The sequence below is a fragment of the Bufo gargarizans genome, chromosome 2 (genome assembly GCF_014858855.1).
Source record: "Bufo gargarizans isolate SCDJY-AF-19 chromosome 2, ASM1485885v1, whole genome shotgun sequence".
In the NCBI taxonomy this organism is placed as follows: Eukaryota; Metazoa; Chordata; class Amphibia; order Anura; family Bufonidae; genus Bufo; species Bufo gargarizans.
This window is the reverse complement of record NC_058081.1, coordinates 76,736,816-76,795,166: the sequence shown is the minus strand read 5'-3', so window position 1 is coordinate 76,795,166 and position 58,351 is coordinate 76,736,816. Positions and strand designations below refer to the sequence as shown.

At 44.7% G+C, this 58,351-nt stretch overlaps 1 protein-coding gene across 1 annotated transcript; it reads left to right on the top strand.

Moving 5' to 3' along the window:
* The first annotated feature begins 2,803 nt into the window (after positions 1-2,803).
* LOC122929485 (vesicle-associated membrane protein 5-like) lies at positions 2,804-40,901 on the top strand. The gene is made up of 3 exons (XM_044283082.1): positions 2,804-3,040; positions 37,207-37,344; positions 39,321-40,901. Exons 1-3 carry the CDS (start codon positions 3,038-3,040, stop codon positions 39,504-39,506), a joined length of 327 nt encoding a protein of 108 aa, XP_044139017.1. The 5' UTR covers positions 2,804-3,037; the 3' UTR covers positions 39,507-40,901.
* Positions 40,902-58,351: the final 17,450 nt, after the last annotated feature.

Below are 58,351 nucleotides of genomic sequence, written 5' to 3'. Positions count from 1 at the left end.
TTGTGAGCCTAAATCCACACCAGCCAGATAATTAACCCCTCCGGTACCTGACAGGGAAGGACCCAGGGGAAAGGAGGAGCCACCTAAATGCTGCAAGAACACGTTGCCGCAGGCAACAGCATGCACAGCAACCGTGTCACGGCGCACACAACAGAAGCCGTGACAGTACCTCCCCTTGCGCCATTCAGCATAGAACTCCTCCCGCCTGGTCATCGTGTCCCTCTGCAAAATCTCACACAAGCGCAGAATAGGGAAATGTCTGCGCATTGGCTTCCCTGCACTGGGAGTGGACCTCACTTTACTTACTGTACTGTGCATGCGCTGAGCCCTGTGGCGTTGGTGACCAGGTGGAAGGCGTTCTATGCTGATTGTGAGGCTGCAGAGGAGGGGGCAGAGGTGGGCTTGAGTTCTTGCTGGTGCTGGTCTTGGGCTCTTGGAACCGTTATGAGGCACTTTGCGGCCTCAGCATACCAATCAAACAGTGATTCCTGGAGTTCTAATGTAAGGATAATACTAACAAAGCAAGGTTTTCATTATGTTAAGGGTGCATTCACACGACCGTATAAATGGATCCGCATCCTTGCATTCATTTCAATGGGGTCGCAAAAGATGCGGACAGCACAGCTGTCCGCATCCGTTGTTCCGTTCCGCGGGCCCGCAAAAAATATGGAGCATGTCCTATTCTTGTCCGGACAAGAATGGGCATTCTCTATATAGTGCTGGTCATGTGCGGACCGCAAAACACTTACGGTCATGTGAATGCACCCTAAGGCCTCATGCACACGACCATTGTGTGCATCCATGGCCGTTGTGCCGTTTTCCGTTTTTTTTCGCGGACCCATTGACTTTAAATGGGTCCGTGGAAAAATCGGAAAATGCACCGTTTGGCAGCCGCATCCGTGATCCGTTTTTCCTGGCCGTGAAAAAAATATCACCTGTCCTATTTTTTTCACGGCCAACGGTTCACGGACCCATTCAAGTCAATGGGTCCGTGAAAAAACACGGATGCACACAAGATTGTCATCCGCGTCCGTGATCCGTGTCCGTGATCCGTGTCCGTTTTTTCCTATCATTTCAATGGCAAACTTGACTTAGATTTTTTTTTCATTTTTCATGTCCGTGGATCCTCCAAAAATCAAGGAAGACCCACGGACGAAAAAACGGTCACGGATCACGGACCTACGGACCCCGTTTTTGCGGACCTTAAAAAAAAAACGGTCGTGTGCATGAGGCCTTAAGGTGTATTCCAGTTGTATTAAGTTAAGGGGATATCTATTAGATCTGTGGGGTCCTACTCCTGGGACCCCCACCGATCACAAGAACAGAGTCCTGTACCCTTTGCAGCCCCCTGAAATGAACGGAGCGGCCAGTTGGGTATGCGTATGGAATATTATTTATTATTATTATTAAAGCACAATTCATTCCATGGCGCTGTAAATATGATAAGGGGTGCAACATACATAATACAGACAATTGCACTAAGCATAAATAAGACGTGTTACAGACTGGTACAGAAGGAGAGAGGGCCCTGCCCGTGAGGGCTTACAATCTACCAGAATACTACTTACAGGTGTTGTCTCACTTCAGCAAGTGGCATTTATTATGTAGAGAAAATTAATACGAGGCACTTACTAATGTATTGGGATTGTCCATATTTCTTCCTCTGCTGGCTAGATTCATTTTCCCATCACATTATACACTGCTCGTTTCCAGGGTTACGACCACCCAGCATTCCATCAGTGGTGGCCGTGCACTATAGGAAAATGTGCCTGCCTCTCTCTTGGCCGTGTCTGTGGGAGCTCACATAGGCTGGTGCTTTTTCCTATAGTGTGCAAGCATGGCCACCGCTGATGGAAAAATGAATCCAGCCAGCAAAGGAGACAATATGGACAATCACAATACATTAGTAAGTGCCTTGTATTAACTTTCTCTACATGATAAATGTTTTTTGCCAAAGCGACACAACCCCTTTAAAGCAGCACTACATAGCATTGCCAAGGGTTAAATGGAGTCAAACTAGGTGACAGAGTCTCTTTAGACATCTGTTGGCTTACCGCACGCTATCTATGCCAACCCCTTTATACGCACTCGGCTCGCCCAAACATGCATGTGTCCTGAATGCGGAGAGCAAAAAAAAAAAAAACAGCCCAATCCTTATCTCCCCAAACACCTGTTGTCGGGGGGTAAAGGCTACACTTATATATCGGAGAATTGTATATACAGCAATTCCTTAAAGGGTTTCTCTGGGATTTTAATATCGATGACCTATCCTCAGGATAGGTCATCAATAACAGATCGTGGGGGTCCGACACCCGGCACCCCCGCTGATCAGCTGAATGAAGCAGTCGTCTCCCGTCTCTCTTTCTGCTCGCTGCCGCTATGTCTATGGAGCGCAGGAAGAGAAACGGAAGACGGCACGTGCACACTGCGTGCGCCTTCCCTTCATACGGCTCATCTGCGGGGGGTGCCAGGTGGCAGACCCCCGCCGATCTGATATTGAGGATATATTATCGATATTAAAAGCCCGGAGAATCCCTTTAAAGTACTTCGGTTATTGTAATTTATCAACATCAGCATTTCGATAAGAAAGCAGGGAAATCACCGGCAAAGAAAATTCCTCCTAGAAGGAAAATTAGGGAATTGACCTGCAAGCAATTTCCCATTGGTATTTAGGGTAACTTTTAGTTCACGCTTTAAATTCGCCTCATCATCATCATGGGAGAGAGATACAGTGCCAGTAATTACTCCGAGCTAATCGGGGTCATATGGGTGTGGAGAGCTCAGATAATGACTACTTATTCGTGCCTGGAACTTTTGTCTGTTTGGTGGCAGAGAAACACAAAGCCCCATTTCCAGCACCCCTCCTCCTCTCCAGGGGTGGATAACTGCAGGAAACCTAGGAGCTGAGGGGGAGGAATAGATGACAGGAAGGCGGGCAGTCACTGAGAGAGTGCACAGCAGTGTCAGCTGTTCTCTCACTACTACCATGTAACACAGGCACTACTTCTCCTCGTCGCTGCCAGGATCACTGCAAGACATGGTAAGTGTCAGCTGTATGCCAGTCCCCCTGGCACTGCTTCCCTATGTCCCCAACCCACCACCCTCCTTAGCCAGTTCTTGTACCTTAGCCTTTTTTCTACTAGTTTCACTTTCGATCAGGAAGAATCAAGGATCATTGGTGGGAATGATAGGGGGCACTCTGCCTGTCCTCTGAACGAATATTTTGCGCTGACTGATCTGCCAGTTTTTGTGTGATTGTGTAGTTGCTCTTGTTTTATGACTATATTCTGTATACAAAGTTTTTTAGCTTTTGCATATCGGCCATTATAGACTTCAGGCTAGAACCAGAAGACGCCTGATATTTTGTGAAGCCTGCTGTGAAAGTGTCAAGACGAGTCGAGCGAGATTGGATTTCGACAACTTTTTGTTTGACGATGCCGGAGTCGTCCTCCGGTGGTTTAGCAGTCACACAAGTGTAAATTTCCGTTGACTTTGTAGGAGACGGGACTACAGTGCTATCGTTATGGATTAAGTTGAAGTTGGCATCAGCTACATGGGTGCTGACCCACTCCGTAATCGCATACAAGGCAGTTTCTAGGGAAATTTACCAACAGGGCGAACATCAAAAGTATAACCATAATGTCCCCCAAAAATAACTGTGCTAAGCTGATACTGTGCCAGGGCGCCCCCACAGTAATAGTGCTCCCAAAAATCCCAACAATAGTGATAATTCTGTGCCAGAGTGCACCTAGTAGTAATAGTGCTCCTACAGTGCCCCCAACAGTAATTGTGTCCCAGAAGTAATAATGCTCCCATAGTCCCCCAGTTGTAATAAAGCCCACCATAATGCCCCTGGTAGTAATAATTCTATTTATAGCGTGCGCCAGTGCAAAAAATGTCCCGTTGTGTGTCAGTAAAACATAAAATAAAAATCTTAGTGCCCCCAAGTAGAGCCAATGTCCCCAGAATGCCCTCATGTGTTCCAGTGACCGTACTGTGTGCCACTAGAAAAAACACTTAGTGCCCCCAGTTGAGCTTAGGTGCCCATAGTACCCCTATAATTTGTGACAGTATAATATACTCCTATATAGTGGCCCCAGAAGATGCCCCATAGTGCTCCTTCCCCATCCCCATAGTGTCCTCCATAATGTGCCAGTATAAAATGCCCCTATAGACTGCCCCACATAGATGCCCCCATAATGGCACCAAAATGGTTGCCAGTATTAAATACCACTATATAATGCCCCATAGTGCTCTTCTCCCCCACATCTTCCCCACATCTCCATAGTGCCCCCCCCATAATGTGTGCCAGTAAATAGGGCCCCCAGTAAATGCCCCCATAGTGCTCCTTTACCCCCCATTTCTCCATAGAACCCCCCATAATGAGTGCCAGTATATAGGGCCCCCAGTAGATGCATCCCCCCTTCTCCATAGTGCCCCCCATATTGTGCCAGTATATAGGGCGCCCATAGTACTTCCCCCTCTTCTCCATAGTGCCCCCCCATATTTTGGCAGTATATAGGGCCCCCATAGTGCTTCCCCTCTTCTCCATAGTGCCCCTCCATATTGTGCCAGTATATAGAGCCCCCATAGTGCTTCCCCTCTTCTCCATCGTGCCCCCCATATTGTGCAGGTATATCGGGCCCCCATAGTGCTTCCCCTCTTCTCCAAAGTGGCCCCCATAGTGCTTCCCCTCTTCTCAATAGTGGCCCCCATAGTGCTTCCCCTCTTCTCCATAGTGCCCCTCCATATTGTGCCAGTCTATATGGCCCCCATAGTGCTTCCCCTCTTCTCCATAGTGGCCCCTATAGTGCTTCCCCTCTTCTCCATAGTGCCCTTCCATATTGTGCCAGTATAAAGGGCCCCCATAGAGCTTCCCCTCTTCTCCATAGTGGCCCCTATAGTGCTTCCCCTCTTCTCCATAGTGCCCTTCCATATTGTGCCAGTATATAGGGGCCCCACCCCCCTTCTTGCCACAGTATACTATAAATAATAAAAACAATAAACACATACTTACCTTATGCTCCTGTTAGCGATGTGATGCAGGCCTCTTCCGGCCTGTGTCCCGCTCTGTATGGCTCAGGCGGCGCGATGACGTCATCGCACCGCCTGCATTGGCCTCTGATAGGCTACAGGCCTAGTGCCTGTAGCCTATTAGAGGAAGAGGCAAGGGAGACGCCTCTCTCTTGCTCCTCTGCACCGTTAATCTGTATCGCTGTCCTGAGGACGGTGATACAGATGAATTTGGAGATGAGCGCTTCCACAATAGAAGCGCTCATCTCCACTCCTGCTGCCTCCAGGCAGAAAGGGCGCTGAGCCCTGCTGACGGCGCCCCTCTCTTCTGTCCTGAGGGATGCGCCCCGTGCAGTCGCAACCCTCACCCTCCTCTAGAAACGGCCCTGATCGCATATTAGGGTCCATATTGTAGCTCTACTACACCTGGAGCTCTGTCGTGATCTAAGTTCGGTTCAGTTGGATTGAGTCGGTCCAAGTGTTGAAATAGTAACCAAAGTTTGGTTCTGTAGAGACACACAGGGGCCAGTTGATTCAGCCGCAATAAGGACCCTAATTGGAGTCCTTAGATGGAGTTACATTGCAATGTTACAACCCATACAAAGCAAACTCAAAGCATGTGCAGTGTGGGGGTTGTAGACCTGATGAAAAAGACAGAACTATAAGGCCCCTTTCACACGGGCGAGTATTCCGCGCAGATGCGATGCGTGAGTTGAACGCATTGCACACGCACTGAATACCGACCCATTCATTTCTATGGGGCTGTTCACATGAGCGGTGATTTTCACGCATCCCTTATGCGTTGTGTGAAAATCGCAGCATGCTCTATTTTGTGCGATTTTCACGTAACGCAGGCCCCATAGAAATGAATGGGGTTGCGTGAAAATCACAAGCATCCGCAAGCAAGTGCGGATGCGGTGCGATTTTTACGCACGGTTGCTAGGAGACGATCGGGATGGAGACCCGATCATTATTATTTTCCCTTAAAACATGGTTATAAGGGAAAATAATAGTATTCTGAATATAGAATGCATAGTAAAATAGCGCTGGAGGAGTTAAAAAAAAATAAAAAAATTTTTAACTTACCTTAGTCCACTTGATCGTGCTGCCCGGCATCTCGTCTGTCTCCTTTGCTGAACAGGACCTGTGGTGACATCACTCCGGTCATCACATGTTCCATCACATGATCTTTTACCAATGAATGCTCACCACAGGTCCTGTGCAGCAAAGGAGACAGAAGAGATGCCGGGTTACGCGATCAAGTGGACTAAGGTGAGTTAAATTATTTTTTATTTCTTTTTTAACCCTCCAGCGCTATTGTACTATGCATTCTGTATTCAGAATGCTATTATTTTCCCTTATAACCATGTTATAAGGGAAAATAATACAATCTACAGAACACCGATCCCAGACCCGAACTTCTGTGAAGAAGTTCGGGTTTGGGTACCAAACATGCGAGATTTTTCTCAGGCTAGTGCAAAACGCATTACAATGTTTTGCACTCGCGCGGAATAATCGCGGGTGTTCCCGCAATGCACCCGCACATTTTACCGCAACGCCCGTCTGAAAGAGGCCTAAGGCCTCTTTCACACGGGCGTTCAGGATTTTCTCCGGATGCGTTGCGTGTGTATTGCGGGAAAACCGCTCGAGCAGGCACGCAATTGCAGTCAGTTTTGATTGCGATTGCGTTCCGATGTTCAGTTTTTTCCGCACGAGTGCAATGCGTTTTGCACATGCAGCCAGCCAGTACCGCAGGGGCAACACGTGAGGTGCACGGTGGGCCGATGAGGGGCCAAATAATAACACAGTTCATCGGTTTACTCACGGTTAGCAGAAAGCCTCCCTGGGCTGACAGCACAGTGTTGAGGAAGACAGCACTAAATCCTCCGGGGCACGCTCTGTGGTAGGGAAGCACCAGCCTAGATGGAGGTCGAGGTGCCCTTGATGGCAGTGGTGTTTAGGGTGCTTGTGTCAGCTGGGTCCCTTTGTGTTATTAGTCGTGACGCCAGTACCGTTAATGGTGCTACAACCAGTTGTAAGAATGAAGTAGACAGTGGTAGGATACAACTCACAACTTTTACTGATGTTGGTTCCAGTTGCGGCATATACATCAGACAGAATACAGTCCTTTGCAATTTAGAGGAATTCTGTTGATCCACTGGTAATAGGTTTGGCTGGGTTTAGGCTTAGCTTGAAGGTTCTGTATAAGTATTTCTGGTAGGTGACTTTGCTTCAGGTCCCTTGTAAACCAGAGTAATTTGGTGAGGTTGCCTGCAATGCTTATTGGTATGCTTAGTCCTATTACTTTCTGTATCTTCCAAGCCCTTGAACAGGTAGCTAATCTGTATTCTTCAATATATGGTGAGGTTGCCTGTAGCTAGATTGTCCTCCACCATGCGCAAAGGTGCCCATTAAGCCTTAAGTAATGGCTGTTATTTACCGATGTCTCTCTTTAGCTTGGTTTTCTTCCAGGGACGCAAACACTATCCTCTGGTTGTAGGATGTAGGAACTAAGAGGATCACAGAAGGAAAACGCTCTCCTGCGCCTCATACCTTGGCTCTACCTCATTTCTGCAGCTGGCTTGACCCACTATTCCGTGGTGTGTAGCCTCAGCTTAACAAACTGCTCTGCTCCTCTCATCTCCTCACTTTTCTCTACCTCAACTAATCTACCACTGATCTACCACTAATCTGTCCCACTAGGCCTGACCTAGGTATTTATATGACCTAAGTGTTATCTCCATCTAGTGGTGGGATGTCTAAATTACACCAGACCAGCCTATGAACAGGGATACAACAGGTGTTGTAATACAAAATGACATGCAATGTGATAATGCCATTTTACAGTAATTTAGCAGTTCCCACGTGTCCTGAGTGGGACGCTGCACACGCTCGTGAAAAAAAACTGAATGTGGTACCCACACCCGGACTTCTTCATTGAAGTTCGGGTTTGGGTTAGGTGTTCTGTAGATTTTATTATTTTCCCTTATAACATGGTTATAATGGAAAATAATAGCATTCTTAATACAGAATGCTTACTAAAATGTGGCTTGAGGGGTTAAAAAATAAATAAAAAATTAACTCACCTCATCCTCTTGTTCGCGCAGCCGGCATCATCTTCTTTCTTCTTCTTTCAGGACCTGCAAAAGGACCTTTGATGACGTGGTGAGCGCAATGACATCATCAAAGGTCCTTTTGCAGGTCCTGAAAGAAGAAGAAAGAAGACAATGCCAGCTGCGCGAACAAGAGGATGAGGTGAGTTAATTTATTTTATTTTATTTTTTAACCCCTCAAGCCACATTTTAGTAAGCATTCTATATTAAGAATGCTATTATTTTCCTTTATAACCATGTTATAAGGGAAAAATATACAGTAAATGGACTTTTATCAATTTACTAACATCATCTCCTAGCAACCATGCGTGAAAATCGCATTGCATCCGCACTTGCTTGCGGATGCTATGCGATTTTTATGCATCCCCATTCATTTCTATAGGGCCTGCGTGAAAAACACAGAATATAGAACATGCTGCGATTTTCACGCAATGCACAAGTGATGCGTGAAAATCACCGCTCGTCTAAACAGCCCCATTGAATTGAATGGGTCCAGATTCAGTGAAGGTGCTATGCGTTCACCTCACCCATTGCACCCGCGGGGAATTATCGTCCATGTGAAAGGGGCCTAATATTAGAAACAATTCACCCAAACTCAGAAGACCAGATAATGCACATATTGTGTTAATATTTCATTTTGGGCTTCCTTTCTGAAGGTTCTCTGCTCTTTTGTATGACCGTCTGATAATGTGGAACCTATGAGCAGTGTCGGACTGGGTTTACTTGGGCCCACCATAAGAAAATTATTCTTGAGGTCCAACCCTTATATCTTCAGTAAAGTCCATAAGGTTTTACTTGAAAGAAATAGACTAGAGCTGTGAGAATTCATTTGTTAGAATCAAAGTTCGACCTGAATAAAAAATAAAAAAAATCAGATTCTGTAAAATCAGAATTTATTCAGATTTGCTTGGGAGAGAGAGGTGGAAAGAGAGAGAGATTCCAATTTGGGTAGATTCAATTCATTTTTTAATCACATTTTTTGGCCAATTTTGAGACCTTTTAGGAAATCTAGACCCTGGTGGCAAGTGACTATCTCTAAAGGCATCTCCAAATGGGATTTTTTTTCCGTTAGACTTTTGGGTCCAATATGACTTCAGAGGCTGGGCCCACCAGAGGATTCTCTAGTACTCTGGTGGGCCAGTCCAACCCTTGCCAATTGATACCGAACTAGATGATGGAGACTATATATTTGTAACCCTAGAGGAAGCCTCAGTTGATGGCTATACACATAGGGTCTACATCACCCCTCAGTATTCAGTAGAATTTTTAAATGTCCAACCTCATCTGTGGTTATCTATCTGCTGCATATGCTCTCATTGTACTGTGTATATATATATATCTTTTGGTGATGGTGTTTGCACATTTATGTTTTGTATGGTATTTACAGGTAGCACTGTTATTATCACACACCTTCTGGTTTTTGGTATTGCAGCCATTTCTCTATTGTTGGTTGAAAATTTGTAACTTATTTCCAACAACATTATAGTGAAACGGATCCTTTAAAGAGAAAATCTCCCATTATGGAAAATTGTGTTAACACATTATACACACACCGATACCAATAAAACCAGGTAAAGCGACACTGGGATATATTATGCAGCATGTGAGCAGTCAGTTCTTGACGTTGATGCTGGAAGCAGGAAAAATGGACAAGCTTAGTGACTTTGACAAGAGCCAGATTGTGATGACTAGACGAATAGGTCAGAGGGTCTCTATGGCAGGTTTCTTGGCAGGCCCTCTGTATACTTTGGTTAGTACCTACCAAAGGTGTGCAAAAAAGGACAAACAGTGACAGGGACCTGGGTGTCCAGTGCTCTTTGCTGCTAGTCCAAATGATAGAGGCTGGTTAAATTAGTTTGTACGAGCTTTGCAACAAATGACGGGATGTTCCTACAGTGATATCTTTTGACCGGTCTGAAGGACAGATCAGTGGTGGTTCAGCAGTAGGTTCAGGTGACCATTTTCATCGTAGAGATACAATGCATGGCCACTTGTCCACTGGAAACAGTGGCACCTTCTGACAAGTATGCAAAGAGATATCTCCTGGTAAAAAAGAACCATCTCACTAGTGCCACCTTGTGGAAGTGGCTCCTTATGAGTCAGAATCCTGCTTTTTAACAAGCCTTAGGACTTGACAAGGGAAAATAGCCAAGCCAGATACCCATCTGCAGATAGCTGTTTCAGTATACTAGCCCCTCATCATTACAGAGTAGTATTCTGGCTGGCTGAGTGCTGAAGTTTAGGCAGGGAGCTGAATCTCCTTAATGGGAATCTGTCAGCTCCAAAACAGCCCTTAAACTAGAGTAAGCCGTGTATAGTGTCAATAACGCTGAGTCCAATTATGTCATTTTTATCTTCATATTTGCTTGCATTCTGATGCTGTGCTCCAACAAACCAGTAGTAAAATGCATTAAGAGGACTCCTGAGCCCACGCAAATAATGGAGAGGACTCAAAGCATTTTACTGCTGGTTTGATAATCAGACTCAGCATCACTTGCACTATACACCACTTGCACTAGTTTGGGGGGTGTTTTGGAGCGGCCAATTTCCCTTTACAGAGACCAGCCCTGTGTGGAGACTAACTGGAAGTACTCTTAGGTGCACATATGCCATGTTAACTCAGTTTTTAATGGAAGCCACAACACAGTGCTGGATCTATCATACAACTGACTTGCAATGGGGTCTATTGGGCTACCGTAGTTTTGACGAATAAAATACTGCTATTGCTATTTTCTTGATGCCAAATTAGATGGAACTGCGATGGAGAGCCTTGCCTAAACTATATCATTCCAACGAAGGTTTGGCTATCTTTAAGGATAACTGTCATATTTTCATCAAAAAAATCTATTTTAGCATATGTTACTGCTGCAGCAGCATTATGCATACAGCAATCTTTAGTTTCTCAACTTACGCTGTTTTCCCTGAGTTTTCCCCTTAGTTGCGGCTGTTTTGAATTCTACATTATGAGGATCTTGTCAAGATGGCTCCTCTGCCAGTTCTCTGAGGCCAAAACTGCTTTCCCTCACTTCACATACAAACTTGCTGTAGCCAGCAGCTCCCTGCCAGCCAATCAGATTGGATTACTGAGAGACACGCCTCCTCACTCTGAAGCCTAATGCAGGCATGCAGTGTGAAGGACCGCCCCTCTGTCTTCCTAGCCGGAGACAGATGAGCCATAGATAGCAACGGTTTTCCATCAGTTATTTGTGAGCCAAAACCAGAAGTGAAGCCTATACAAAGATAAGGTATAATGGAAAGATTTGCTCCTGTTTTGACCTGCACCTGGTATTAGCTCACAAATCACTGATGGAAGTCACTGACCAAATACTGAAGTGTAAATGAGGCCTAAAGGAGACATGTAGAAGCCACATACAAAAATAAAAACAAGACCTGTACATATGAGTATAGGGGATCATGTAGGTTATTGTTTTAATAATGTGATGGAATGGTGATAGTGGGGGAACGCTGCAAGGCTTGAGGTCGGAGCAGTAAACAATGGATCATGTGATAGAAATGGTAATTTCCCAATGATTTATGTGCATTATGGTGTAGATAAGGGATGTCACATCAATTAGTACAGACTGACATCCGATTCTGGTACCGAGATGTGTAGGTGCAGAAAGCAGAGCTCTTGACCTTCCAAATCTGTCCTTTTTGTTAGGGCTTGTTCACAAGAACGTAAGGGCACCGTGCCCGTGCTGTGGAACGCACGGGCACCGACCGTGGGCCAGTCGCATGCGGATCGCGGACCCATTCACTTGAATGGGGTCCACGATCTGTCCGATCTGCAAAAATATAGAGCAAGTTCTATCTTTTTGCGGTGCGGGAGCATGGAATGGAACCCCACGGAAGCACTCCATAGTGCTTCCGTGGGGTTCTGTTTTGTGCTTCCGTTCCGCACCGCATCTCCGGATTTGCAGACCCATTCAAGTGAATGGGTCCGCATTCATGATGCGGAATGCACACGGCCAGTGTCCCGTGTATTGCGGACCCGCCGTATGCGGGCCGCAATACGGCCACGGGGGACTCACGACCGTGTGCAAGAAACCTTATGCTGAGACATTACTTTATTTGCGACAGAGGGTACAGTAATCAAGCAAGTGGTCAGGTTTCAACATACAGTAATTTGCAAGACCTAGGTGTGGATCCTTATAGCTCGAGTGAGGGGCAGTAACGTTTTAAAACTAAAGAGTTTATTTGAACTGTTTTAAGAATAAGCCCCTACCAAACAAACAAGACAAACGACAATTAACAGTGTGGGATCCACATTAGTGAATCACCGTTGTACGAATCCGCTGGTAATATTGCAGTACCGCGGGACCGAACAAAAAAGCAGCACCATATGCAGTCTTTTGGTGGGGTACCGCAGACTAATAAAGATGCCAGAGGCAAATAAAAGGGTGGATCTTACCGGTGGTGCCAGTTGGGACCTTATAGTCCAAAATCCTGGAGGATGAGGGGCTTCTCGGGTCCGAAAAACACGTCCTCTTTTAGATTTCACCTGGTGCCAGGGGCTGCAGGGAGAAACTATCCCTGTTTTTGCCCTACTTGGCCTGTAAATCCCTAGGTGCCTCCTAACACGGGGTCCTTTCCCCGCAAGGGGTGGCCTCGTCCGGAACCTAACCCTAATAAGTGAACCCTAATTGGCCCTATAGGGACAGCGTAAATTGGCCCCAAGGGTGATGATGGCTAGTAGGGTAGAAAGATATCTAAATTCTGATAGATTTATTCTGCGTCCCTACGCGTTTCATCTAATAGAGAATAAATCAGAACTACAAAAAAATGTGCCTCCACTTCATAGAGATAGAATGAAGACCCCCCGACTCATCAGGGGACAGGGGTCATGGGTGGAGGATTAGGTCTATACCCTTGTCCTATTGTGATAAATAATGGGAAAGGGTCAGCCAAAAAAGAATTGCGCAGACCTGACTAGACCAGTGTGGTCCCAAATCAGTCTGACGCCCGCATGTGATGTCAGCGTCTGTCTCGAGACAGACGCTGACATCACATGCGGGCGTCAGACCACACTCCCGCTTCTCATGGCACCAGCCACACGGTTTCCATGACCTTAATAGTATCCGGACTGATTTGGGACCACACTGGTCTAGTCAGGTCTGCGCAATTCTTTTTTGGCTGACCCTTTCCCATTATTTATCACAATAGGACAAGGGTATAGACCTAATCCTCCACCCATGACCCCTGTCCCCTGATGAGTCGGGGGGTCTTCATTCTATCTCTATGAAGTGGAGGCACTTTTTGTAGTTCTGATTTATTCTCTATTAGATGAAACGCGTAGGGACGCAGAATAAATCTATCAGAATTTAGATATCTTTCTACCCTACTAGCCATCATCACCCTTGGGGCCAATTTACGCTGTCCCTATAGGGCCAATTAGGGTTCACTTATTAGGGTTAGGTTCCGGACGAGGCCACCCCTTGCGGGGAAAGGACCCCGTGTTAGGAGGCACCTAGGGATTTACAGGCCAAGTAGGGCAAAAACAGGGATAGTTTCTCCCTGCAGCCCCTGGCACCAGGTGAAATCTAAAAGAGGACGTGTTTTTCGGACCCGAGAAGCCCCTCATCCTCCAGGATTTTGGACTATAAGGTCCCAACTGGCACCACCGGTAAGATCCACCCTTTTATTTGCCTCTGGCATCTTTATTAGTCTGCGGTACCCCACCAAAAGACTGCATATGGTGCTGCTTTTTTGTTCGGTCCCGCGGTACTGCAATATTACCAGCGGATTCGTACAACGGTGATTCACTAATGTGGATCCCACACTGTTAATTGTCGTTTGTCTTGTTTGTTTGGTAGGGGCTTATTCTTAAAACAGTTCAAATAAACTCTTTAGTTTTAAAACGTTACTGCCCCTCACTCGTTCTATACATTCTTTGTTACAGAGCAGTATACCTTGGGAGAGTGCTCGTACACTATCTCCCTCTAGGGACCACCCTTTTGTTTTTCAGTATGATCCTTATAGCTGCAACTGATTTGGCCCTAGCTAGACTGGGGTGAGCAGTCTAAGGGGTTTTAACCTCCTTACTGAAACGTAAAGTAAGCTGCAGAAAAATCCCAGGTTGAAGTCTCCAAAATAGTCATCAGTAGGCAGCAGGACGCAGTAGAGAAGGACAAAAAAGATGTGGAGCATTGAACCAGAACAAACCAGGAGAAAAGACACCAGGGAATGAACCAGGAGCAGGGACACCAGAAACACAGACAGACTGGAGGGTTAACACAGGAGCCGTATTGGAATGTGGTCTAGAATCTAACCAAGGGTCATTGCTAGGAGAGGTGTTGAGGAACCAAGTAAGCAAGGTAGTCAGGTAGTACTACCAATATCAGAAACCCCTTGGAATAGGCTTGACTTGGAACACACAGACCTGAAGCTGGACCATGAAGCTGGAGGCCCACCAGCAAAACGTATTGCACCTGTTATTCTTACTGTATTTTTAACCCCAACAAATTATGGAAAACTAGCACTCCTTGATCTGCTCCTTTTTTTCCCCTTATAACTTAATACTGACACCATGGCATCTCTCTGCCCAAGCCCCACAAGCTCTAGACCCCGACAGGCTTGGACGAGGTCTCAAGATTCATGTACTTGCACCACTGTAGATAGAAATAAAAGGCAGAAGAAAACTAGACTATCTTGCCTGATTGGACTGCTGCCCATGCTATTCCCACAATACTACACAGAGCCAAGACTCATTACAAACTGTCGGCACACAAGCATACCTTTTTGCTGCAGATCCTAACCTGTTAAATATCGTCAGTCCCCACGTGGTGGTCGAGACAACGCAATGTTGAACAAAGTGATGCCAACACATAATCACCCTACTCATACCATAAAAACATATGTCCAACAAACCTCCTGGTCTTCAGAATCTTGAGCCTCAGGGATATTTAAAAACATTCAAAAACATTTAAAATAAACATACTCAAGACAACTATACAGGGTTCCTAACTCCCAACATTCTGCAGTCACTTCTCTGGGGGTTCTGAGAACAAGTGTGCAGGAGGGGAGATGTAGTTTCTCTACAGCTGGAGTCCCTGAGATTTCTGGCCCCTGATCTGACATCAATGAACAGGCTTTTGCATGAAAGAGGCAGAGCCAAAATAAATGTCTGTTTGCCAAAATAAATGACATTGAAAACCGGTCGAGATATAATAATCATAGGATGGTTGGTATCCTGTGAAAGAAGCTGACCTCTGTAAAAAATAGCTTCCAGAGACCTTTAGGACTCGTCCATTGCTGTGGAATGGAGAAAGCTCATAGAATTGTCCGGATCTGTACCTGACTAGAGTGCCTTAGGATAACCACTTGCCAACCACAAAAGAAAACCAAAATCGCAGAGTTCCAACATAAGTAAAAATGTGATTTAAGAACTTTAATGACAAAGTTCAGGTCCTGAGAGCTTAGGAGGAACCCTTTGAAATTCAGAGGTTCACAAGTGTTGCTTTCTGAAGATTATTCAGTAGAGGTGGTGAAACAAAGAACATCTTTAGCATCTTTTCCAGGCACACAGTACACTTCCAGTTGGTGTACTCAACACAATTAGGGTCCATTCACATGTCCGTGGAATAGGTCCGCATCCGTTCTGCAAATTGCGGAACGGGTGTGGACTTATTCATTCTCTATGGGGCAGGAATGGATGCGGACAGCACACAGTGTGCTGTCCGCATTCACATTTCCGGAGCGCGCCCCGATCTTCCAGTCCGCGGCTCTTGAAAAAAATAGAACATGTCGTATTCTTGTCCGCAATTGCGTACAAGAATAGGCAGTTCTAGGGGGGTGCCGGCTGGGTGTATTGTGGATCCGCAATACACTACAGACGTGTGAATGGACCCTTATATGTCTTATTTCCGGGCCACCCACTGCTCCTCTGACCCAAAGTGAGTAATTTATGATACAGTCAGTCTCTATCTGATTACGGGGCTATTGCAGTTTACTCACTATCATCATGTCAGTACACTGCCGTTGCCCCACAAACACATACGAACTGACTGTATCATAAAACAGTACGATACAGTCAGTTCGGGTCAGGGGAGCCTCAGTCAGCCTGGGATATGTGGCCTACACATAGACCATGTATCCTGGGTTGATCACGGTCTTGTGAATGAGCCCTAATGTGTAAGGCCAGCTTTAGGGTTTTAGTGCTTTTAATGACATTCGTTTTGGTTTGGTTACTCTTCCTTATGGGTTTGCTATGTTTATTTTCTGTCACTGACACAATCCTCAGGTCACATAGTTTGCATAGTTGCAGATTCAACCCCTGCTCAAGGCATATGATGATGATGATGATGATGATGATGATGGATATTTATACACACTGCTGGTAGGGACCTACCCAACCCAAGATTTATCTTCGACCTAAATATTAATTCTCTTCATGATATAAAACCATGGTTGAAGATGCATATTTTCAAATACTCAGACTCCTCCAATCTGTTCACAATATGGTAATTGTATTATGGAACATCAATGGCTTAAGTTTCCCAAACAAGAAATCCCACATTTTGAGACATTTCATATGTCTCCATCCAGATATAGTCTAAAGGCCCCCATACACATTAGTATATTGTCACGGGGTAAAGGCTGACATTTTAATGTATGTGGATCTCCCGGTTCTCCACCGACATAATCTGTTGGGAAGGAACGAGTGAAGTGAATACTTTCGCCCAGTCCTTTTGTTCTTCCAGCAGTTTCCAGAAGTGTCTGGCAGTGGCTTTCTCCACTCTTCCCATTGAATACACATACACGTTTGGCTGAGCCGAAAATATATGTGTATGGGGAAAGTCAGGACAGACAGCTGTCAGCCAACAAATAGCTGTTTGGTGGCCGGCTTTATTGCAGAAAATGCACTTAACGGCTAGGATTTATTCCACCTTCATAAATTTTGGGCTGGTTAGTTCATGGAGCTCTGGCTCAGAATGGTAAAATGTCCCCTACAAACTAATAGCTGAAAGTCACAATCCAGATACGTGAACTCATGTCCTTTTTAATATGGAGGACGGTAAAAACTAGTGTTGATCAAGCACCAAAGTGCTCGGGTGCTCGAGTAGAACACATCGGGATGCTCGGGTGCTCTACCGAGCACCCGAGCACAATGGAAGTCAATGAGAGAACCCGAGCATTAAACCAGGCACCCCCTGCTCTGAAGAGGGGAGGGTGTCTGGTTCATAGGAAAAGCTCAGAAATTGATGGAAACACCACCGAAATGGTTCGGGAACAGCATGGGCAGATGTCTGGATGCATCTTGGACTCCCAGTGTTGTCCGAGTAGTACGCCACTTTTACAGACTGACAATAATACGAACAAAACCGAAGATAAAATCGATTATAGAGGAAAAATTGTTAGGAAACATTCTTTACTGTATATTTACAGTAAATATAATTACACGCCCTTCATACGTTTCAAAGGCTTTTATCGACAATTACATGACATTTATGCAAAGAGTCAGTATTTGCAGTGTTGGCCCTTCTTTTTCAGGACCTCTGCAATTCGACTGGGCATGCTCTCAATCAACTTCTGGCCCAATTCCTGACTGATAGCAACCCATTCTTTCATAATCACTTCTTGGAGTTTGTCAGAATTAGTGGGTTTTTGTTTGTCCACCCGCCTCTTGAGGATTGACCACAAGTTCTCAATGGTATTAAGATCTGGGGAGTTTCCAGGCCATGGACCCAAAATGTCAACGTTTTGGTCCCCGAGCCACTTAGTTATCACTTTTGCCTTATGGCACGGTGCTCCATCGTGCTGGAAAATGCATTGTTCTTCACCAAACTGTTGTTGGATTGTTGGAAGAAGTTGCTGTTGGAGGGTGTTTTGTTACCATTCTTTATTCATGGCTGTGTTTTTGGGCAAAATTGTGAGTGAGCCAACTCCCTTGGATGACCGGGAGATATAAAGTGCAAGTGCTGCCAAAAATTACAAGGAAGAGGCACTCCGATACAACTTGTATATCACATAAAGGAGGGCCTCATTCACATTGTGGTACAATTGTTCAGGTAGTGGGACTCCTACACTCATAAAGCCTATGCACTAAGTGAAAGGGCTTCCAAAAATTACAAGGAACCGGCACTCCAATACACCCTTTGCTACACATAAAGGAGGGCATTATACACCCTTGAAAAATTATGATTGATGGCCTGCTGGTGACCCTCAAAAACATTAGGAGCAAGGGCCTGCTGGTGACCCTCTAAAACATTACGGGCGAGGGCCTGCTGCCGAGCTGACCATCTAAAACATCTGCTGGTGAGCTGGCCCTGTAAAACATTATGGTTGGGGGCCTACTGGTGAGCTGACCCTCAAAAACATTACATGCGAGGCCTGCAGGTGAGCTGACCCTCTAAAAGATTGTAGGTAAGGGCCTGCTGGTGAGATGACCCTTTAAAACATTATATGCGCGGGCCTGCAGGTGAGTTGACCCTCTAAAACATTGTAGATGAGGACCTGCTGGTGAGCCTACCCTCTAAAACATTACATGCGAGGGCCTGCAGGTGAGCTGGCCCTCTAAAAGATTGTAGGTGAGGGCCTGCTGGTGAGTCTACCCTCTAAAACATTATATGCGAGGGCCTGCCGGTGAGCTGACCCTCTACAACATTAGGAGCGAGGGCAGACTAATAAGCATGTTGATATGATGGAAGAGGATTAGGAGGAGGACGAGAAAAGGAAGATTGAACCATATACCCTTTTTTTGTGGTGGAAGGGGTGCATGGGAATACAGTGTATTCAGTACATTATAAAAAACACATTTAAAGTGACTTTATGTTCAGCCGCTTTCCTCTGGTGGAGTAGAGAAGTCAGGGGCAATCCAGGTCTTGTTTATTTTTATAAGAGTCAACCTGTCAGCATTTTCAGTTGACAGGCGGATGCGCTTTTCAGTTATTATGCCCCCAGCAGCACTAAATACCCGCTCTGACAAAACGCTGGCTGCAGGGCAGGCCAGAACCCCCCAAGGCGTAGAGCGCCAGTTCGTGCCACATGTCCAGCTTGGACACCCAGTAGTTGTAAGGCACAGAGGGATCATTGAGGACACTGACATGGTCTGCTACGTACTCCTTCACCATTTTCCAAAATCTTTCCCTCCTTATGACAGTAGGCTACGCATCAGGGTGAGGGTGCTGGCGGAGTGTCATAAAACTGCCTTGGAGAGTGTTGCCCTGCCTCTGTTGGAACTACTGTGGGTTCCCCAAGGAACTACGTACTCTGCCGCCAGCATTGTCAGCTATTACAGGACTTGTGGCTGGAGGACTATGGAGACGAGCGATGGCATAACGATCACGCCTGTGGAGGAGCATGTAATAGCAGCGGTCTCCTCCGCTGATGAGCAGGTGACTGCCAGGAAGGAACGCTTCCTTACTGACAATCGCCTGGATGATCACTTAATAATACTGGCCTATGGGTATTTTTTAAAACTGACCTAAAAGTCCTTTGATGAACTATCATTTTCAAGGGGCTACAAAGAAAGCGTTTATGTTCAAAAGGGACTTTTCTTAGATCAGGTGTCGCTTTGTTTTTTGACAAAGGAGAATTGTACATTGTTGAATGGCGGCATGACCAAGGAGGAAATCAAGTGAACAATGAAGGACTTACACAATGGCAAGTCCCCTGGCCCAGATAAGTACAGAGGGGAATTGTACAAGACTCAATCAGATTTCCTTGTCTGTTGAGCTATTTCAACAATGTCCTCCATGCGAGGTCTATCCCAAATGTCTCCAATGTAGGTTATGTCAAACTTTAGGCTATATCACAATTGGCCAGTTCATACAGACCAATCTCCTTGATAGAAGTGGACTTAAAGGGGTTCTCCAGGAATTAAGAAAATGAAAATCCTTAAATATTACTTTATTATAACCATATTCCCAAATACCTTTCTATTAGTTATAATTAGAGACAAGCAAATTTCATGTTACTGGTATATGCTGAATTGCGTTATGGATTCCGTTACCACGGACCATAACGCAATTCTATGACGGAATGCATAACGGAATGCCTTTTGAGGCATTTCGTTATTCATTCAGTCGTAATAGAAGTCTATGGGCTGCAAAACGGATCCGTCCGGTTTCCGTTATGCAGGAGCGGAGTCCCCTGCATAACGGGAACGGGACGGATCAGTTTTGCAGCCCATAGACCTCTAGTATGACGGAATAAATAACGGAATGCCCCTCTAAAGGTATTCCGTTATGCATTCCATCATAGACTTGCGTTATGGTCCGTGGTAACGGAATCCATTATGCAATTCTGATTTTACCACCAAACAAAGTGTGCACGAATTTCAAAATATAAAATTCGCTCATCTCTAGTTATAATGGATCGTTTTGTCTAGAATATGAAAAGACTCCAACACAGTAATTGGATTATGCAATTCAGAAAATATTTATTTGAAAGTGGCTGTACATGTGACATTTTCACCACACAGCCTTTCTGAAACTACAGTCGTGGCCAAAAGTTTTGAGAATGACACAAATATTAGTTTTCACAAAGTTTGCTGCTAAACTGCTTTTAGATCTTTGTTTCAGTTGTTTCTGTGATGTAGTGAAATATAATTACACGCACTTCATACGTTTCAAAGGCTTTTATCGACAATTACATGACATTTATGCAAAGAGTCAGTATTTGCAGTGTTGGCCCTTCTTTTTCAGGACCTCTGCAATTCGACTGGGCATGCTCTCAATCGACTTCTGGCCCAATTCCTGACTGATAGCAACCCATTCTTTCATAATCACTTCTTGGAGTTTGTCAGAATTAGTGGGTTTTTGTTTGTCCACCCGCCTCTTAAGGATTGACCACAAGTTCTCAATGGGATTAAGATCTGGGGAGTTTCCAGGCCATGGACCCAAAATGTCAACGTTTTGGTCTCCGAGCCACTTAGTTATCACTTTTGCCTTATGGCACGGTGCTCCATCGTGCTGGAAAATGCATTGTTCTTCACCAAACTGTTGTTGGATTGTTGGAAGAAGTTGCTGTTGGAGGGTGTTTTGGTACCATTCTTTATTCATGGCTGTGTTTTTGGGCAAAATTGTGAGTGAGCCAACTCCCTTGGATGAGAAGCAACCCCACGCATGAATGGTCTCAGGGTGCTTTACTGTTGGCATGACACAGGACTGATGGTAGTGCTCACCTTTTGTTCTCCGGATAAGCCTTTTTCCTGATGACCCAAACAATCGGAAAGAGGCTTCATTGGAGAATATGACTTTGCCCCAGTCCTCAGCACTCCATTCACCATATTTTCTGCAGAAGATCAATCTGTCCCTTTTTTGGGGGAGAGAAGTGGCTTCTTTGCTGCCCTTCTTGACACCAGGCCATCTTCCAAAAGTCTTCGCCTCACTGTGCGTGCAGATGCGCTCACACCTGCCTGCTGCCATTCCTGAGCAAGCTCTGCACTGGTGGCACTCCGATCCCGCAGCTGAATCCTCTTTAGGAGACGATCCTGAAATAAAATGGCCGCCGTCGTTTTAGTACACACAAAACCTATCCTAATCACAGAGGAGGACAAGTTACTTCACAACACTGAGCTAAAGAGCTTCCTCATCCTCTTCTCTGCTCTGCTTGTCAGGGATTATGATCTACAAGTGTTGCTGCTCATTAGCCACACCACCACCTTCTCTATGTACTTCATGTCTCCTCATGAACTCCATCATAATTCCTGACAAGTAGAGAAGAGAGGAGGATGAGGCAGCTCTTTACCTCAGTGTTGTGAAGTAACTTGTCCTACTGTGTGATTAGGACAGGTTTTGTGTGCACTAATAGGACTAGAATAGCGTCCATTTTGTTTCTCCTGATGATTGCTCCCCAGATAAAACGAGCCATTATAACTGTGAGGAATATGGATTAATATTTACTGTCAGCCATGTCCTCACACCCCCCATTTGCTGACAGACAGCAGAGGTAGGGATTTCCCTGCTTCAAAGCCCCCCCCCCAGCCCTGATTGCAATTTGATGCACCTCTTGGCATGACTCAGAGTACATGCAAAATAAGTTTCCACCCCCCCCCCCCCCCCAGCCAACTGACTGTCAGTTGGCCAGGAAAACACCCCTCAGGGGGTCCAAGCTTCAAGGAGAAGTTCACACCTCTGTGCAGCAGTTGGGAGCCACCTGAATCTGCAGGAAAACACCCTGCTGTGGGTATCTGCTTTTGCCTGGATCAATGAGATTTCCTAGACATATTGGCACCTACCTCTCATAAGGAATTATGAATCACCTGGCCATCGCAGGCGCAAACCGGATACATATTTGTGTCCCGGTGGCCACTAGGTACGGTCCCATGGTCTTTGTTTACTCGTACCCAGTCGGGGTAGGGAGATACCCATATCTCCCCATAGAAGCCACCTACCGGTACCAGGTTTGGGCTCTACTTGTAGCCGGAACCCAGGCAGGTCCATTAGTCCCAGAACCATCTCCCTGTGACCCTCTGGTCTGGAGCTATGACCCCTAAAGGGTTTTGTGGGTCATTCATCGTCAGCCCAGAAGAGGGGGAGTTGACCCCTCCCTGAGGCAGGGAGGGGATGGGCCGGCTACAGGTTAAAAGCCTGGTGCCAGCAAGTAGGCGGTGTCTTTTCTCTGAAGAGGGGTCGCATCCTACACATGTGTTTAGAGGGACCCAGGAAATAGCAGGAGATCACAGCCCCTCGTGTGGCCTCCAGCTCAGGACATCGCCAAGGAACTTTCATCATACTTGGTAACTTACTTTCACACTGCTTAAAGGGTTTCTACCACTTGGATTTGACATAATTAGGTGTCAGACACTAGCGCTCCGCTAGTGTCTGCTCTGCCAAACTATCCTGCTATAATAGATTTTGGGGCAGCCGTTTACCTAAAAAAAGAACTTTTATTAATATGCTAATGACCCTCTAGGTGCTATGGGGGCGTCATTAGCACCTAGAGGATCGGTCTACCTTCTCAAGATGCCGCCGCTCAGCGCCTCCCTCCAGCCCGCCCATCTGCTTCGGAATGCATCAAACGGACGACTTCACGCGCATGCGCCGTGCGCGGCTGTATTCGGCGCATGCGCAGTGAATGTCCGACCGCTTCCCTGCTCAGACATCTCCACTGCGCCTGCGCCGATGATATATGATATGATATATGATAAAGTTCATTATTTTCTGTAATGTACTGATAAACATTAGACTTTCATATATTTTAGATTCATTACACACAACTGAAGTAGTTCAAGCCTTTTATTGTTTTAATATTGATAATTTTGGCATACAGCTCATGAAAACCCAAATTTCCTATCTAAAAAAATTAGCATATTTCATCCGACCAATAAAAGAAAAGTGTTTTTAATACAAAAAAAAGTCAACCTTCAAATAATTATGTTCAGTTCTGCACTCAATACTTGGTCAGGAATCCTTTTGCAGAAATGACTGCTTCAATGCGGCGTGGCATGGAGGCAATCAGCCTGTGGCACTGCTGAGGTGTTATGGAGGGCCAGGATGCTTCGAGAGCGGCCTTAAGCTCATCCAGAGTGTTGGGTCTTGCGTCTCTCAACTTTCTCTTCCCAATATCCCACAGATTCTCTATGGGGTTCAGGTCAGGAGAGTTGGCAGGCCAATTGAGCACAGTAATACCATGGTCAGTAAACCATTTACCAGTGGTTTTGGCACTGTGAGCAGGTGCCAGGTCGTGCTGAAAAATGAAATCTTCATCTCCATAAAGCTTTTCAGCAGATGGAAGCATGAAGTGCTCCAAAATCTCCTGATAGCTAGCTGCATTGACCATGCCCTTGATAAAACACAGTGGACCAACACCAGCAGCTGACATGGCACCCCAGACCATCACGGACTGTGGGTACTTGACACTGGACTTCAGGCATTTTGGCATTTCCCTCTCCCCAGTCTTCCTCCAGACTCTGGCACCTTGATTTCCGAATGACATGCAAAATTTGCTTTCATTCAAAAAAAGTACTTTGGACCACTGAGCAACAGTCCAGTGCTGCTTCTCTGTAGCCCAGGTCAGGCGCTTCTGCTGCTGTTTCTGGTTCAAAAGTGGCTTGACCTGGGGAATGCGGCACCTGTAGCCCATTTCCTGCACACGCCTGTACACGGTGGCTCTGGATGTTTCTACTCCAGACTCAGTCCACTGCTTCCGCAGGTCCCCCAAGGTCTGGAATCGGTCCTTCTCCACAATCTTCCTCAGGGTCCGGTCACCTCTTCTCGTTGTGCAGCGTTTTCTGCCACACTTTTTCCTTCCCACAGACTTCCCACTGAGGTGCCTTGATACAGCACTCTGGGAACAGCCTATTCGTTCAGAAATTTCTTTCTGTGTCTTACCCTCTTGCCTGAGTGTGACAATGATGGCCTTCTGGACAGCAGTCAGGTCGGCAGTCTTACCCATGATTGCGGTTTTGAGTAATGAACCAGGCTGGGAGTTTTTAAAAGCCCCAGGAATCTTTTGCAGGTGTTTAGAGTTAATTAGTTGATTCAGATGATTAGGTTAATAGCTCGTTTAGAGAACCTTTTCATGAAATGCTAATTTTTTAAGATAGGAATTTTGGGTTTTCATGAGCTGTATGCCAAAATCATCAATATTAAAACAATAAAAGGCTTGAACTACTTCAGTTGGTGTGTAATGAATCTAAAATATATGAAAGTCTAATGTTTATCAGTACATTACAGAAAATAATGAACTTTATCACAATATGCTAATTTTTTTAGAAGGACCTGTATATGCCTTCTGTTTTAGTGTGCACCTTAAGAGATACAATGTGCAGCACTATCGTCAGATAGACTGTTGAGGCAGTGAGTATGTGTCTTGCACAGGTATATAAAACAAGCCACTGAGGACAGGTAACTGCCTATATGATATCATTCCTTGGTAGCCCCTAGCGTCGGTTCTGTGTAATAGACCCTGCCTCAAAAGTATAACTAAATATCCTTATTGGTCTTTCTCAACACGTTTCCACACACTCACTGCCTCAACAATAGTGATTCTATCTGACGATAGTGCTGCACAGTGTATCTCTTAAGGTGCACACTAAACAGAAGGCATATACAGTATATGCTTGCCCTTCCTTACAATTGTTGAACTTTACTAGCCTACTATATTAGGGCCGTTTTGCCCCTTTGTTTTTTAGGTACTTCATTAATAAACATTTAAAATTTTTTATTAACATTCTATCGGGCTGAAAAATTACAATAAATTTCTGAACGTGTACTTGACACCAGGGTGGATAAAAATCAATGATTAAAAAAAATAAAAAATGATTTTTTTTTTTTATTTAAATCAGATTTTTTTTTATTTAAATCAGATTTTTTTTAATATAAAATACTTTTTGAGGAAAATATATTACCATCCAAAGGTTATTCCATCATGAAATAAAGATTTGTTTTTTAATTATGTAGAATAAGCCTGTATGTGTTTAATTTTTTGGGTAAATTAATTCCATTAATCCATTCACAATGTCATGCTCTTCCAGAGGTTTTTGTAAGATTATTGGGCAGTTTCTCTGCCTACAAGATTTTATCACAGATGCTTGGTTTACTTTTGCAGTTCTCAAAACTGAATTTGACTCAGCAGAGATCACATGCCTCTTCTTCACAGCAAAAATGTTATAACATGAACAGAGTTGAGAAAAAGACCTTAATCCTAACTTCTACAAACCTATGAATGCAGAATCAACCTAATCAAACTAATATGAAAAGTTGTTATTCTAAAAATCTTCATCTACTTGCATATTATTAGTTATACCTGCAAGAATTAGTCTTTATGTAGAAAACTATGATTTAAATCAAGCCTTACTGACTAGTGATTTAAATTGTGATTTAAATCAGTTTGATTTAAATAAAATCCACCCTGCTTGACACATCTATATTATTTTGCTAACACTTCCGTCAACCTGCAAAATCATACGGACATTGACTGTAGCGGATAGGGGGTGAGGTTCCAACCACCACATCTTGGCCACCTTGTAGAAACCTAGCCTAAGATTCAAAACTTTTGTGAAATCTACATGTGTATTCTTGTCATCTTATACTTATATATTGTACTTCACAGCTCTAAAGTTTTTATGCTCTCCTCTGATCTACTAGGAACATTTATTTTACATGAGAAAATTGAATACAAATTTTTGGTTAAAAAGTACAACTTACTGGGATTTAGAAGAAACAACCAGTCATATTGTAATTTTGTAGAGCATCTCAGGCCTCTTTAAGGCCACATTCACACACAGCATTTAGGAACATTTCTAGCTAACATTTTAATGCATTTTAAAGTCAAAAACACTGTGGTGCTTTCAGGAACATATGGATATCAAAGCACACAAACAAGAAGCAACAAATATCAATAAAATGCCATTAAAAACTCTTACAAACCAGCCAGCTGTGAGTGTTTTTGCAGGTGGTTTTTGATCCAGTTTTAAATGAAAAAAAACAAACACCCTGTGTGAACCTGGCCTACCCATTGTGACTTATAAATCCTGAATTATACGCTTCAGCTGTCAAATAGGTTTGAATCCAATGAAAACAATCCCCAGCCATTCAGGAATGCAGGTGATGAACCCGTTAAACAGGTCATACCTTGTGGCGTTGCACCAGGACGTGCCTGTACCATGCAGTGCTGCCTTCAGTGCGCCAAGGGGCACACCCTTCCTCTCATGGCACCTCAGCTCCTCAGTTTCCCAAGTGCTGTACTCACCCCTTAGTGCACTGAAGTCTTCATTTGTATAAATAATAGTCTTTTTTCCCTGAAAAGCCACAACCGATTTTCATAAGACAGGTATCATTTTAATCAGCAGGGTCAACCCTACCAGATGCAGTACAATATAATAGGGTACTTGCAAACTGTTTCTTGTTGTGTAATGTTTTGATGTATTGTGTAACTCAGTATAACTGTGTATGGATCAGTCAGGGTTAACAATCCTAACTCTACCCCTGTAGGAAGCTAGATGATGGACTTAGGTCCACCTCTAGCTCACTCTCTAACATTAGCTGAGGAAGTGAGATGAACTACATGTGCTCTTTCCTTGGAGCTTTGCATCAAGAAAGCCATCTCTACTTTACAGTACTCCAGATAGCGAAAGAAAGAACTATAAGGTCCAGAATCTTCATGGCCGATCATTGGAGTCAGTCAGTAAGGTGTTTGCTGTTTAAGGCTGATATAGACCTTACTGCAGCAAGAGGGACATTGATAATAGACCCTTGGACACACTGACACAGTCCTAGCCAGCCGTATCTTAATCCTGTACCTCTTAGCTGGGAATTACACACAAGTCTGCCAGAACCTTATTGCCAGCCTTAGATTCTGCTGAGAGAGAGAGACTGGAAAGATAGCGGAAAGGAGTACTACAACCCCACCTTTCTTTATATCTATACATTGCTATATGGGAAGGTTTGTAATTGTTTGGAACTGTGTTTGATATCGTTGGATGTATTACAACTCCCATTCTGCACTTTAGTAAAGAGACATTAGTAACTGGCCTGGTTACTAATTCCAGGAACATTTTCTGGCAACTGCACCTACATCTCTTTCCTTGCACCCATACAACACTCATAACGCCAAGGGCACCCCAATTACCATCAGACAGGAGCCCCAAAATCATGGTTTTCCCAGAAGGAAGAAAGGGTGTGCCCTGCTGTCACTGCCCAGCCCTAGGAAGCATCGGTGTGAGGATTGCCACTGTGAATAACTGTTGCAGCCATAAATTATTGCTTAGCTTTAACTGATTTTTTGGAAGGAGGAAATGCAAAAAATAAAAAAACGCATTTTTACACCATAATAAGTGATATTTATATAGGTAATTTAAAATTGCAACAGTAACAAATACATATTTTTACAGCAATGGGGTACTAGGTTCGAACCTTAGATTGTGAGCCCCATTGGGGACAGTGCTGCGGAATATAGTAGCGCTATATAAGTGCGTAAAATAAAAAAATAACTAAATATATTTATTACATTTTTAAATAAAACGGGTAATAAAAGGGTTTATTCATTTTTTTGGTGGAGGAGACTTTTTTTTTTCTCTAATAAAACTCAATAGCAAACACAGCACGTAAGGAGGGCTAACCTTCCTGTATCAGTGTAATCGCCGATCCTCGCATTTGCAGAAGGAACATGACTGTGTATTACAGCTGTGGTCAGGGGTGTACCTAGCCTTTCTGCTACCTGAGGTGAAAACTGAAATGGTGCCAATTTCTTAACCTAACCTCTTTGCCACAATGAAAGCACTCATTGCCCATGGCCCTTCCGCTGCCCTTCTCTTGCCCCTTCCAGGTGCTGCCTGAGGCGATCGCCTCACCTGGCCTCATTGGTGGTGCACCCCTTGCTGTGGTCCTGCTGCTCATTGTCTGGGCACAGTGACTATGCCCTTAGAGCCCTCTGGTAGAATGGTATAGAACCTCTGAGAACTCCTGCCTGTACTGTATTGTGGCCCATGTTATAAAGGGGTTAATACATTTTGACAGGCCTACTGGTTTCTGTCACTCCTAGTCAAGCCAAGCCATGCCTGACCGTGCAATATCCGTGGCTATTTGGGCTTTGGACTGTGTTAGCATATATCAGATGGGCAGATAATGCAGACAATCGTTTACCCTCGTCTAATCATGTTCTGCTGCCGGCAAACAATGATTCAGTATGGGGACGGGCGATGGCAATAGCAGCGGTCTCCTCTGCTGACAGGCAGGCAATTGCTGGGAAGAAACGCTTCAGTCCCGACAATCACCTGTGTGATCTGCCTGTCTAATAAAAGCCTTACCCTCAAGGTGGCTTGGATAGCTGGGTCCACTAAAGTCAGGGGGGTCTTTAACGTGGAGCAAAAGGGGCAGCTGCCCCGGGCCCAGTTGCTCCTGGGGGGCCCAAGGCAGCTGCCTCTTTAGACCCGCTGGCTACTGCCCCATAAGACGCACTTTTTTCCCCCCAAAGTGGGGGGGAAATTACCCTGCATCTTATGGGGCGAATACTAATGAGCGCTTCCATTATGGAAGCGCTCATTAGTACCAGAGGACCAGGAAGCGGTGAAAGCTCTGTGCTCATCGCTTCCTAGTCCTTCGCTGGTTGGCTGTGAAGGCTGCGCACAGTGTGAGGGCACTCTATGACCTTATACTGAGCGCGCCGGTTCAGAGCACAGCCGACAGCAAGAGGAAGAATATTGCGGGCGGTGAGGAGCGGCGGCGTCCAGGAGCAGGGGAGGTAAGTACTTTGTTTTTTTTGTGATCTGAGGCTGGGGGCTGCTACATTATAGCTGGGTGCTGCTGCATTATGGCTGGGGGCTGATTATATATGGCTGGGGGCTGAATATATATGGCTGGGGGCTGATTATATATGGCTGGTGGCTGATTACATATGGCTGGTGGCTGATTACATATGGCTGGGGGCTGATTACATATGGCTGGGGGCTGATTACATATGGCTGGGGACTGATTACATATGGCTGGGGGCTGATTACATATGGCTGGGGACTGATTACATATGGCTGGGGGCTGATTACATATGGCTGGGGGCTGATTACATATGGCTGGGGGCTGATTACATATGGCTGGGGGCTGATTAAATATGGCTGGGGGCTGATTACATATGGCTGGGGGCTGATCACATATGGCTGGGGGCTGATATGAGTCATGGAGGACTGATATGAGGCATGGGGGTCTCATCTGAGGTCTGATTGGGGGTCTTCTTTATATTGGGCTCTGATCTGAGGTCTTATTAACATTGGGGATCTGATTGGGGCTGTGAGCTGAAGTCTGATTAGTATTGGGGTCTGATTGGTGGTCTGACCTGAGGTGTAAATACAATACACACAAAAACAATTGAATTGATAGACGTTCCTATAAGGGGGAGGGGTAAATTACAACACTGATAGATTCAAAAGAAGCATCACTGTTGCACGCAGCTCAGGTTGGACATGCACATATACTATACATCCAGATTGTATAGATGCACATCGATATGTACATATACAGACCCTATTATACCAAAAAATAATAGGGTCTATCTATCAGTGTTGTAATTTACCCCTCCCCTTTGATGTCACACGACATGGGTGTGAGCGGTACCTGTCTTTTTTCTGGTTATGAATCATGAGGGCACCCCTTGTGTGGATTTGCTCCGGTCTGGAATGACAGTATATGGGCCGCGAATCTCACTCCCCCTGTCGCTGCGTATAACGCAATTCATGTCAGGAAGTGTTGGAATCAATTTCGGCATCGGCCGGTCAGGGGGCGGAGCTAGAGAGCCCGCCCCTACTTCTGATTGGATACGGTACCGGGACACGCCTCATGGTGGGCGGGGCCTCGTCCATATGAACTCGGCGTTCTATCGGCCGCGTGCGGCCATTACAGCGCCATTAGCCATAGCACACCACAGTGCGGCTCTACTGTTTTGACATTAGCAAACAATAAGCTCCTGAAGATGCGTGATAATAACAGGTCACGTGGAAACGCGTAGAGCTAATACATTGTATCAGGATACAGCTCTTTAGGCAGGACTGCACTAGATGCATTTAACCCTTTAGTCAGCCTTGGAGTATGCATGTGATGGATGAGCCAAAATATACTGGCTTTTATGTGTGTGAATGGAGCTTAATCAATTGGCTCTGAGTGGTTGTATTTAGCCAACACTGGCTGCGGATATAAGGCTGTGACCTAGGTATTCACCATCAGCAATACACATTAAAGACTGATCTGTCATCTGCACTACAGTTAGTGGCTGCAAGTCCTTTGAGACTGTTATATGACAGAGGCAGTGCGATCCAATGTATTGAACATTCCTGGTTACATATACCAGGTGGCACAACCTTATCTGTGTATATACATCCTACAGGATCACCGATGATACACACATAGTGCATCCATTCACACTGACTTTAGTGTCCATTTACCCCGACCTGCAGATACACAGCTACTCCAGCTAGCAAGTCGGGTCTTACCCTAATCTTCCTAATGTGCAGAGATATTTGCTCCCCTCTCTGTATACATTTCTAAGATTAGTTGCCTGATGGTCACAGATTGTGACATATGGGTTTCCCCACCCTCTTTTTAAACAGACTTTAAATAAAGCTTTGTTCTTTTATTTTAAACGTTCATCAGGCTGTGATTATCTGACCTGAGGTGTAATGAAAAATATTTTTATTCTTATTTTCCTCCTCTAAAACCTAGGTGCGTCTTATGGGCCGGTGCGTCTTATGGGGCGAAAAATATGGTACTTGCTTGCTCCTCCTCCCAACCTCCCCTGCCGTTTGCGTACGCCACGCAGCGTGACATCACGCGGAGGCACTGCAATGCTAGGGTGAGCCGAGCCCCGGTCTCCTTCCTGAACTGCAGAGCGGTGCCCACTTCCAGCTATTAGCCTAGCTGCCCAGAGCACTGATCCTGAGCCCGCTGGAGTCTTCAGAGCTGGAAGTATTTACAGTAATTCACTGTAAGCTATATTATATATTGTTTTATGTGAGTAAGGGTGCTGGGTGGTTGGAGAAGGGGGGGGGGGATGGAGAAGTGGGAGGGAATGGAGAAGTGGGAGGGAGCTACAGGTGGTAAATAGGTCAAGCTAAGGACTTATTTGTGAACCTGTTCTTTATGTTTACATTATTAAAGTTTACTACTCTACGAGGTCTGTGGATTTACTTTGTGTGTGTGTTGTGGTGGAGGGCGTGATTGCATGCTAGGGTGTGGACGGAAGGACGGATGCGGCATTCCGGTATTTTGAATCCGGCACTAATACATTCCTATGGGAAAAAATGCCCGATCCGGCATTCAGGCAAGTCTTCAGTTTTTTTCGCCGGAGATAAAACCGTAGCATGCTGCTGTTTTATCTTTTGCCTGATCAGTCAAAACGACTGAACTGAAGACGTCCTGATGCATCCTGAGCGATTACTCTCCATTCAGAATGCATGGGGATATGCCTGATCAGTTATTTTCTGGTATTGAGCCCCTAGGACGGAACTCTATGCCGGAAAAGAAAAACGCTAGTGTGAAAGTAGCCTTAGTATATATCTGGAATCAACAAAAACTTCAGTTTAAAGCCTCATTGACTCGTCAGTGTTTTTTGGTCAGGGGGCCCAAGTAAATTCTTGCCCATGGTCCAATCAAGACGGGCCTGACTAAAGTCATTATTTATTAGCAGGGAACACTCTCTGTATGATGTCTGTAGGTCCCAATATGCTCTTTTCAAATAGTATTTAGTTTAAAGGAGTTGTCCAAGTTATTGAGGATAGGTCATCAATTTGAGATTGGCGGGGGTCCGACACCCGGCACCCCCGCCAATCAGCCCTACTTGTCGTTGCATCTGTGAGCAGGTGTAATTACAAGCCCTCCCATTCACTTCTATGGGATTGTTCGTTCCTATTCAAGTGTATACTACAGAGCCGTCCCATAGAAGTGCATGCGGCGGCTTGTAATTACACTGCTCACTGCTTCGGTTGCGATGGCAAGGAGCTAAATAATGAAGAGAAGGCTGCACTGGAATGCGCCTTCTCTTCAACTAGCTGATCGGCGGAGATGCCTTTTGTCGGACCCCCGCCGATCTGATATTGATGACCTATCCTGAGGATAGGTCATCAATAAAAATAACCCAGACAGCCCCTTTAAATAGCATTTCCACCTGAAACTAAAACTAATGAGTTAGGCTACTTTCACACTTGCGGCAGTGTGATCCGGCTGGCAGTTTCATCGTCGAACTTCCCGCCGGATCTGCCGATCTGCCGCTGACTGAAAGCATTTGTGAGACTGATCCGGATGCGGATCAGTCTCACAAATGCATTGCAAGGACGGATCCGTCTCTCCGCTTGTCATGCGGACAGACGGATCCGTCTTGTATCTTTTTTAAAAAATTTTACCGGTCTGCGCATGCGCAGGCCGGAAGGACGGATGCGGCATTCCGGTATTTTGAATCCGGCACTAATACATTCCTATGGGAAAAAATGCCCGATCCGGCATTCAGGCAAGTCTTCAGTTTTTTTCGCCGGAGATAAAACCGTAGCATGCTGCTGTTTTATCTTTTGCCTGATCAGTCAAAACGACTGAACTGAAGACGTCCTGATGCATCCTGAGCGATTACTCTCCATTCAGAATGCATGGGGATATGCCTGATCAGTTCTTTTCTGGTATTGAGCCCCTAGGACGGAACTCTATGCCGGAAAAGAAAAACGCTAGTGTGAAAGTAGCCTTAGTATATATCTGGAATCAACAAAAACTTCAGTTTAAAGCCTCATTGACTCGTCAGTGTTTTTTGGTCAGTAATTTCCATTAGTGATTGTGAGCCAAAACCAGGACTGGAGCCCCCACAGACATGAGGTATAAGGGAAAGATCTGCACCTGTTCTGTGTTCAGAGCCGCACCTGGTTTTGACTCAAAATCACTGATGGAAATAACTGACTGAACACTGATGTGTGAATGAGGCATAAGTATCATGCTCTTTGGACTTAGTTCATGTTTGAAGTCCCCATGCAATCAGTTGTAAAGATAGGAGGACTGTTCATGGACTATGTCGCTGCACTCTGGCTAAAGGTATCCATACACCTTCAATAGCTGGCTGCCGAACGTTCAGCCCTTTTTCTTAACTTCCCCATAATACACATGCACTGGTTTGGTGGAGCATGTATGTGTTTTCAATGACAAGAGAGGAGAAGACCCCGCCAGGGGCCTCCAGAAGAAGAGAAGGATCAGGTGAAAAAATTCTACTCGCCTGATCCGTCTTTCTCCCCACAGATGAGTCGAGAACTCCCTGTGCACATTAGATTGTTAGCCAGTCCCACCGGAAATGGTTGATTTGGCCGACAAGATGCTACTGAGTATAGGGCCCTAACGCAGGAGGGGCCCATGTCATAAAAAGATTTCCAGGATTAGCAAAAAGTTTCTATTTTTCTTTCCAGAAACAGCAGCTCTCTTTTCAATGGGCTGCATTTAAAATTGTAGTTCTGTCCTGTGGGAATGAGATGTGATACTAGACACAACCAATGGCAAATAGTGGTGCTGTTTTTTTTGGGGGAAAAATTTAGATCCTTTTTTTTTCTAATTCTGGAAAACCTCATCGGACATAAAGAAAATCTTTGTTCAAAGAGGACTCTCCCCTGTATTGTGTACAGCCATAGGTGTGCAAATTACTAGGTCTGTGAAGACACAACCACACAGCACCTGGCAGGATATGAGGCCATGTGAGTACAGACAAGGGAGTTTTCTCACATGCAGCTGCAATCAAAATGATGATTACAGGCCCATGAAAGCGGGTTGTCTCTTAAATAGATGTGGGTTTTGCTTCAGAGACATTTACTCAATGTCTGGTTGCACAAGTTGTAATACTGAGCAGTTAGTTTGTTAGTTCACAAAAAATGCAAGTGAGCACAATGCTTGATAATGACTTGTTATAAGACTGGCGTTATAGGCAGTGAGTGGGTTTGATTGGGTTAGTCCTGAGGGTGTTATTATGACGTTCCTTGGTTTTCCCCCTTTACCTCCTATACATGGATCTGGACTTCACTGCAGGGGATCAACCAGGCCACTACCCCTTGGAATAGTCACAGTGTGGTTAGCTCCTGACCCACTGGGGTTACAAGCACCGAGGGATCATGTAATACACAAAGTCAAGAAACAGGCAAAGGTCAGGGCAGGTAGAGTACATGCAAATATATGAAAAAGTCAGGGCAGGCATCTCAGGGTCAGTACAGTAAACAGACATGGGTCAGGTCAGGTGGCAGAGAGTCAAGGTATAGAAAACAGGAAGAAGTCAGTACACAGACAGACAAACTGATTATCACTCTTTTAAATAGTCCAGCAAGCAAGAGAAACCAAAAGGAATCTAATGGATTGCCCAGGTAAGGGTTGGAACATACAGCCCAGCACAGGAGGGTTAATGAGCTAATTAATCAAACAGCTGAACACCCTTGTAGTGCAGGTAGATGTTCAATAAATAGATACTAATGCACAGACAGAAAGAGACCTAGTAGCCTGCAGCATGGGACACAGAATTTGGTGGATACTAGGTGAGTGATGCTGCGCCCGTGCCCGCCCCAGATATTGGGATGGTGGCGGGCATGGAGTATCACAATAAAAATTGGATGCAAGCAAATGTTAACTGCTGCCATTGTGAAGGAAAATTAATCATGATCATTAGGATAATCAGATTTAGGAGTGTTGGTAGCCTTCTAAGATAAGTGGGACACATGAGGTTCTGGGGGCTTCCCAGAACAACACAGGCTTTTTTCAGTTGAACAAGTTGATCATAGCATGAGCTCAGCTTGAGGTCCTGCCAAGTTGGGTTGCCCAATGACTGCCAGCTGCTATCAGCCTGTCATACTGTGCTGCTATGGGTCTCTGAGAAGCTACCCTCTACCACAGCCTGGTACACTAATACTCAGCTCACTGAACTGCAGCAGATACTTTGTACCATTAAGCCTCTGTGGGTCCTCATGGCTGCTTCACCTATCATTGAAACCTTGCTACCCTCTGTCACAAGCATACAACTTGCATTTCATATATACCTTGTGAACTTTGCTGTACAGCCCCAAGCCACGGGATGGGAAACAGTTCTAGCATTGTTTTAAAGGAGCACTTAATGCAACAACCATATCAGTATAAAGCTAAACAGTGCAGCCCACTACACGCTGTTGAACATGTCCACCTGTGGCAGTCAGTCACAAAATCGTGTGCCGATTGGCTGTCGCTTGTGGCGGTCAACTGAGAATGAGTACCCTCATATTTGTTCCTTTTGTCCAGGGGTGGACTGGGAACTTAAAATAGCCCTGGAAAAAATACTAAAAGTGGCCCCGTTTTGTAGTTGGTTCCAGATTGATGGAAGGCAGGGCCAGCAATACCATATTGTGGCACATTATACCACCCCAACAGAGCCAAACACCACAGTCCAGCACAAAATAAATCACCAAAATCTTCCACTGGCCGGCCGTGAGGAGGGCCCAGGCAGCCCCCTGGGCATCGGCCTACCGGGAAATCTCCCTGTAAGGTCTATGGCCAATCTGCCCCTGCTTTTGTCCCACTATTCCATCCATTCTGCTGTACACTAGCACTCTTCCTCCTCTTACTATACCATCCTATTGGTTCATCCCTACACTCCAACTCTACAGCACAACATTCAGAGCCATCACACTGCCCTCTACGTGAGTGCCGCGCCCTGCGTGGGCCTTGTGCTGATGCCAGACTTCTCCTCCAGCAAACTGCCAGCTACAAAATTCCTGGTGACCAGTGCCATTGGCAGGGTTTGGCAGTGCCCACCACATGAGCAGACTACTTACCACGATCCACTCAAGGGGCAGAGCAGACATACAGAACAAGTAAAAGGAAAACACAAATATAAAGGGGAAGACACAGGAATGCTGTAAGAGAGGAAAAGGTTAAGCTTGCATTAGATGTTGTGAATGAAAAATTGTAATATCATTTGCAAAAGAGCGATCTTCGTACTTTGACAGTTTCCAGCGATCGCAAAAAAGTTTGATTCTCGCTGATTGTGATCCTTCAGCATGCTTAAAAATTCTTATTCATCAAGTGCATATCTGAGCGTGTAATAAGTCGTCACCGGTTTGTTAGAAGATCAGACTGCAGGTGTGGTGTAGTGTAGCGAGTTTATAACGATCGAATTACTGGTTACTGCAACGACCATTGCTCTGTGTAATGTGAACACTAACGAGTCGCTATTTGATCGCCAATCATCGGTACAAAATCTACTTGTCTAATACAGCCCTTACCCCCTACCCTACATACAGATACAACTAATGTGAGGATCATTCATAAACACTCATTTAATCTGAATTCTTATTACATTGATAAGATTTTAGCTTAAATGAGTGTTTATGAGCTCTCAGGAATGCAGAGGTAAGGGCTACAGACCCAGTCATCAGACAAGCTCCTCTGATGGATTTCACTGTGAAGGGGACAGAGCAGCCTCCAATACAGTGTATGTGAAAAGAGGCTGGTTGCAGAAGACAAACTCTTAATATTATGGAATAAAGATCTAAAGGAAACAATGGTTTTCAAACATGTCCATAGCCTTTAAAGTAATCTGTCACCAGCCACCAACTGTTGGCATAGCCACATAGCTGTGATTCGCCCGATTTAAAACACTGTTTTTCTTTTGTTGATCCGAGGCCCTGTTCCCGAGTTATGATACTTTTTCACAATATGCAAATCTCTTCCAATTCCAGAATTCCCAGAAGCTACAAGAATGCCAGCAAGGTGCTGAAGAGGTGAAGATATTAATGAAGGAGAATGTGGATAAAATATTTGAGAGGGAAGGAAAACTTGAAAATCTAGAAGTTCGATCAGATGAACTAAAGAACATGGTATGTCCTTAACTTTTGAGAAAAAAAATTGCTTCAATCTGTCTACATGTTTGATTTGACTGCAGAACTACAGTTTTCTGCAGAAGATGAACAATATTAGACATCTTAAAGGCTGACCCCACAAGATTTACTTACGAGACCAAGCCAAAGAGGAGATCCTCCACTGCCTTCCAGATCGCCACTGTAAAGACATAGGCAACAGCAGAGGCTTACTGGAATGCATCAGGAGATCTCTTCATTTGTGGTGAGTAGTTAATGGAAACTTTGGGTATGCTACCTAAACACTCTAGTATTTGTATTCCCAGAGAGTATACGGTATACTCACAGATGAGGTGGCCACTGGTTGCTACATGTAAAGGAAAATGAATGAAGTGGCCATTCATTCACTGCTTGGATGCAAGAGGCAGAGATCCCCATTTTCAGCAGAAGAGAGGGTACCAGAAGTGGGACCCACACATATCAGACACTTATAGCATATCCTGTGGATATGCCATAAATGTCTGAGATGGGAATGCCTCTTGCAATCTATGACCAGCTATAAAGCTAGCATACAAGACAAATCTACTGGGAATATAACTGTCTTCATTCACGTTCTGTCTCTAACCGAAACACTTTTCAGTAAAGTTGATATTTTAAAGCATGCGTAAGTATTTTTTTCTGAATGAGCTGTCATGTGGGTGTACATAAGGACACTAAATCTAGCCATTATATGACTTGCATCTGACACCCCCCCCCCCCCCTCTAATTCTCAGTTTTCACTGAGCTAGTGGGTTGAGACTACCTTAATGTCTTCCATAGACTGCACACGGAAACAGCAGGACCTAATTCTCTCACTCACAAACTCAGAATTAGCAGTAGTACCAAACAGAACATTAGAGAGAAGTACTGAGCAGTACTGATGTGAACAGAACACTTGGGATGAGATAGAAAACTCACAATTACATGTCATGTTAGGTAATTGTTTCTGAATAAGCTACCATGTGGGTGTACGTGAGGACACTAAATCTAGCCATTATATGACTTGCATCTGACATTTCATCCCCTGCCCCTCTAATTCTCCGTTTTCACTGAGCTAGTGGGTTGGGACTAGTTGCTTAATGTCTTCTATAGACTGCACATGGAAACAGCAGGACCTAACTCTCTCACTCACTGACTCAGAATTAGCAGTAGTACCATACAGGACATTAGAAAGAAGTACTGAGCAGTACTGATGTGAACAGAGCAGTTGGGATGAGATAGAAAACTACAGACAATTACATGTCATGTTAGGTAATTCTTTTTTCTGAATAAGCTCTCATGTGTGTGCATGAGGGCACTAAATCTAGCCATTATATGACTTGCATCTGACATTTCATCCCCTGCCCCTCTAATTCTCAGTTTTCACTGAGCTAGTGGGTTGGGACTAGTTGCTTAATGTCTTCTATAGACTGCACATGGAAACAGCAGGACCTAACTCGTTCACTCACTTACTCACTCACTCATTCAGACTCAGCAGTAGTACCAAACATTAGAGTGAAGTACTGAGCAGTACTGATGTGAACAGAGCACTTGGGATGATATAGAAAACTCACAATTAGCTGCAGTAGCCTCTGTGTCTCTGTATCTCACCCCCCCCCCCCTCCATAGACTTCTATGTGTGCTTGTAATCTGAATCTTCAGTGAGCTGACAGGCCGTCTCCCCTCTCAAGATAAAGTTCTCACAGAAATCAGAGAGAATGTTAGTTTAGAAGGGGGGTGGGGGGGTTGATACGTGCAGAAAAGCATTTTTCTCTAATAGGATATATTAAAGTTTCTTAGCTCACCTGTACTATTGATTTATTCAAAGTTTGTTGAAAGTTTAAAACCATTGAAATTCCAATTTGTTGCCTTGCAACATTTCAACCCAAGAATCAAACATGTTCTATCTACCCAGAAATATATGCACTGTGCTTTCATGTTTGTCAGTATAATAACTAACTTGATGATTCCACCTACAGGCCATTAGCTTCCAGAAGACGGCTCAAACTGTGGAACGTAGAACACGCTGGGAGAAATGGCGCTGGTACATTATTTCTGGATTAGTAGTTCTTTTGCTTTTAATTATTATCATCGCTATTATTGTTAGTCAGCTGAGTGGAGGTGAAGAAGCACCACGATCAACTGTGGCTGTGGGCGGCAACTGAACTGCATGAGATGCTGACTCTCCCAACTTCTCCACTTGTGGGATACCCTAGGCCTAGAGAAAAAGAAGGACAAATACAATGGAAGACTTGCTTAATAACACCTGGTAAGATCTGAAGAACATTCTTCTCCCATGACTGGCAATCACATGGATTGCTCTGTCAAAAATCACTGTGCTTAGTCCTCGCTACTGCCCAATGAACTGGAGTATGAAGGTCCCAGATGACTCTCAGCACCCTGCCATGATATGGAGTCTTTAACAGCAACATGCTATGTACACAGCACTGATGAATGTGTGAAGACCTCACCATTTTGTGTACAGTCCTGGACGCATCTATTGTGTTTTTATTGTTTGCTAATTGCTATGTACAGTATGTCCATATTCTGCCAGCTGAGCTATCAAAGCCTTCAGACAATGTCCAAATTCCCTGTTGTTCATCTTGTGCCTTAAAGTGACAATAAGCCTAGTCGATCTTCGTATCTTCTCTGAATATAATCTATTACTTCCTGTCATTCGCCATTTCAGGTTAGTGAGAGATGTTCTTCACTAGGCCTACAGACAGGAAGTCAATAAAATGTCAGCCCTCCTCATCAGGGGTTTATCTTATATATTTCCGTTTTGATGACCACTACGAACATTTCCTTATATGTGTGCAATGTTTTTATAACATACACCTGACAATGATAAGTCTAGTTTTCCTTTAAGCGGTTGGCCACTTTGTGAAATAAAAATCTATACAATGGCATAAACTTTTGGGTAATAGCACAAGAAACCCCAAGCCCCCCATAACCCACCACAGCACCCAGGTTTAGGGTCCCCTGCTGCCCATGGATTCCATCTGTAAACAGTGGATGCTGGTGGCTGCCACATCCATGCAATCACGATGGCAGCATTAAATGCTGGCTGCTTTCCCCATACACTTCTTCTTCTTCTTCACTAGTGCTCAAGGCATTGTGTGCATGCACAGATAAATGCAGCGCAATCTTCTGAATGCTCTCAGCACCAGCACAAAGAGGATGCATCTGGGGCAGTGGTAATGTGGGTGCATCTTGTGACTTCTGATCTTGATTGCAATGGATGTCCTGGCCACCAGCATCCACTGTTTACAGATGTAATCTATGGGCAGCAGGGGACCTTGACCTAGGGTGCTTTGGTGGGATATGGAGGGCTTAGGGGTTTTCTGTGCTATTGCCCACAGGTTCATGACATAGTAAAGTGTCTTTCACAGTGCGACTAATCCCTTTAACTACTCTAACACCTCATTGTGTGCGCAGACTGTAATTTGTGAGCCCCATAATGTATACCTAGTGACTGAGAATGGGTATTTTGTAATGGCTTACTGGTAAAGTAGAATTTATTACCAACTTTTGCTTCTAATAAACTTGGTTTAGAAGGACTCTCACATTGTTCTTTGTGTGTGGTGATATACAGAGGATAAAAAGTTGTATAAAATGTAAAATTAAGATGGACAAAAAATGAGGAGTTCCCTTCAGAACAGCTTCTGTGCAAGGGGCGGATTGGGAATTTAAAGTGGTCCTGGAAAAAACCTAAAAGTGGCCCCATGTTGTAGGGAGGTCCAAATTGACAGAAGACGGGACAAAACAAGTAGGCAGGGACAACAGAAATAGGCAGGGCCTGCAATACCATAGTGCAGTACAGAATACCGCCCTAGCAGAACAAAATACCACAGGGCAGCACAAAATACTGCCACCCCAACTACAAAATTCAACTGTATCACAGTTGAGTTCAGGAGGGCACCTGTGGCTGTTGAGCACCAGATCATTATGTACCTGGCCTGCGGCCATCAAGAGGGCTTGACTGGCCCCCTGGGCATCGGCCCACCGGGAAATTTCCCTGTATGGCCAATCTGACCCTGTCCTGTGCATATGTCATGGATTGAGGGGGGCTAAATCTATTAGCCACAGAAATGAGCCACTACAAGGACAAAATCCTGCTTTGGAGGACTCCCCTGAATGAGAGTCATGTGATATCACAGAAATATGCAGCTGCACATGACTTCCTTGGGGCTACCAGATGATTTCCTGGACTTGTGGTAATCTGCTGATCACAAGTGGGTCCACAACTGCCATGTCTTGGTAAAGTCCTTCTGTCATCTTATATGTGAAAATGTTTCATTGTGTTCGAAAATAAAATTGAAGGCTTAGACACAGTTAGCAACAGGGATCCATGGGCAACCGGATGTCTCATCAACCCCAAACAGCTGACCATACATGATCACCAGAAAAGGTAGATATTAGATGGTTTTCTCTTGATTCAACTTAGCAGTAGTCTTAATGGTAAAGTCCAGGATAGAAAACTTATTTTCAAACACCTTATATAGGCATGTTAAGTTAATAGAGAGTGCCATCAATTGGCTGGAGTAGACTGTGGTCACATATAGTGTCCCTGTGTCTGAAGGACCCAGCACATCTCTTCCTTGCCTACTGATTTTGAAGACCACCATGTAATACTTCATTTTTCTTTTGGTGCCTCTGCAGGAGAACTGGACACTTGCTGCCAGGTCTACGTATTACAGCTGATGGTCAAAAGGGATCATCAAAAGTGTTCAAGCTGACTATCAAGTCAAGGCATTATTGGAGCTTTCTAGCTTCTTAAATGTTGGCATTGACGAACATATTTAAAGGATGCCAGTGTATGTATGTATTGAGAATAATTTTAGAAAAAAGATATTTGGGTGGTTAAAATGTTTTATATGCACCCCTGAAAAATATTGCCCCTCAAGGGAACACATAGCCCTCTGTCCCAATTTGGTTTGCTTGCCCATAGACTAACACCATTTGTCCTCTACTGTAAAAGTGGTGGCTTTGGCGCTGGCTGTCCTCCTAGGGGCCGCGGTTTAGGAAACGCTGTATTAAGTTAGTGAAATAACATGGAAAAGATCAGTTATGCGATAGCTTGGAAAATTAGAATAAATCTACTAAGAGACAGGAAAATATGAAATGTTTACCATGATGGAGACTGTAATTCTCACAACAAAATGTGAGATGAGCCCCTTGGGAGCAGAGGAGTCTATTAATAAGAAGACTGCGTAAACACTGTCTGAGAGCTGTATGGTGCTGAAGTCATCACATATCCTGCTGTGTGACGCCCCAGCCTCAGGTCACACAAGTCAAACATAAGACACGCTACTCGGTCATACCAGTAGACCTGATTCCCCAGGCTATGTTTGCTGATTTTCCATATCCTGTTTAATAGGACACAATCAACACTTCATTATTTTAAAATAAGTTGAGGGATTATTCACACTACCAATTGTCTGCATGGGTGTTTCCAATGGGAATTTGTGCTGCCTCTCATGGTTGTGGAGCATTTCCAGACAACGTCAAGGAAATCCAAGGACATGTCCCTTCTTAGAATGACTTTCGCCAGCAAACCTGGCGGGTATCCTCACACAGATTAGCCCTGTTGAATGGGGCTAAATCTCTGGCGGCATGCAGACATCAGAAGGTCAGCCTTGAATGTTTGCTGTGGATTCCACAGCGCATTTTCCAGCCGTGGATTCTGCAGTGTGAACATACTCACAGGGTGGTCATAACATTTTTTCTACACTGAAAAGCTGCCTCGAAAGTAAAGAAAAGAGAGGCACTTACAAATGTAGCGGCATGGACATTTGGACAAGAGCCACAACCGCTTTATTCTAGTGTGAGAACCTGGATCCCCCCCACCAGGGATGGGCATTCCATATGTGCCTGGTACCACCCTAAATGCAGCTAAAAGCTCATTACTGTCTATTAGCCCACATGTAAGGGACTGCGCTAATTAATTCCACATAGCACAGTAAATAGTGGTTTCTAAAGGCCCATATGCAGTGCATTCGGGAAGTCTTCAGACACTTTCATGTCTTTGCATATTTTGCTATATTGCAGCCTAGACTTGTGCTAAAATTTTAAAAATCAAGTCCCCCCCCCCCCCCCCCATCATTCTGCACTCAGTACCCCATAATGAGAAAGTGAAAATGGAATTTTAAAAATGTTTGCAAATTAAAAAAAATAAAAAAATAAAATCCACATGGACATAAGTATTCAGACCCTTTGCTATGACACTTGACATTTAGCTCTGGGGACCTCCCATTTCTCTTGATCATCTTTAAGATCTTTCTACACCTTGATTGGAGTCCACCTGTGTAAATTCAGTTGACTAGACATGATTTGGAAAGACTCAGCTCTGTCTATATGAGGTCTCTCAGCTGACAATGCATGCCAGAGCAAAAACCAAGCCATGAGAAGGAAAGAACTGCCTGTAGAGCTCAGAGACAGCATTGTGTGGAGGCACAGATCTGGAGAAGGGTGCAAACATTTCTGCTACACTGAAAGTTCCCAAGAGCACAGTGGCCTGCATAAGTGTTAAAAGGAAGAAGTTTGGAACAACTAGGACTATTCTCTGGGGGAGAAGGGGGTTGGTAAGAGAGATTACCCAGAACCCATTGGTTGAGCTCCAAACATCCTGTGTGCAGATGGGAGAAACTTCCAGAAGATCAACCACTGCAGCACTCCACCAATCTGGGCTTTATGGCAGAGTGGCCAGAATGAAGCATCTCCTCAGTAAAAGACACATAAAAGATTGCAAAAAAGCACCAAAGACTCTCAGACTGTGAGAAACAAGTACCATATCTCTGGTCTGATGAAACAGAATGATTTGGCGTGTATTTAGTTCTAAAAGCCAGTGCCGCAGACATAGGTAGGTCTGGCTGGTGGGTGGCATTCGCGCTGTGGTTGGCATATGGCGGTCTAACCTTTCCCTGTTCTTCCTGTGTTCATGTCAGTCTGCTCCAGTTTTCTTCTATAGTAGAATTCTGACCGTGCGTCACACTCGTCTCAGTCTGAACCTTTATTGTTCCAAGTGGTCCTCCGGCTTTGTGTGGGTCATGTGCCCATTGCCCTGCACACAGAAAGACATCTTTGTGTGAGTGCCAGTAAGGCATGAGAAAGAAGCAGATGACAAGTGATGAGGAAAACGGAGAAAAAGGGCTGAGGAGACATAACAGGAAAGCATTAACAAGGACTTGTATGAGAAAATGGATGTTGGGAGGGTTGTGGGCACAAAACAGCAGAAAAGACAAAGTAGAGACAGTCTTTTCACCCCTTCTTAACCCTTTAGTGATTGGTCTTTTTCAGTTTTATTTCATCTTCGCATTCCAAGAGCCATAACTTTTTTTTTTTTCCGTATACATTGCTGTATGAGGGTGGAATTATATTTAACCATTTTGTTAACTTTCTTAGGCTACTTTCACACTTGCGTTTGGTGCGTATCCGTCATGGATCTGCACAGACGGATCTGTTCAGATAATACAAACGTCTGCATCCGTTCAGAACGGATCCGTTTGTATTATCTTTAACATAGCCAAGACAGATCCGTCTTGAACACCATTGAAAGTCAATATAGGACGGATCCGTTTTCTATTGTGTCATAGAAAACCAAACCGTCCCATTGACTTACATTGTGTGCCAGGACAGATCAGTTTTGCTCAGTTTCGTCAGACGTTGCAGGCAGCGTTTTGGTGTCCACCTCCAGAGCAGAATGGAGACGGATCAGAGGCAAACTGATAGATTCTGAGCGGATCCTTTTCCATTCAGAATGCATTAGGGCCAAACTGATCCGTTTTGGACCGCTTGTGAGAGCCCTGAACGGATCTCGAAAACGGAAAGCCAAAACGCCAGTGTGATAGTAGCCTAACTTTAATCTGGTTTGCTCAAAAATTGTTTTTGTTTTGCTGCATTCCAAGAGCCATAATTTTTTTTATTAGAGTACATTCACACGACCGTGTGTAATCCTTTCCGTTTTGCGGTCCTTAAATAACGGAACCGTGTGTCGCTTTTTGCAGACAAATTACTTCCGTTTGTGTTCCGTATGTCTTCCGTATTTTAAGGTCTGAAAAAAACGGAAGGAAAAAAAAAGAAAGAGGAAAAAAAAAAAGAATTATTAAGGGTTCATTCACACGTTGTTTCTTTCCTGATACGTTCCGTTTTTTGCGGAACGGATGTGGACCAGTTGCGTACCCATTCATTTTTAATGGGTCCTGAAAAAATTCGGACAGCACAATGTGTGCTGTCCGTTTCCGTTGTTCCGTTCCGCATGTCCGATAAAATATAAAACTTGTCCTATTATTATCCGCAAAAATCGGTTCCTGGTACAATACAAAGTCAATGGATCAGAAAAAAACGGATGACATACGCAAACATTTTCAGGAACAACAGATCCGCCAAAAACGGACCAAAATTCGGGATATAGAAAAATACTGACGTGTGAATGGACCCTAAGACCTTCAAAAATACGGAAACGGATCCGCAAAAAACAGATGACATACGGAAACCATTCCGTATGTCATCCGCAATTTGCGGATCCATTGACTTAAATGGGGCTGTGGACCGATCTGTGCTGACAATAGTAGTACAAGCCTCATATTTTTGCTGACTAGAAATGCGGAAACACGGATGCGAACAACATACTGAACGTTGTCTGCACATTTTATTCACCCATAGAAATGAATGGATCCGCATCTATTCCGCAAAATGCGGAACGGATGCGGATAAAATTATACGGTCGTGTGAATGTACCCTTATTCTGTCCACAGTGTTGTGTGGGGCCTACCTTTTGCAGGATGAGTTGTAGTTCTCCTTGGTACCATTTTCGGGAACTTTTTGACAGCTTTTTTTTTCCATTACTTTGAGGTGGAACAAAACAGCAATTCTTCCATTGTTTATTAGATTTTTTTTATGGAATGTCGGAGAAAGAAAGTAATAATTTTATCATTCAGCCATTTCCAATCAAATTATTATATACAAATACATATTAAATCTAAACCATATATAATACACCCTCTTGCTGGGTCTGATTTGAAGGTTAGGCGCAATAAATGAGATACAAGAGTGAGCGTATATAAAAAATGATATATTGTATACTGTGGAAAATTGATGTTACAGTTATCATTATTGACAAGTCTATGAAGATATAAGGGAACAAGAGAGAAATGAATATTACAGAGAGACCCGTACAAAACAATAGTTACAATGACTTGACACGCTACTCGGTCATACCAGTAGACCCGATTCCCCAGGCTATGTTTGCTGATTTTCCATATCCTGTTTAATAGGACACAATCAACACTTCAAAAATAAGTTGAGGGATTGTTCACACTACCGATTTTCTGCATGGGTGTTTCCAATGGGAATTTGGGCTGCCTCTCATGGTTGTGGAACGTTTCCACTTGGATTTCCAGACAACGTCAAGGAAATCCAAGGACATGTCCCTTCTTAGAATGACTTTCGCCAGCAAACCTGGCGGGTATCCTCACACAGATTAGCCCTGCTGAATGGGGCTAAATCTCTGGCGGCATGCAGACATCAGAAGGTCAGCCTTGAATTTTTGCTGTGGATTCCACAGCGCATTTTCCAGCAGTGGAATGTAAGGCTACTTTCACACTAGCGTTGTTTGAATCCGGCGTTCTATTCCGACACCGGAACTGCCCGCCGGATCCGGAAAAACGTGTGAAAACTGATTACATTTGAATCCTGATCAGGCTTTCGATCACAATGGAAAAATGCATTGGAAAAAACTGATCCGCCATTTATGGACTTTAACTTTTTTTTCCTATTTTTCGGGTTCAACATGCAAAAGCCGGATCCGTTTTGACTGAACACACGGCGCCGGATCCGGCGTTAATGCAAGTCAATGGGAAAAAAGCCTGATCAGGCGTTCAGTCAAAGTGTTCAGGATTTTTGGCCGGAGGTAAAAATACTGCATGCTACGTTTTTCCGAAAAGCCTGATCAGTCAAAAAGACTGAACAGAAGACATCCTGATGCATCCTGAGGGACGGACTCTCCATTCAGAATGCATTAGGATAAAACTGATCAGTTCTTTTCCGGATTTGAGCCCCTAGGACGGAACTCAGCGCCGGAGAAGAAAAACGCTAGTGTGAAAGTACCCTTAGGTGCAATAAATGAGATACAAGAGTGAGCGTATAAAAAAAAGATATATTGTATACAGTTATCATTATTGACAAGTCTATGAAGATATAAGGGAAGAAGAGAGAAATGAATATTACAGAGAGACCCGTACAAAACAATAGTTACAATGACTTAACAACCAAGATGGCACAATAAGCTTATAGAACATACAGTACAACTCTCTAAACCTTACTGTACATAATTACCACACATGGGCCTTTAGGTCTCTCCTTCAATCCCGGTCTTTCCTCTGGCCCCTCCAGGACCCTTCTTCAGGTTCTTCCTTTATGCCCAGTGCATGGGTCTTTTATCCTTGGAAAATATCTACCTCAGGGGCGTTGGTAGGGTCTCAAAAGATCCGGGGCCCAAGCCCCAATACATATGTGCCATATTCTCAAAGTATCTGCCCTAAACACACAAGCTCGCCCTAGGACTAAAGACATATTTTACTTGCTGTATGGACACTAACAAACATACAGCACTATATACTTCTCACATCCAGTACCTCCCAGGTGATGTCTCCTCTGATGTAGACGTTTTCTTTCCCCATCTTCTCCATTTGGGCCAGACAACTTATTTCAACCGCATCTAGTCTCTGTAGAGTTTACCAGTCATCTTAGGTTCCTCACTTTTCTAATATCATCATCCTCCCCACCCTGCTACCCCAACAGTATTATCCTGGTGCTGCCCAGAATACTGTGCCTACTGTGCTCCCCAATGCCCCTAAATACTATACCACAGAAATTATACTGCTATACAGATTAGTCCACCTATAGTAATATAAAAGTCCTACTTATAGCAAATATCCCTCCCAGAGTGCCCTTCTTAGTAATACTGACCCCTGCAATGCCCCTAATATTGATACTACTCCCCAAGAGTGCCCCTGTTAGTAATAGTGCCCTCCATATTGTGCCCAATATTAATGACCACCATAGTGCACCCTGCAGTAATAAGGCTCTCTATAATATTAATAAGGCCCCCCTGTCGTACTTATCCACCATTATAGTGTCCCCAGTAGTTATAATGTTGGGGGCACCACAGGAGGGCATCTCTGCGCGATGCGCGTGAGTGAAAGATTGTAAAATTGTGCGGTACAGCTACAAGAATACAATTTACATGTATAAGTATTAAGCATAGCGTAGCATGTACTATAACATTACATTAACACTGAAGCACATGGTAAAACGGCTGCCTGTACATGAGAATACATGCCAGAACATATAATGTCCCCTATAAGACCTCCAGTGGTTACTCTCTAATGCCCCCTATAGTGCCCCTGTAGTTATAGTGTTCCCCTGTAGTGCCCAGTAGTTTAATGCTGCGAATAGGTATAATACCCTCCTGTACTGCCCTAGCAGTAAGAAGGCCCTCCTGTGGTGACTCTATAGGAATAATGCCCTCCTGCAGTGCCCCAGTACTAATAATGCCCTCCTGTGGTGCCCCCAATAGGTATAATACTTTCCTGTAGTGTCCCGGTAGTAATAAGGCCCTCCTGTGGTGCCCCAAATAGGTAAAGTATCCTCCTGTAGTGCCCCAGTAGTAATAAGGATTTCCTGTGGTGCCCCCAATAGGTATAATATCCTCCTGTAGTTCCCCAGTAGTATTAAGGCTTTTCTGTGGTGCCCCGTATAGGTATAATGCTCTCCTGTAGTGCCCCAGAAGGTATTATGCCTTCCTGTAGTGCCCTAGTGGTAATAAGTCCCTCCTGTGGTGCCCCTAATAGGTATAATACCCTCCTGTAGTGTCCCGGTAGTAATAAGGCCCTCCTGTGGTGCCTCAAATAGGTATAATATCCTCCTGTAGTGCCCCAGTAGTGATAAGTCTCTGCTGTTCTGCCCCATAGGTATAATATCCTCCTGACTGTCGGAAAACAACGAGTCTGTATGGGTACTGGCGATGCCATTAGTGATCACTCTTCCCCGTACAGTGGAGAAGATCGTTGCATGCAAATTCAGTGGTCTCCTTCACTGACGAACAGGCGATTGTTGGGAAGGAACGCTTCCTTTCTGACAATCATCTGCTGAATTGAGCAGAAATGTTTTTTTTTTATAATGTGTAAGGGCAGTGATACTGACCATTTTTGTAATATACTTTAATTACTGAAATTTTACATTTCTATTTGAAAAATATCTCTAAAGTGGCCTATTATGTGCATCAGCAACGCTCCTTCTTGTCTTCTGTACTTAACTGTCGAGACAAGCTGCACAGTGACTGCTGCTGCCCTCACTGCCTCCATCTACCGTTATATATACATACATATACGTGCTCCACACTGACTGCTGCTGCCCTCACTGCCTCCATCTACCTTTATATATACACACATATACATGCTCCACACTGACTGCTGCTGCCCTCACTGCCTCTATCTACCTTTATATATACATACATATACACGCTCCACACTGATTGCTGCTGCCCTCACTGCCTCTATCTACCTTTATATATACATACATATACATGCTCCACACTGACTGCTGCTGCCCTCACTGCCTCCATCTACCGTTATATATACATACATATACACGCTTCACACTGACTGCTGCTGCCCTCACTGCCTCCATCTACCTTTATATATACATACATATACATGCTCCACACTGACTGCTGCTGCCCTCACTGCCTCCATCTACCGTTATATATACATACATATACACGCTCCACACTGACTGCTGCTGCTCTCACTGCCTCCATCTACCTTTATATATACATACATATACACGCTCCACACTGACTGCTGCTGCCCTCACTGCCTCTATCTACCGTTATATATACATACATATACGTGCTCCACACTGACTGCTGCTGCCCTCACTGCCTCCATCTACCTTTATATATACATACATATACACGCTCCCCTCTGACTGCTGCTGCCCTCACTGCCTCCATCTACCGTTATATATACATACATATACGTGCTCCACACTGACTGCTGCTGTCCTCACTGCCTCCATCTACCGTTATATATACATACATATACGTGCTCCACACTGACTGCTGCTGCCCTCACTGGCTCCATCTACCGTTATATATACATACATATACGTGCTCCACACTGACTGCTGCTGCTCTCACTGCCTCCATCTACCTTTATATATACATACATATCCACGCTCCACACTGACTGCTGCTGCCCTCACTGCCTCCATCTACCTTTATATATACATACATATACACGCTCCACACTGACTGCTGCTGCCCTCACTGCCTCCATCTACCTTTATATATACATACATATACACGCTCCACACTGACTGCTGCTGCCCTCACTGCCTCTATCTACCTTTATATATACATACATATACATGCTCCACACTGACTGCTGCTGCCCTCACTGCCTCCATCTACCGTTATATATACATACATATACACGCTCCACACTGACTGCTGCTGCCCTCACTGCCTCCATCTACCGTTATATATACATACATATACATGCTCCACCATGACTGCTGCTGCCCTCACTGCCTCCATCTACCTTTATATATACATACATATACACGCTCCACACTGACTGCTGCTGCCCTCACTGCCTCCATCTACTGTTATATATACATACATATACACGCTCCACAATGACTGCTGCTGCCCTCACTGCCTCCATCTACCTTTATATATACATACATATACACGCTCCACACTGACTGCTGCTGCCCTCACTGCCTCCATCTACCTTTATATATACATACATATACACGCTCCACACTGACTGCTGCTGCCCTCACTGCCTCCATCTACCGTTATATATACATACATATACGTGCTCCACACTGACTGCTGCTGCTCTCACTGCCTCCATCTACCTTTATATATACACACATATACATGCTCCACACTGACTGCTGCTGCCCTCACTGCCTCTATCTACCTTTATATATACATACATATACACGCTCCACACTGATTGCTGCTGCCCTCACTGCCTCTATCTACCTTTATATATACATACATATACATGCTCCACACTGACTGCTGCTGCCCTCACTGCCTCCATCTACCGTTATATATACATACATATACACGCTTCACACTGACTGCTGCTGCCCTCACTGCCTCCATCTACCTTTATATATACATACATATACATGCTCCACACTGACTGCTGCTGCCCTCACTGCCTCCATCTACCGTTATATATACATACATATACACGCTCCACACTGACTGCTGCTGCTCTCACTGCCTCCATCTACCTTTATATATACATACATATACACGCTCCACACTGACTGCTGCTGCCCTCACTGCCTCTATCTACCGTTATATATACATACATATACGTGCTCCACACTGACTGCTGCTGCCCTCACTGCCTCCATCTACCTTTATATATACATACATATACACGCTCCCCTCTGACTGCTGCTGCCCTCACTGCCTCCATCTACCGTTATATATACATACATATACGTGCTCCACACTGACTGCTGCTCCTCACTGCCTCCATCTACCGTTATATATACATACATATACGTGCTCCACACTGACTGCTGCTGCCCTCACTGGCTCCATCTACCGTTATATATACATACATATACGTGCTCCACACTGACTGCTGCTGCTCTCACTGCCTCCATCTACCTTTATATATACATACATATCCACGCTCCACACTGACTGCTGCTGCCCTCACTGCCTCCATCTACCTTTATATATACATACATATACACGCTCCACACTGACTGCTGCTGCCCTCACTGCCTCCATCTACCTTTATATATACATACATATACACGCTCCACACTGACTGCTGCTGCCCTCACTGCCTCTATCTACCTTTATATATACATACATATACATGCTCCACACTGACTGCTGCTGCCCTCACTGCCTCCATCTACCGTTATATATACATACATATACACGCTCCACACTGACTGCTGCTGCCCTCACTGCCTCCATCTACCGTTATATATACATACATATACATGCTCCACCATGACTGCTGCTGCCCTCACTGCCTCCATCTACCTTTATATATACATACATATACACGCTCCACACTGACTGCTGCTGCCCTCACTGCCTCCATCTACTGTTATATATACATACATATACACGCTCCACAATGACTGCTGCTGCCCTCACTGCCTCCATCTACCTTTATATATACATACATATACACGCTCCACACTGACTGCTGCTGCCCTCACTGCCTCCATCTACCTTTATATATACATACATATACACGCTCCACACTGACTGCTGCTGCCCTCACTGCCTCCATCTACCGTTATATATACATACATATACGTGCTCCACACTGACTGCTGCTGCTCTCACTGCCTCCATCTACCTTTATATATACATACATATACACGCTCCACACTGACTGCTGCTGCCCTCACTGCCTCTATCTACCGTTATATATACATACATATACGTGCTCCACACTGACTGCTGCTGCCCTCACTGCCTCCATCTACCTTTATATATACATACATATACACGCTCCCCTCTGACTGCTGCTGCCCTCACTGCCTCCATCTACCGTTATATATACATACATATACGTGCTCCACACTGACTGCTGCTGTCCTCACTGCCTCCATCTACCGTTATATATACATACATATACGTGCTCCACACTGACTGCTGCTGCCCTCACTGCCTCTATCTACCTTTATATATACATACATATACATGCTCCACACTGACTGCTGCTGCCCTCACTGCCTCCATCTACCGTTATATATACATACATATACACGCTTCACACTGACTGCTGCTGCCCTCACTGCCTCCATCTACCTTTATATATACATACATATACATGCTCCACACTGACTGCTGCTGCCCTCACTGCCTCCATCTACCGTTATATATACATACATATACACGCTCCACACTGACTGCTGCTGCTCTCACTGCCTCCATCTACCTTTATATATACATACATATACACACTCCACACTGACTGCTGCTGCCCTCACTGCCTCTATCTACCGTTATATATACATACATATACGTGCTCCACACTGACTGCTGCTGCCCTCACTGCCTCTATCTACCGTTATATATACATACATATACGTGCTCCACACTGACTGCTGCTGCCCTCACTGCCTCCATCTACCTTTATATATACATACATATACACGCTCCCCTCTGACTGCTGCTGCCCTCACTGCCTCCATCTACCGTTATATATACATACATATACGTGCTCCACACTGACTGCTGCTGTCCTCACTGCCTCCATCTACCGTTATATATACATACATATACGTGCTCCACACTGACTGCTGCTGCCCTCACTGGCTCCATCTACCGTTATATATACATACATATACGTGCTCCACACTGACTGCTGCTGCTCTCACTGCCTCCATCTACCTTTATATATACATACATATCCACGCTCCACACTGACTGCTGCTGCCCTCACTGCCTCCATCTACCTTTATATATACATACATATACACGCTCCACACTGACTGCTGCTGCCCTCACTGCCTCCATCTACCTTTATATATACATACATATACACGCTCCACACTGACTGCTGCTGCCCTCACTGCCTCTATCTACCTTTATATATACATACATATACATGCTCCACACTGACTGCTGCTGCCCTCACTGCCTCCATCTACCGTTATATATACATACATATACACGCTCCACACTGACTGCTGCTGCCCTCACTGCCTCCATCTACCGTTATATATACATACATATACATGCTCCACCATGACTGCTGCTGCCCTCACTGCCTCCATCTACCTTTATATATACATACATATACACGCTCCACACTGACTGCTGCTGCCCTCACTGCCTCCATCTACTGTTATATATACATACATATACACGCTCCACAATGACTGCTGCTGCCCTCACTGCCTCCATCTACCTTTATATATACATACATATACACGCTCCACACTGACTGCTGCTGCCCTCACTGCCTCCATCTACCTTTATATATACATACATATACACGCTCCACACTGACTGCTGCTGCCCTCACTGCCTCCATCTACCGTTATATATACATACATATACGTGCTCCACACTGACTGCTGCTGCTCTCACTGCCTCCATCTACCTTTATATATACATACATATACACGCTCCACACTGACTGCTGCTGCCCTCACTGCCTCTATCTACCGTTATATATACATACATATACGTGCTCCACACTGACTGCTGCTGCCCTCACTGCCTCCATCTACCTTTATATATACATACATATACACGCTCCCCTCTGACTGCTGCTGCCCTCACTGCCTCCATCTACCGTTATATATACATACATATACGTGCTCCACACTGACTGCTGCTGTCCTCACTGCCTCCATCTACCGTTATATATACATACATATACGTGCTCCACACTGACTGCTGCTGCCCTCACTGCCTCTATCTACCTTTATATATACATACATATACATGCTCCACACTGACTGCTGCTGCCCTCACTGCCTCCATCTACCGTTATATATACATACATATACACGCTTCACACTGACTGCTGCTGCCCTCACTGCCTCCATCTACCTTTATATATACATACATATACATGCTCCACACTGACTGCTGCTGCCCTCACTGCCTCCATCTACCGTTATATATACATACATATACACGCTCCACACTGACTGCTGCTGCTCTCACTGCCTCCATCTACCTTTATATATACATACATATACACGCTCCACACTGACTGCTGCTGCCCTCACTGCCTCTATCTACCGTTATATATACATACATATACGTGCTCCACACTGACTGCTGCTGCCCTCACTGCCTCCATCTACCTTTATATATACATACATATACACGCTCCCCTCTGACTGCTGCTGCCCTCACTGCCTCCATCTACCGTTATATATACATACATATACGTGCTCCACACTGACTGCTGCTGTCCTCACTGCCTCCATCTACCGTTATATATACATACATATACGTGCTCCACACTGACTGCTGCTGCCCTCACTGGCTCCATCTACCATTATATATACATACATATACGTGCTCCACACTGACTGCTGCTGCTCTCACTGCCTCCATCTACCTTTATATATACATACATATCCACGCTCCACACTGACTGCTGCTGCCCTCACTGCCTCCATCTACCTTTATATATACATACATATACACGCTCCACACTGACTGCTGCTGCCCTCACTGCCTCCATCTACCTTTATATATACATACATATACACGCTCCACACTGACTGCTGCTGCCCTCACTGCCTCTATCTACCTTTATATATACATACATATACATGCTCCACACTGACTGCTGCTGCCCTCACTGCCTCCATCTACCGTTATATATACATACATATACACGCTCCACACTGACTGCTGCTGCCCTCACTGCCTCCATCTACCGTTATATATACATACATATACATGCTCCACCATGACTGCTGCTGCCCTCACTGCCTCCATCTACCTTTATATATACATACATATACACGCTCCACACTGACTGCTGCTGCCCTCACTGCCTCCATCTACTGTTATATATACATACATATACACGCTCCACAATGACTGCTGCTGCCCTCACTGCCTCCATCTACCTTTATATATACATACATATACACGCTCCACACTGACTGCTGCTGCCCTCACTGCCTCCATCTACCTTTATATATACATACATATACACGCTCCACACTGACTGCTGCTGCCCTCACTGCCTCCATCTACCGTTATATATACATACATATACGTGCTCCACACTGACTGCTGCTGCTCTCACTGCCTCCATCTACCTTTATATATACATACATATACACGCTCCACACTGACTGCTGCTGCCCTCACTGCCTCTATCTACCGTTATATATACATACATATACGTGCTCCACACTGACTGCTGCTGCCCTCACTGCCTCCATCTACCTTTATATATACATACATATACACGCTCCCCTCTGACTGCTGCTGCCCTCACTGCCTCCATCTACCGTTATATATACATACATATACGTGCTCCACACTGACTGCTGCTGTCCTCACTGCCTCCATCTACCGTTATATATACATACATATACGTGCTCCACACTGACTGCTGCTGCCCTCACTGGCTCCATCTACCGTTATATATACATACATATACGTGCTCCACACTGACTGCTGCTGCTCTCACTGCCTCCATCTACCTTTATATATACATACATATCCACGCTCCACACTGACTGCTGCTGCCCTCACTGCCTCCATCTACCTTTATATATACATACATATACACGCTCCACACTGACTGCTGCTGCCCTCACTGCCTCCATCTACCTTTATATATACATACATATACACGCTCCACACTGACTGCTGCTGCCCTCACTGCCTCTATCTACCTTTATATATACATACATATACATGCTCCACACTGACTGCTGCTGCCCTCACTGCCTCCATCTACCGTTATATATACATACATATACACGCTCCACACTGACTGCTGCTGCCCTCACTGCCTCCATCTACCGTTATATATACATACATATACATGCTCCACCATGACTGCTGCTGCCCTCACTGCCTCCATCTACCTTTATATATACATACATATACACGCTCCACACTGACTGCTGCTGCCCTCACTGCCTCCATCTACTGTTATATATACATACATATACACGCTCCACAATGACTGCTGCTGCCCTCACTGCCTCCATCTACCTTTATATATACATACATATACACGCTCCACACTGACTGCTGCTGCCCTCACTGCCTCCATCTACCTTTATATATACATACATATACACGCTCCACACTGACTGCTGCTGCCCTCACTGCCTCCATCTACCTTTATATATACATACATATACCTGCTCCACACTGACTGCTGCCCTCACTGCCTCCATCTACCTTTATATATACATACATATACACACTCCACACTGACTGCTGCTGCCCTCACTGCCTCCATCTACCTTTATACATACATACATATACATGCTCCACACTGACTGCTGCTGCCCTCACTGCCTCTATCTACCTTTATATATACATACATATACACGCTCCACACTGACTGCTGCTGCCCTCACTGCCTCTATCTACCTTTCTATATACATACATATACATGCTCCACACTGACTGCTGCTGCCCTCACTGCCTCCATCTACCATTATATATACATACATATACATGCTCCACACTGACTGCTGCTGCCCTCACTGCCTCATCTACCGTTATATATACATACATATACACTCTCCACACTGACTGCTGCTGCCCTCACTGCCTCCATCTACCTTTATATATACATACATATACACGCTCCACACTGACTGCTGCTGCCCTCACTGCCTCCATCTACCTTTATATATACATACATATACACGCTCCATACTGACTGCTGCTGCCCTCACTGCCTCCATCTACTGTTATATATACATACATATACATGCTCCACACTGACTGCTGCTGCCCTCACTGCCTCCATCTACCGTTATATATACATACATCTACACGCTCCACACTGACTGCTGCTGCCCTCACTGCCTCTATCTACCTTTATATATACATACATATACATGCTCCACACTGACTGCTGCTGCCCTCACTGCATCCATCTACTGTTATATATACATACATATACATGCTCCACACTGACTGCTGCTGCCCTCACTGCCTCCATCTACCGTTATATATACATACATCTACACGCTCCACACTGACTGCTGCTGCCCTCACTGCCTCTATCTACCTTTATATATACATACATATACATGCTCCACACTGACTGCTGCTGCCCTCACTGCCTCCATCTACCTTTATATATACATACATATACACGCTCCACACTGACTGCTGCTGCCCTCACTGCCTCCATCTACCTTTATATATACATTCATATACACGCTGCACACTGACTGCTGCTGCCCTCACTGCCTCCACCTTTAT

Bases quoted from the DNA above. Each gene is read 5' to 3' on its own strand.
- LOC122929485 (XM_044283082.1), top strand. The intron at 37,345-39,320 runs GTATGTCCTTAA...TTCCACCTACAG, and splicing joins CAGATGAACTAAAGAACATG to GCCATTAGCTTCCAGAAGAC.